The 72089-nt window shown below is 37.8% G+C and overlaps 1 long non-coding RNA gene across 1 annotated transcript; it reads right to left on the bottom strand.

The window, feature by feature from the left end:
• Window positions 1–26443: 26443 nt before the first annotated feature.
• On the bottom strand, window positions 26444–50483 carry LOC118498878. The gene is made up of 4 exons (XR_004901368.1): window positions 50396–50483; window positions 30803–31053; window positions 29106–29220; window positions 26444–26512 (listed from the first exon to the last, which is right to left on the bottom strand). It is a non-coding gene; the product is annotated as an uncharacterized LOC118498878 (long non-coding RNA).
• Window positions 50484–72089: the final 21606 nt, after the last annotated feature.

The following is a 72089-nucleotide window of genomic DNA, read 5'->3' as shown; positions in this document are numbered from 1 at the left end:
AAAGGAAGGAAAAGAGAGAGAGAGAGGAACACGGGTATGTAAATGGCAACGAATAAGTACCTATCAATAATAACCTTAACCATAAATGGATTAAATGCTCCAATCAAAAGACATAGAATAGCTGAATGGATAAGAAAGCATGACCCACACATATGCTGCCTAAAAGAGACCCACCTAAGGATAAAAGAGCTGCACGGGCTGAAAGTGAAGGGCTGGAAACAAATTATCTAAGCAAATGAACAGGAAAAAAAAGCCGGGGTAGCAATACTCATATCAGACAAAACAGACTTCAGAAAAAGGGCCATAAATAGAGAACCAGAAGGTCACTTCATAATACTCAAGGGAAAAATCCACTAAGACATAAACATTGTAAATATATACGCACCCAACATAGGAGCATCCAAATACATAAAGAAAATCTTAGAAGGCTTCAGGAAAAATATTGACAGCAATACAATTATAGTGGGGGATTTTAACACCCCACTGTCAAAAGTGGACAGATCTTCCAAACGAAATATCAACAAAGATATTGAGGCATTGAGCAATGCCCGAGAGAAAATGGACTTAACTGATATATACAGAGCCCTCCATCCCAAAGAAGCTAACTACACATTCTTTTCAAATGTACATGGAACATTTTCAAAGAGAGACCACATGATAGGACACAGAACAAGCCTCAAGAATTTCAAGAAAATTGAAATCATACCAAGCATTTTCTCAGATCACAAGGGACTGAAACTAGAAACCAACCTCAAGGAAAAAACCCAAAACACTCAAAATCATGGAGATTAAATAGCATGCTATTAAACAATGATTGGGTCAAGAATGAGATTAGGGAAGAAATCAAAAGGTTTCTGGAAACAAATGAAAATGAACTCATAACAACTCAAAACTTATGGGATACAGCTAAGGCAGTCCTGAGAGGGAAGTTCATAGCAATACAGGCATACCTAAAAAAGATAGAAACATTTCAAACAAACAACCTAACCCTACATCTACAAGAAATCAAGGAACAACAACAAAGATAGCCCAGAGCAAATAGAAGGAAGGAAATAACCAAGATCAGAGCAGAACTGAATAACATAGAGACTAAAAGCACAATTCTAAGGATCAATGAATCCAAGAGCTGGTTCTTTGAAAGGATAAACAAAATCGACAAGCCCTTAGGCAGACTCATCAAGAAAAAAAGAGAGAAGACCCAAATAAACACCATCAGAAATGAAAGAGGAGAGATTGCAACAGATACCACAGAAATACGAAGGATTGCAAGAAATTACTACAAAGAACTGTATGCCAAGAAATTTGAAAACCTAGATGAAATGGAAAAATTTCTAGAAAAATATAATCTTCCAAAACTCAGTGAAGAAGAAGCAGAAAGCCTGAACAGACCAATAACAACAAAAGAAATTGAAACAGTAATCAAAAAACTCCTGACACACAAAAGTTCGGGACCAGGTGGTTTCACAGGAGAATTCTACAAAGCATTTAAGGAAGAGCTTACCCCTATACTTCACAGACTATTCCAAAAAAAATTAAAAAAGATGGAAGACTTCCAAACTTTTTTTATGAGGCCAGCATCACCCTAATCCCAAAACCAGATAAAGACACAACAAAGAAAGAAAACTTCAGGCCAATATCGCTGATGAACAATAGATGCCAAAGTCCTCAACAAAATATTTGCAAACCACATCCAACAATACATTATAAATATAATACACCATGACCAAGTGGGATTCATTCCAGGGATGCAAGGATGGTACAATATTTGCAAATCAATAAATGTAATACATCGCATAAACAAAAGCAATGACAAAAATCACATGATCATATCAATAGATGCAGAAAAGGCATTTGATAGGGTATAGCACCCATTTATGATAAAAAACACTCAGCAAAGTGGGAATAGAGGGAGCATTCCTCAACATAATAAAAGCCATATATGAGAGACCTATAGCCAACATCATACTCAATGGGCAAAAACTAAAATCTTTTCCACTAAGATCAGGAACAAGACAAGGCTGTCCACTTTCACCACTTCTATTCAATATAGTATTGGGAGTTTTAGCCACAGCAATCAGACAAGAAAAAAATCAAAAGCATCCAAATCGGAAAGGAGGAAACAAAACTGTCACTGTTTGCAGATGACATGATAGTGTGCATAGAAAATCCTATAGACTCGGGCAAAAAACTGCTTGACCTAATAAATGAGTTTGGCAAAATAGTGGGATACAATGTCAATATCCAGAAGTCAAAGGCATTTCTGTACACCAACCATGAAACAGCAGAAGCACCAATTGAGAAAAAAATCCTATTTGTTATAGCAAAAAGAAAAATAAAATACCTAGGAACAAACCTAACCAAAGAGGTAAAAGACCTGTATTCAGAAAACTATATAACACTGAAGAAAGAAATCAAGGAAGATGCAAACAAATGGAAACATATGCAGTGTTCATGGATTGGAAGAATTAGTATCATCAAAATGTCCATACTACCCAAAGCAATTTACACATTTCGTGCAATTCCTATTAAATACCAATGGCATATTTCACAGATATAGAACAAATCCTTCAAAAATTTATATGGAACCATAAATAAACCCAAATAGCTGTTGCAATTTTGAGAAAGAAGAGTAAAGTAGGAGGGATCACAATACCCGACACTAAACTATATGACAAGGCCACTGTAATCAAAACAGCCTGGTACTGGCATGAAAACAGGCACATGGACCAATGGAACAGAACAGAGAGCCCAGAAATAAACCCAAGTCTCCATGGTCAATTAATATTTGACAACGGGGGCAGCAACATAAAATGAAGTAAAAATAGCCTCTTCAGCAAGTGGTGTTGGGAGAATTGGACAGCTACATGCAAAAAAAAAATGAAACTCGAACACAAACTTACACCTTACACAAAAATAAATTCAAGGTGGGTAAAAGACTTAAACTGTGACACCATTAAAGTCCTAGAGGAGAACATTGGCAGGAAAATCTTAGATATTTCACACAGAAACATTTTTACTGACATGTCCCCTAGAACAAGGGGCATAAAGGAAAGAATAAACAAATGGGATGTCATCAAAATAAAAAGCTTCTGCACGGCTAAAGAAAACAGTATTAAAATAAAAAGAGAACCAACTGTATGGGAAAACATATTTGCCAATTATACCTCAGACAAGGGTTTAATCTCCAAAATATATAAAGAACTCACACAACTAAGAAGACAAGCAACCCAATTAAAAAATGGGCAAAGGACTTGAACAGACACTTCTCCAAGGAGGATGTACAGAGAATCCAGAGACACATGAAAAGATGTTCAATATCGCTAGCTATCAGAGAGATGCAAATTAAAACCACAATGAGATACCACTTCACAGCAGTCAGAATGGACATCATAAACAAAGCAACAAACAACGAGTGTTGGAGAGGTTGTGGAGAAAAGGGGACCCTAGTGCACTACTGGTGGGACTGCAGACTGGTACAACCACTATGGAAAACAGTATGGAATTCTCTCAGAAAACTCAAAATGGATCTGCCTTTTGACCCTGCAATTCTACTGCTGGGACTATATCCTAAGAACACTAAAACACCAATCCAAAAGAACCTATGCACCCCAATGTTCATGGCAGCACAATTTACAATAGCCAAGTGCTGGAAGCAACCTAGGTGCCCATCAGTAAATGAATAGATCAAAACACTATGGTACATTTACACAATGGAATTCTATGCAGCAGAAAGAAAGAAGGAGCTCCTACCCTTTGCAACAGCATGGATAGAGTTGGAAAGCATTATGCTAAGCGAAACAAGACAGTCAATGAAAGACAAATACCATATGATCTCACCTTTAACAGGAACCTAAACAACAAAACAAACAAATAAGCAAAATATAGTCAAAGACACTGAAATGGAGGACGGGCATGGAGGACAGGCTGACAGTGACCAGAGGGGAGAGGGGAGGGAATTTCAGGGGAGAATGGGAAGGGTTTACAGGAGCAAATATAAAGGACACATGGACAAAAACTAGGAGGGGGGTGAAAATGGGAGGAAGGTTGGGAGGGATGGGTGGGTGGGCTGGAATGGGAATAAAGGTCAGAACACTGTACTTGAACAATGATTAAAATAAAAAAAATATTTCAATTGAGAAACTTGGTAGGAAGATTATTATACTGGTAAATTCTGCCAATTATTTAGGAAGAAATAAAACCAATCCCACAAAATTCTTTAAAAAAAGAGAGGAGAAAGGAATGCTTACCAACTTATGTATACAGAGACATTGTAAGAAAATAAAAAATACAGAGTAATATGTCCTATGAATATATACTCAAAATTTCTTTAAACAGATTATCATATCTAGTAACATATAAAAAGGATAATATAGCATGACCAAGTGGGGCATATCCCAGGAAAGCAATATTGATTTCACATTAGGAAATTAATATAATGCCATATTAACAAAATAAGGAGAAAATTATATAATAATTTGAATAGAACCAGGAAAAACATCTGATAAAATTCAATACCTATTCACAGAAAAAAATTAGAAAACTAGAAATAAAAGAAAAAGAATATTAAGTTGGCTAAAAAGTCCACATTATATTTTTTTCCATAAAATAAAAGACACATTTTTCATTTCATCAGTAACTTTACTGATTTGGACTTTTTGAGTATATCAGATATCTCCTGCATGGTATAACATTGATTGTACTCAACTAATGTATCAATTGGACTGCTATCAACTTAAACTGGTCTATTGGACTGTGGTGCATCATCCAGAAAGAAATATCCAGCATGCAACTTTGCAAACCACTTTTGATACATTTGATTGGTCACAGTACCTTCTCCATACACTGCACAAATCTTTTTTGCATTTCAGTTGCATTTTTACCTTTCTTGAAATAATAAAACATAATATGCCAAAAATGTTGCATATCTTCTTCCATCTTCAATATTAAAATGGCTACCAAAGAATCACCTATTTTGATAAGTTTTTTAATGCACACTGACATGACAGTTGTGACAATACAATCTAACAAAATTGTTTCAAGTGAAGTTAAGGACAACTAAGTACTACTAGAGACATTTTACAGAAAAAAAACAAATGAAATTTTTGGCCAACCCAATAGCTGCACCAAGACTAGATTTCTTGTATATCTATGGAATGCTACTTTCCATGTCTAAATTTTCCTTTCATCTGAAATCCCACTGACACCTGAAATTAAAAATACCACAAATAGAACATAATCTCCAGATTAATCTATTATGTGCAGGTGGTAACAATAAAAAATAACAGATACTAGATAATAATGATTACTTATATTCAGCAAATTCCATTTGAAATTCCTTATTAACTTCCAGCTTTTAGATTCTTTGATCCCTCTATCCAGAATTCAAGAACCATTTGAGCTTTATTTTCCTTCTCAGAAGTCTATTTTAGACACCATTTATTACTCAAATTAATAGTCCTAGGAATTAACCTCAAAGCAATCTACAAATTGGTCTCTGATTATCTGAATGATCTCTTGTTTGACATATACAGGGTTATGCTCATGACTGGAATGGTCTCTCTTCCTTTTTCTGTCCACAGAGTTTACAAACTTTTTCTGTAAATGTCCAGACAATAAATATTTTAGGTCCAGTGTATATTTGGCTGTGAAATATATCTTGTTTCATCCACCAAAGTGATTATATTATCATCATTTCCTATATCCTACATTTAACATAGATAAAGGTTACACAAGTGCCCTACTGGAGAACACTGGCTCACATATGGTTCACTAGATGTGCCTAAGAGAGTTCTGGCTCAGTTTGGCTTATTTTGAAGCCATAAGGATTGAACCATTGAACCCCACAGCACTCTTCTCATACAAAGGCCTCCATGCAGTGTGGGTCACTACTATCCCCTGGGACAATGGTTGTTGATGTAGTAGGTAAGTTCTCAGAACAGCAGCATGGTGTTTCTACCTTCCATAAGACATTGTCCAGTCTAGCATATCCTTAGCTGAATGAAATGGTTATAAGGAATATAATGAAATTCATCAACAAAGTCAGGTAGAAAACTACTTCTAGTGCCTCTAGTCCATAACCTAAGTTACCTTGGTTAACATTTCTTTGGTGCTTTGATATATATGCATAAACCAAGTAGAGTGATTGCTCTGTTCTCAGTGCCTAGTGTGACTATGTCCATTTAATAAGTGACAGTGATCTTAAAACTTAAAATTTTAAAAATTTTTACAAGAATTTACATTTAATCTCTCATTCTATTCTATTTTAGCATTTATTATAACAAGATTACTTCAAAAATTTAAGCTAGACTCTCCATACCTCCTTGGTTTTTTTAATCAAACAAAGCTATATGATTAGGGTAGAATTATTAAAACAAGAAATTAAAAAAGTATTTTAACACCATTATTAAGGAAAAAGGGACTCAGAAGAAAGGGAGTATACACTGCATGTATAACATACACACAGACAACAGTGTGGGGGTAGACAGAGGGAAAGGGGTGGGTGGAGGTGGGCAAAGGGGGTAAAATGGAGATGGAAATAGACTTTGCTTTGGGCCATGGGTGCACAGTGCAGTGTGCAGATGATCTTTTGTTGTGTTATACACTGGAAATCTGCAGTTTTGTGAGCCAATGTCATTCAATTAAAAAAGAAAGAAAAATGATAAATAAATTTGAAAAATTTTAAAAAGCCCAGAAAAAAGAAAAAGAAAAGAAAAAAAGAAGGGATTTTTCTTGAATAAAATAAATTTTGAATGGTTGAAGAGTCAAATGGAATATACAAGGTCTGCCCAGAAGGTATCCAGCCATGTACTATGAAAAATAGAGACATTTACTGAAGAAGATACAAGATACAAGAAACATTATACACAGGACAATGATGCCTCAGTCCACTTCAAATAGGCACCTTGGGACCTCACACAGTTCTTGCAGTCACCATTAGCTGCCCTGTCATATTTTCCTGAATCTCACTGATGGTCTGAAATCTCTTCTTTTTCAAAGGTGATTTTAGTTTTGGAAAAAGCTGGAAGTTGCAAGGTGCTAAATCTGGGCTATAAAGGGGCTGAGTCACCTGGATGATTTGATGTTTCTCACCAAAAAAACTCTGCACAAGATGTGATGCATGAGCAGTCACATTGTTGTGATGAAGCTGTCAATCACCAGATGCCCATAGCTGTGGATTCTAAATCACCTGAATAGTTTCTGCTGAGGAATCTTCAAGCTTAATGAAAATTTTGATGCAGATTCATTGCTCTACTTGCTCAGTCATTTTGAATGCAATGGCCACACGGTATACATGCTCACTCACAGCATCTACCACCCCCACTGATTAGTACAGTGAAGTCATCATTGTTCACATTTGTGCATTCCAGTCCGCTCTCCTTGACTGGCAGGTTACATCAAGATTGTGCAAACTGTTCTCGTTATGTTAACAACTGTACTTTTTCCAGACAGACCTCGTATAAGTGAGACCATGGTATTTGTCTTTCTCTGACTGGCTTATTTCACTTTGCATAGTGATCCCCAAGCTCCTTCATGCCATGTGGTAACAAAAAGTAAGATTTTCTTCTTCTTCTTCTTCTTTTTTTTTTTTTTACAGCCAAATAGTATTCCATTGTGTAAATGTACCGCAACTTCTAAATCCACTCATCTACTGATGGGCACTTGGGCTGTTTCCAAATCTCACCTGTTGTAAATAACATTGCAATGAACATAGGGGTGCATATATTCTTTCCAATTAGTGTTTCATGTTCCTTTGAATATACTATTTCCAGAAGCGCAATAGCTGCATCATAGGGAGTTTCATTTTTAATTATTTGAGGAAACTCCATACTGTTTTCCACAGTGGTTGCATATATTGGCAAAAATATTGCTGAAAATATGAGAAAAGTCTGAAGTTTTACTGCTTCTGTTGTCTTCTAGGATATTTATTGTTTTGCATTGTACATTTAAGTTTTTAATGAATTTTGAGTCTATTCTTCTGTGTGGCATACGAAGGTGGTCTAGTTCAATTGTTTTGCATTCAATCCAATTTTCCCAATACCATTTATTAAAGGGACTGTTTTTACCCCATTGTATGTTCTTGCCTCCTTTTTCAAATATTAATTGACCATAAGGTGTGAGTTTATTTCTGTGCCCTCTATTCTGTTCCATAGATCTATGTGCCCCATTCTTGTGCCAGTACCACACTGTTATAATTATTATGGCCTTGTAATATAGTTTCACAAGTATATCAGGTGGTGTGATATCTCTAACTTTGTTCCTCTTTCTCAGTAGTGCTGAGGCTATTTGGGATCTTTTGTGGCTCCATATAACTTTTTGGAATATTTGCTCTAGATCTGTGACATATGCCACTGGTATTTTAATCAGAATTGCATTGAAACTGTAGATTGCTGTAGGTAGTATGGACTTTTTAATGATGTTCATTTTTCCTATCCATTAATTCAGTATATGCTTCCATTTATTTGTATCTTTCTCAATTCTTTCTTCAGTATCTTATAATTTTCCAACTACAGGTCTTTTAACTCCTTAAATTTATTCTTAGGCACCCTATTTTTTTTGTTGTTGCCAGTAAATGGAATTTTCTTCTTGTATTACTTTTTTATTTTAGAGAAAGAATTAGAGGTAGAGAGAGACATTGATTTATTGGTGTACTTATTTATGCATTCTTTGGTTGATTCTTGAATGTGCCGTGATTGGGATTGAACCTGCATCCTTGGCATATTGGGATGATTCTGTAATCAAATGAACTACCTGGCCAGGGTGGGATTGTTTTCTTAATTTATCTTTCTGGTATTTCATTACTGGTGTACAAAAATGCCCCTGATTTCTGAAAATTACTTTAGTATCCTGGTACTTTGCCAAATTCACTTATTAGATATAGTAGATCTTTGGTTTAGTCTTTAGGTTTTTCTATACACTGTATCATGTCATCTGCAAATAATAACAATTTTACTTCCTCCTTTCCAATTTGGGTGCCTTTTATTTCTTCTTCTTCTCTGACTATTGTAGCAAGGACTTCCAGCACTATGTTGAATAAGAGTGGTGGTAGCCAACATCCCTGTCTTTTTCCAGATCTTAAGAAAAACACTTTTAGTTTTTGCCCATTTGAGTATGGTATTGGCTCTGTGTTTGTCATATACGGCTTGTATTATGTTGAGGTATGATCCCTTTATTACCACTTTGCTGGGAGTAATTTTCATAAATGGGTGCTGGATTTTATCAAGTGCTTTTTCTCCATCTCTTGATATGATCATGTGATTTTATCCTTTTATTTATATAACATATCATATTTATTGATTTGTGAATATTGTACCAATTTTCCATCCCCAGAGTAAATCACACTTGATTATGTTGTGTGATCTTTTTAATGCATTGCTGGATCTGGTTTGTTAATGTTGAGGATTTTAGCATCTATGTTCATCAGGGATATTGGCCTATAATTTTCTTTCTTTGTAGTGTCTTTATCTGATTTTGGAATTAGGACAATGCTGGCATTGTATAATGAGCTCAAGAAGAGAGAAGTGTCTCCTCTTGAATTTTTTTGGAATAGTTTGAGAAGGATAAGTGTTAGTTCTTCTTTGAATGTTTGGTAAAATTCACCTGTGAGGACATCCAGTCTAGGGTTTGTGTTTGCTTGGAGTATTCTGGTTACTGCTTTGATTTTGTGAGTTGTAATTGGTCTATTTAGATTTTCTTATTCTTTCTGAATCAGTTTTGGAAGTTGGTATGTTTCTGTGAATTTATCCATTTCACCCAGGTTGTTCAATTTGTTGGCGTATTGTTGTCACTGTATTTTTTACTATCCTTTATATTTCTGTGGTGTCAGTTGTTACTTCTTTTCTTTCATTTCTGATTTTATATATTTGAGTATTCTCTTGATGCGGACACCAGCCTGCATTGTTTACAGCATTATTGATGAGATGAGATAAATTCACAGGGACTACCAAGTCCTGTGGAGGAAAAGGGATGGCATGGCTACTCTCTCAAGAGGAGAGTGCCCTGATCCTTGCCTTTACAAACTTTTATTGGGTTCAATTTGCACAGGAATAAAGTTCATCAGTCATTGTCAGGCAGAAATGATTAAACAATAGATAACATTAAAAAAACTCTGAGGGCTTATTCTGAGTCATGGTCAGACAGTTAAAGGGCCATGAAATTTTGGGGAAACAAACTCATTTCAGGCTTGGGCCCTTATCATTTAAATTGAAGGAATTGGTAAAGTAAATTTCATAGCATTTCATGCATTCTTTCTTAGGTCTGATCACCCTAGGGAACCCGACCTTTCCAGCACAGAGCAGCACCCACCTCCAGCATTGTTTCAGGCTTAAGTCAGGCAGGGGAAGTAAGGCAGCTAAGAGATTAAGAGACTTCTTGCAGACAGAATGAGGACTCAGGCTATGTCAAAGCCTAGGTGGGGAGGGTCCGTCACCCCCTTTTCTGTAGCCCCCAAGTCTTTTCCTGGGCCCCCCTGTGATCATGCCTGTCTTAGGTTGTCCCTCTCTTGAGGAATCTTACCTGTCATTGGCTAGCTGATCAAGCATTGGGGGCCAGGCAGGGTGAAGTAAAAGGAGCAGAGGCAGTGCCCTCTGGCAGTGCCAGAGAGATAAGCTTTGTCTCCTTAGTGGCTTATGGCCCAAAGATTGCTCATTCAGCCTTAGCCATGGAGGGTTACAGCTTCTGAAACCAGGCAGGGAAGTTCCCAACACACTCTCTCTATTTTTCTTGATGAATCTGGTTAAAGGTTTGTCAATCTTGTTTATTTTTCAAAGAACTATCTCTTGATTTTATTATCTTTTATACAAATTTTTAGTCTCTGTGAAACTACTTCTACTCTGATCTTTATTATTTCCTTCCTCTACTTACTTTGGGCTTTGTTGTTCTTTTTCTAGCTCTTTTAGGTGGAGAGATAGACTGTTTATTTGAAGTTATGCTTGCTTCTTGAGATAGTCCTGCAATGCTATGAATTTTGCTTTCAGGACTGCTTTTGCTGTGTCCCATGAATTTGGGTTGTTGTTGTTTATTTTCATTTGTGTCCAGGTAACTTTAGACTTCTTTCTTGATCTCATTGTCAGCTTGTTCATTGTCTCACAACATGTTATTTAGCCTCCAATTTGTTTTAATGTCTTTCAGTTTTTTAATTATAATTGATTTCTAGTTTCATACCATTGTGGTCAGCATAGATGTTTGACATGATTTCAATCCTCTTCAATTTATCAAGACTTATTTTATGTCTTAACATGAAGTCTATCATTGAGAATTTTCCATGTGCACTTGAGAAGAATGTATATTCTGGTGCTTTTGGATGAAATGTTCTATAAATATCAATTAAATCCATCTGATCCACTGTGTCATTTAAGGTCACTGTTGCCTTGTTGCTTTTTGTCTGGAAGACGCCCATTGATGTCAGTGGGGTGTTAAAATCTCTACCTATGACTGTAATGCTGTCAATCTCTTCCTTAATATCTACAAAGATTTTCTTTATGTATGTTTAGGTGCTCCTATGTTGAGTGTATATATGTTTACAAGGGTTATATCCTCTTGTTAAATCTATCCCTTTAGTATTATGTAATGTTCTTCTTTGTCTCTTGTCATGACCTTTGTTTTACAGTCTATTTTGTCTGTTATAAGTATTGCTACACCAGGCTTTGTTCTGTTTTCATTTGCATGGAGTATTTTTTTCATCTCTTCACTTAGAAAAGATGAATCAATGGAACTGATTAGAGTACCCAGAATTAAACCCACACTTTTAGAGTCAATTAATATTTGACAGAGGAAACAAACACATACAATGGCCTAATGATAGTTTATTCAATAAATGGTATTGAGACAATTGGATGGATATTTGTAGAAAATGAAACTAGATCACCTTCTTACGCCACATACAAGAAAAAATTCAAAGTGGATTGAAGACTTCAATGTTGGACTTGAAACCATAAAAATGGAAGAAGAAAACATAGGCAGTAAAATCTCTGACATTGCCCATAGCAATATTTTATCTGATACATCTTCTCAGGCAAGGGAAACCAAAGTAAAAAACAAACAGAACCATATCAAACTAAAAAGTTTTTTCACAGCAAAGGATAACATCAACAAAATAAAAAGAAAATATTTAATGAGAGAACATATTTGCCAATACATCTCATAAGGGGTTAATATATCCAAAATTTATAAAGAACTTGTAAAATTCAACACACACACACACATACAAAATTCCAATAAAAAAATTGGTGAAAGACTTGAATAGACACTTCTCCAAAAAGGACACACAGATAGCCAATAGACATATGAAAAAGATGCTCAATGTTACTAATCATCAGATAAATGCAAATTACAATCATGGTGAGGTATCACCTCACACTGGTTGGAATGGCTAGCATCAATAAATTAACAAACAGCAAGTGCTGGTGAGGATGTGGAGAAAGAGGAACCCTTTTGCACTGTTGGTGGGAATGCAGATTGGTGCAGCCTCTGTGGAAAGCAGTATGGAGATATCTCCTTTAATTTTAAATGATAGCCTTTGTTGTAGGTCCTTGCTTTTCATCACTTTGAACATTTCATGGCAATCTTTTTGGCACTGTTTTGTGCCAAAACAGCCTTTGTGTCCCCTCAGCCTTGGGAAGAAAGGTTGTAGAGTGGGCTCAGGATGGCTATAAACCACATATGCTTCCACAGTTTGCAAGCTTGGTAGAGTGGGGCAATCAGAGTCTAGAGGATGGGGCTAGTGGGTCCTCTACTTGGGGATCATGCTGTTGACAAGGCACTCAATGAGGGGAAAATAGCCCTTACTCCAGAGCCATACCACTTAGTCTCTTCCAGAGTCTCCAACTCTAGAGACTCCACACCAAAAGTTCAGGTTGGGTGCAGCTAGCTGTCCCCTCCCCTTTGCAGTAGCTAGCTCAGCAGGGCAGTGCCACCAGAGCTCCAGAAGACAAATCAAGAGAGTCTCCCACTGGGGGGGTGTTCCAGATAAGCTGGCAGAGGGGGGCCAAGCACTTCTCTTGGTCCCAGATAATAGCTTCCAAGAGAGAAACACTCTGAATATTCCAGCTCCAAGCAGCACTTTCTTCTACCGATGGAACTGACCTAATAGCTCCATAGGTAGCCCCACCAAGCAGGGTGGGGCCACCAGGACTTCGGAAGGCAGATCCAAATAGTATCCCTTAGGAGGGAAGACCCAAACAGTATCCCATTAGGGTTGGCGCTGGCAAGACTGTAGGAGGGAGGCAGGCACTTCTTCCCCTTCCTGGGCAAAAACCTCCAAGGGAGATGTGCACTGAAGTTCCCAGCTCCAAGCAGTTCTCAAATCCCAGCAACACTGAGCTCAGCAGAGCAGCATCCCCAGCTGTTGGAAAGGCAGGTCAAATGGGTCTGCTATTGAGAAAGCAGCATTGGCTGAGCTCTCAGGGGATATAGAAGTGGCGCCTCCATGATGTAGCCACACAACCAAGCACTTACCCACCCCGTTCCTGGTCAAAAGGCTTCCTGGGAGACACAGTTCAAAAGTCCCAGCTCTGCACGACACTCTGATCTCCCTGAGGGACAGAACTCAACACAGGGCAGTACTACAAGAAGTGGAAGGGCAGGCTAAGTGATTCGACTGTATGGAGGGGGCCCTGGCTGTGCACTCAAGGTGGGGAAGAATGGTCCCCTTTCCAAAGCTACACAGTTCAACTACTCTTTGAATCTTTGCTAAGAGCTTCTCTAGAAAAAGAGCACCCCAAAGGTCCCTGCTGGGTGTAGCCAGCAGACCCCTCTGCAGAACCTGGGCATGGCAGAGGAGTGTTGCCAATAGTTGGAGGACCAGGCAGTATACTCCTCAGGCTGGTGCTGTAACAATAGGGGTCTTTGTACCTGGGAAGGTGGCACTTGGGTCTCCAGTAGACTCCCTCCTTTCACAGTAGGACTGAATCCATACTGGTTTTCAGCACCAGATGCTAGGCAGGCTTCTCTTTCCATTTCTGTTGCTCTGGGTTGGGAGTTCCTACTTTAGGTTAAGACCCCCACACTCCTGGGAGGAGGGAGTTTTGCAGCTAAGATATCCCTCCAGCTTCCCAGCTACCTTTCATGTTTGTGAAACACATGTTTGTGAGGACCAGCCCTTTCTGCATATTGTCCCATTTTACCAGTCTCTGTGTGTTTTTTTTCTTTAAATCCTTGGTTATAATATCTCAGTTCAGCTATCCTTCAGTTGGTTATTCAGGTTGTTCTATAATTTAGCTGTAAATCCAATTTGTCACTGACAGGAAGTGAGTATAGCTTCCACCTATTCAGCAGCCATCTTGGAATCTCCCTTCTTTTTTCTTTATAAAATCTAGGAAATTAAGAATTTCTCCTAGCTTATTAAACAGAGTACCTTCAGACTTTTCTGTGTTATGTGAGAGTATATTTTTCTTTGCAAGTCTGCCTAAATTTGAGCATAGACATGGTGTGCCTGAAGGAAAAACATAGTAGTTTAAGGAGTTATTTTAATGCAAGATCCCATGTGAATTTACTGTTTTCCATATATAGAGTTAACATCTGGAGTGGTTAGGCTTCCACAAGCCATGCCAACTGCACTAATGATTCAGGTAAAGAGAGACCCCACAAAACTCAGGCACTAGTCCTAACAACCATCAACAACAGTCTCATGGAGTGGTAGTGAGGAGCGGGTGTTATTTATTTTTCAGTATTTGAGACCCTTGTATATAAGAAGCATATGCCATCATGGCTTGTCCAGACTACTCTACCTCCACCATCACAAAGTTGCCTTTTAGTTCCTTTCCTTCTGGGTAGTACTGCTCCTAAGCAGCTGGTGAGTTCTTGCTGTAGTTGGATGAGAATGCTGCTCAGAAAGATAAATACAGGGTGCAGCAGAGATGAGTCTTTACATCTTTACCTCCTATAAATACTCTCAGGATAGGGAGACAAAGAATAAATATATCAAAAATAGAACAGGAAAACATGTGACTGAACTAAGCAGTGCTGTTTATGGGTGCCCATCGTGTGTCCTGCACAGTGCACCCAGGAAGTATGAATGGACAAATGAAACAAAGGTGTGTATATGTGTGTGCATGTGTATATATGTATGTGTATGTATGTAAGAATGACATGTATATATGTATACATAAATATAATTAAAGTTTAAAACCTAGTCACTACTTTCCACTTGATTATAATCTAGTGGAGATGCAAAATTTATTCCCTTGAAATAGCAAAAGTATAACTAACCCTTCTTCTTATACTAAGTATAACCAACATTTGAAAAAAAGAACTAGATTGTGTTATACCGAGTCACCTTTGATTTTCCTATCAATGATATTCAAGACCAATCTTTGTATGCAACTTAGGCAATTACTAAGAAATCACCTTACTTATTCAAACTGCCAGAGCTGAACCCTTGTCAGTAAAGCTAAAACTAAAGCTATACTCAAACTCTGGAGCTGGGCTTCTGTGTTCATATTTTGATTCTTTCAGATATGTGAACTTGGACAAGTTACTTGACCTCTCTGGGTCTTGGTTTCTATATTTGAAAAGTGAGGTATTTCTAGAATGCTCCTCATAGGATTACAGTGAGGATTAAAAATTCATATTATTTCTAACACAGTGCCTGGTGGTAAGCATGAAGTAAGTATTTGCTATTTCTGTTTTTTTCCACCAACACAGCTGACCTTCCCCAAGACACCAGTATAATTTAGGAATGGCAGACAAGCACAGTACCTTGCAATGGAAATCCGTGATTGCTGAAGGACAAAATCCAAGCCAAGCACAGTACAGATAGAGTGAGTAGGCCCAGAAGGCAGTGATGTGAAAAAACTGGCCCTATCCTCCCATTTCTTTGAGTGAGGAAATGGTTATCTTAGAGATTTAAGAAGTCTCCACATCCTCAAGCTGACACTTCAGTCAAAATATTGCAACTATGTCTCACTGTGCTATTTTTATGGCCAGCTGCTTTTCTATCCAAAGCTCCCACCAGCCCTGGAGGCCCCCTGAAGGTGTCAAGAGGATCAGTTTGCTCAGTATCCTGAGATTTTCAGAGATAACCATCAGTGCAGCCCTGTAGGAAAGCAGTAGGAAATTAGACACGATTAACATGTTTCCCTAAATCACTCAGCTATTAGTTTCGATTTTCTTCACCATAAAATTTTGTGTTCCCTTCCCTCCTGATGAAAAGTCAGCAAGTTTACACTTATGCATCTGCAGCTGACAGAGAAGTGCCCAGTGAGACCTGGGAGAAGAAATAATAGTCTCACACCATACCATATTTTACCATTTTGTAATGTTTCATAATTTTTTAAAGTTATTTTTATATATATATTGTTTTCAAGTGTCTTCACAATATATTTATAAGGTAGAAAAAAACAACAGTTGTGTTTAGTCTTCACCTTTTCACACCAAAAATGGTATCAATTCCAGCTGAGCTGACCCTCAATCCCAATCTCTTTCTAATCTTCATGACTAAAACCTTGAGTTTCCACAACTGCTGATAAAACTAGGGATTTAAATTACTTAGAGAAAAGGTCTTAAGCTCACTTTCATTGATTCATATTTTACCCAGTTATATTTGCATTCAAATGGAATGAAAAAGAATTATTTACTCTGTGTTTCTCCCAAGTCCTTGTCCCATAAGGGAGAGTCCCAAAGTTACATCAATGATCACACAGCTTAAAATTACATTATCTGTCTCTGTGGACTTCCTTTTCATTACTTCTTAGATCCTAGTTAGTCCTGCATAGCTGAGAGACAACTTGTGTCTAGTCTCTTTCCTCTGCCTCCATCTTCCAGACAAGGTTGAAAATCCCCATAATCAAGGTACAAAGAGGAGCAAGCATGAAGAGTTTTTCTAAACTGGTAGAAAATGCAAATATACCATTTTATTATTGAGTAGTGAATTCATTATTCAACAAAATATTTACTAAGAACTTATGATAAGCTAAGCTCTGGAATAGGTGTTAGAAAACCAGATTTAAAAGATAATAATGTAATAAAATAAAATAAATCCAATCTCAAAGAATTTATGTCCAGTGGTAGATTATAAATTCTCTGAGATAGCTAAGGAGGGCTTCCTGGGGAGTAACATAGCATACAAAGACCCAGATCTTGTAGCAACACTAAATACTGGAGAAAGAGAAAACATCTGTTCCCACTGAGATGACACCAGGATCATTGCAAATTATCCAAGGGCAAGACAGAAAATAGAGGTTGGGAGGAATTGGCGCTTCTCCTCCCCTATCCAAAGGTATTTTCATATAAATGAAATCAGCATTAAGACACTACTGAAGGCAAAGAAGCATACAACGGGCAACCTGGAGGTAAATGGATGGGGAGACAGGAGGTTCCATCCATCTTCTACCTTAGTGTTTTGGGAAGAAGTGTCTGAGGTGAGTCTGCCTAAACACCTCAGTGTTTCCTTCAGCCACGCAAATGTTTCCATATTCATTGGAGAGATCAGTTAGAAATCAATAACTTTGGGTGATAAGAAAAAGTATACAAATAAAATACAAGAGATGAGGCCCTGGTCAAGGGTAGCAGAGAAGATAGACACAAACAGAAAGGAATAGGTGAAGAATATTATTTTTGTTTATTTTTCCCTGAGCAGAGATTTTAAGCCACTTAGGAAGCAAGAATGAATTTTAGAAACTTGGTACTAATAAACAAGATTTACTTATTTTACTATTGATAAGATTAAGACTTTCTTTTGTTCTTTCTTACTTTTTATCTTTTTTTATATTTTTGAGGAATTCTGACATATTTCTAGAAGACTTTCAACAGAGATACAAAAATCATACAAACAAAGCCTGCCAAATAAATATCTCTTAATTTAGCCCTGGCTGGCATAGCTCAGTGGATTGAGTGAGGGCTGCGAACCAAAGTATCGCAGGTTCGATTCCCAGTCAGGGCACATGCCTGGGTTGCAGGCCATGACCCCCAGCAACCACACATTGATGTTTCTTTCTCTCTCTCTTTCTCCCTCCCTTCCCTCTCTAAAAATAAATAAATAAAATCTTTAAAAAATATCTCTTAATTTAACTGTCTAATTCAGTTCTGATATATCCAATGGTAATAAATAACAACAAATAAGTAAATAAGTGAAGGACTAAATGAATGAATGAATGAATGAATAAATAAATGGCTTCAGTAGTTTTAAAATTATAATTATAAACAGGACACTGTGATAAGACTGTGGTGTGGAGAAGACAGTTGATAAGGCTAAAGAGAGGAGGGATAACCAATGATGGTAAAGGAGTACTGTAAGTCTGTTAGTGCTAAAGTGCACATAAAAGGGAAATTACAAGCATGACTCAGTCTCATAGCAGGGAGCAGGAGGTTGCTCAGAAGCCCAGGGAGCAGCCGATTGAGATCATGTCTAGGCTAAGGCCATACCTACATACTGAAAAAATGGAGGTTAGTATGAGGATGCTCAAGTGGTATGTCTTTGCAAGAAACCATTAATCTTAATTAGAATATCTGGGGAACAAGGTGAAAATAGAGGTGAAATGCTCAATTATCTGTATTAGTTGAATTTTTAAGGTTGAATAAATTTCAGGACACAGGGAATCAAGTATTTTTTTACCATGACATGTCTGCAACTACTGATCAGAGGCCTCTAGTTGTGTTAAGATGGGGTTTTGAAGCTTAGGAAGCCTGAGCTACTGGTGGGGAATAAACATGTCCATGATCCTATCTTGGTATGATTCGCTGGGTTTTTCTTGAGGACTAGGGGTTGTGCACTCTGATTGCTCAGACCTTCATTTTGATTGATGTGTTTCTGCCATTTTGATTATTAAATATTTTGATTAACATCCCTAGAGTCACCTCCATTTGAGAAATGTGACCTCATAACAAGAAAAACAGCCCTGGTCAAATTGTAGTGTTAGCTCCTAGTTGACTACTGCAAAGAGCAATCTTGTTGTTGCAATATTGTATCCCTAAGGAGCGGGACCTATCACCAAGTTAGACCTGCTGGGAAACTGTGTATATTGAAATGAAGAACGCTATGAAGCCAATAAATTATTCTGTAACTGTTAAAGAGATTGGCTCGAGGAAACCAGAACTGCCTATTGGTAGGTAAGAATCTCTTGGAAAACCTAAGCTTCCTGACCCACCCACATCAGGCTTCCTTTCCTAGGCCTGGGGAGAAGATATAGGGGAGCCCTGGTCCCCTGGCATATTTATAAGTTCAATAATGTCAAAGAGATCTATAATCCAATACCTTAAAAGATCTCCATGTACTTTTGGACTCTTTCCAGACTCTTCTGTTCTTCCCAGTACTCATGTAGGAGTGCAGTCAGCTTTCACCCTCAGCCACTGCAGTGCACAGACCGCTTGCCTCATGACTGTAAACCCTGGGACTCTACCTTTCACAACCTGTTGTGTGATGTGTAAGGAAGGGCAGCAAGATACATTCATTGAGTATGGTATTAAACATGTAAAGTAACGGTCACTCTGCTTGGGAGCTGAGCAGCAAGCACAAGTTCAAAACAGTAGCTGCACTCTGGAGGGATCTTCACCCAGAGCAGAGAGTGATGGCTCCATGCAGCTGCTTGCCAAGATCAGTTTGACTTTCAGAAATCCAGCCCTCACCAGGCAGAGAAAATGGAACTGCAGAAAGAAGTTGAGGACAGGGACATAGAAAGGCCTACTGTTCTGTGTTCAGTGAAGGTTTCTTTTTCCTCTTTATAATAAAATAATTTTCTTATTTAGTTGTTTTGAAACATGCTTTAGGATTCCTTTATATTGAGACATGTCACAGAACCTCATGGGGAATAATAAGCATCTATTCTGATCCAGAAAAAAACTATTATGGAAAAATAAGTCTGACATCCAGGCATTCCTTGAGGACACATTTCACCTCATGGAGTTATGATTTTTCTGTTCTTTTATTTTAGGAATAATTTTCATAGTATCAACCTTCTCAGACACCTGGTCCCAAATGGCAAAAAAATAACAAGTTCAGACAGTAGCAAGTTGTCAAGGCAGAACAGGTATTTGCTTTGCTTCACTTCCAGAGCAGCCTGCATGTGACAGCATGGCTTTGTTCTGTCTACACACACCTGTCAAAAACTTGAAAAGAAAATACTTGTGCCCTGACCAAAGAACTGTGCCTGCTTTTCCCTCTAGGCATTTGCTTTGATGAAAAGGGTAATCATATCATATGCTACATTTGTGGGGCGTGGATTTTGATTGCTCATCAGCAGGTCATGGGACTTCTATATTCACATAAAGAGAATAATAACTACATCCTTTGCAGGTGGAGATGAACTGGTGAAATTTTACCATGGACAGAATCTGATCATGATAGTAAAACCTAGAGGTATAGGATCAATTTCTCAAAATCTAGTTCAAAGCAAAATTTTAAATGACATTCTAACTTCACAGAAATCTGGTTCCTTGTTTTGCTCAAAATGTATTTAAATTAAATTGTACAATGGTATTTTGCTTTAGTCCATTTGATATTTCCATAAAAATATTTCCTTTGAGCCCAAGAATAAAACCAGAGTAGGGTAAGAAGTTAACAATTAATTGTTTATTGGATATTCATTCATCCCATAAATATTTACTGATGACCTGCTACATGCCAAAGAAAGTACTGTGCACTGAGGATACAGAAATGAAACCTCTGCCCTCAGGAGGCTCAAATTCTAAAAAGAGAAGCAGAAAATTAAGCAGTAAACACATAAGTATACTATATAATGGCAAGCAAGGTGAGTGATGAAAAGAATAATAAAACAGAGGAAGAAGATACAATGCAGGTGCTTTTAATGTACTGTTAGAGGAGGCCTTCCTGGTCTGGGCATGTGGGAGAAGTAATTTGAACAATCAAATAAGGGTTAAGAACATAGACTATGACTTTATTTTATTATAGAAGATAGAAATTTTAAAACATAAAAATTTAAAAAGTATAAGTAGGTGAAGGTGGTCAAAAGTACAAACTTTTGGTTACAAACTTAGAAGTTCTGGGGCTATAAGGTACGGCATGGTGATGATAATTAACGATACTGTATTGCACACTTAAATGTTGCTGAGAATAGATCTTAAAAGTTATCACAAGAAAAAATTTGTAACTATGTGAAGTGATAAATGTTAACAAAACTTATTGTGGTAATCGTTTTGCAATATATACTTATATCAAATCATCATGCTGTACACCTAAAACTAACACAGTGTTATATGCCAATTATATCTCAACAAAACTGGCAAAATATGCCATTGTCTAAATTCAAACACATAAGTGTGTTTGGCATATTAATATTATCCTCATCCCTTTTGACAGATGGTAAAACTGTTAAATAATAAGAAATTTACATAATTTGTAAGAGGTAAAGCCAGGATCATGAACAAAGACTTCCTGACTTCAAATACAGCATGTGTTCAAAGTACAATATTTATTATCTATGACCAAAGCTAGGTATTGAGCTTTGTGGAAGAGCTCTTTTACTATATATTGCAAGTGAAAGCAGGCCTGCTTATTATGGCCTGCGCTGCTTATGGCCTCTGAATGAAGTCCATATTTCTGTCTTTTTCCCATGTCCTCTTCATGCTATAGCTAATTCCAACCAGAATGGACCCAGAACCCAGATCTAGGCATATCCAAAGACTTGATTAAGCTATTCAGATTTCATTTGGTGAGAATTCAAACAAAGAGGTCAGTAATCTGTAGACAGTGGATCCTATGGATGAGCTCAACTCAAGCAGAAAGAGCTCTGGTTTGCACAAGGAAGGAGAGAAACAGAGGAAGTTCAGTAGGAGAAAGGAACTAAAAGAAGAAAGGAAGAAAAGAATGGAGTTAAACTAATACCAAGAAACAGTAATGATTGTATTTTCCCTGTAGAATGTATGGATTTGCCCAAGATACTACTTCAAATTCTCAACCAAAGAACACACCATTCATGGAACCTACAGCATAGTAGCTGGATTGGAAAAAACAGTGGTTGTTACCCCAATTAATACCTCCAGGGATAAAATTCCTACATTTGAATGACTATTATTGACATGGATGAGATAGGAGCTGAAGAACTGTCATCACTTGTTTAGTAGCAAAAATTAAAACCACAGATCACATAAAATCTCTTCTTGTCTCTCTTTTTCAATTTTGTCACCCACTGTAAAGAGCTATAGCATTTAAGAACTAGAAGTTAGAACTCATCAAATCCAGGTAGGTCAATATTATTTGATTTTGTTTAGCTACATAATATTTCTGAGAGGCTGGGAGGGACAGGGAACAGTGATGTAGAAGCTAAGGCACCAAGAAGATTCATACAGGTCATGGAGCTTAAGTATGACAAAGAACTCCAGGTTTTGAGTCCTGCATCTCTTTTTCAATGACAACTGCATGACAGGACATATTTGATTCTCTTAACCTGCTCTCCAGAGACACTATGCAAGCTCAAAAAAGAAAAACAAGGAAAGAAAGAGGAAAGAAGGAAGGAAGGAAGGAAGGAAGGAAGGAAGGAAGGAAGGAAGGAAGGAAGGAAGGAAGGAAGGGAGGGAGGAAAGAAGGAAGGAAGGAAGGAGGAAAGAAAAAAGAAAAGAGGGAGGGAGGGAGGGAAAGAGAAAGAAAGAAAAGAAAGTCTGAGGCTTAAGACCTTCCACTTCAGAACAACCACAGGCCAGTGGTGCTATACAACAATGACAACAAAACCTTAAACAACTGTAAGTACAATAAAAAGTAGGGAGTGGGAGGAGGAGGCTTTCTTGAGTCTAGTAGCCTACACAACAGGATGTGTTCCAAAAACTTCTTAGCTTGCTTTCTGGTCTTATCCTAGCTTATTGGGATGAATTGCCCAAGTCATGTAATTTCCCCAAGGCCAACTTTCATCTGCCAGACAGAAATAACAGTGCTGATCACCTGCATGCTATGAGGAATACAAATCTAAAACAAAATAAAAGGAGCACTGAAGGCATGAAGAACTATAAAATCATGGATTAAGAGAGAGGCCTTGGCAGGTAATCTAGCTTTGAAATATAGAATTTGGGGAATTATATTCCTCTGCTTTGACATCTAATAGAAACTTGCATACACATATATTTATATCTCTAGAATACTTTGTACTTGTATACAAATACTTGATCCACTTCTACTGTTCCCCTCCACTCTGGGGCTCTTTGTTCAGTCCAAGATGATAGGTTGATTGGAACAATAGGAAGTCATTATGAATTTTATTTCTGAAAACTTTCCTTCCATTCCCATTGTTCCCTTAACCCCCACCTTGCTGCCTAGTTGTCCTCCCCACTACTTTTTGCCACATTCACTGGCTCTATGCTATCCATGATTACCAAGGCTACATACTATTGACTTAAATGACAAGGAATGTCCTGCCCCAAGGAACTAGTTCCATTTCCCTCTAGATCTACCAAAGTAATAGCTAACATAAACTCCATATATTCCTCCACAAACTCTTATGGTGCCCTATTATTTATTAGGTGCTAGCCTCAGCTTGTAGACTGTCTTCTCACACCACAAAAATTCTTAACCAGATGAAATATAAGTAGGTTCCAAAAGATGATAGTGGTGGAAATACCAGGTACACAGCAGGCCAATGTAATCTGGTACCTACAACTCCCAAAGATTGAGAGGGCAATGATCCACTTGGGACAAGGCTGGTGCTTATGAGGCTGAACAGAAGCAGGATCTGACAATGGCCTTGACCTTCCTATTCTCTAGACAGCTGCCAAGCCTCAGCTTTCATTAATGGACATGTGAGAATATGGGAAGCTCAACTCTGGGCAGCCACCATGAAGTCAGAGGATAAGAATATCCAGCAGATATTGATCTGGCTCTGAAAAGGAGAGAATCGGTGGAGTGGAAGAAATCTTGTTCCCTCCATGCCCCAAAGACAAACAGTTCTTTTCACAAAAATTAGAATGAAATCTGGGGCACACATGTGACCTCAGATTGAAGAACAGATAAGTATTTACAGATTTCTCCACTGGTGTTCAGAAAGATTCTCCATTCAGTTGAAGTGGCATGTCTTCAACTCTCACAGCACTTGTTATGAATAAACCAGACTGCCTTGTTACCATCTGAAATTCTATAACAAGTATTTTTCAGCCTTGGCCGGCACTCTAAGTACAGCAGAATTCTCACCACTGCAAAGTCCAAGGAAATCAGAATATGAACCCACAGCTGATATATTTTCTTTTGACATACACAATTTTACTGAAATTGCTGACTTGAAATACAAAATGCAAAGATGTTTTATCTGAAAATTCTACAAGGACTTATGATTTCAAGAAAGTCCATTAAACCCCTATTACTATAATGCTATACTACCTACTGGTTCTGAATTCACTATGTTCTTACATCTAGAAGCCCTTTTGAAAAGGTTCAAACTATCACCCCCAATACAAACCCCCTTTTCCTTTATTACTTACTTTGTAATTGTGCACTAATACCCAATGTGAAAGATACTTCACTTAGCACTACAGCTAGCAGTATATCTATTCCCCAGTTTCTAAAACATCTGCCAATATCTACATCTCAATCCATGAGCAAAAATATCATGGACTGTTTGTAGATCTTTGTTTTCTAGGAAGATACGTGAGATGGAAATTGGCAAATTGCAACTGCACTTTAGAGTGTCTGGTGAAATTATTTTGGATCCTTGATGTATGGGAAAGTGGTTTGGATGGCTGGCCAGACCAGACATTGTGCATGCTTATGCCAGGGGAGCCAAAGCAATATGTTGACCGATTCCAAACCATTGGGGGGGTGGTGCACTGGGCAAGCTCCGTAATTAGGGAAGTCTCTCATTTTGAAGGCTGGGTGATTTAAATGCTCAAGGGGGAAGGTTATTGGTCAGTTGATAGGTCAGCCATGGTCTGAAGACTTTTTCTTGTAACACAACAATTTGTCTTCAGACTTTTTAAAACCTCCAGTAGACTCCATTCTAGCCAAATATTTAGTGGTTTTGTGAAGTTTTTGGTATTCATATCAACTGCAGTTCTTCAGAAACCCATTTAAAATGTTGTTTCTTTTCCATATGGCATTCTGAAAGGGAACTGGGGATTACAAATTTAAGATTGTGACAAAAAAGAATGCTCTTTGTAACTATTTCCATACTTTCTAAGCTTTTTAAATGAGTTTGATTTATATTGTGCCAAGACTGAATACCATGTTTATCATTAGCATTGTGATTTTTTTAAAAACATATATTCCCTTGGCAACTAGAATAACTGTCTGTTCGTTATGTTGTAGGCTTTTGGTTTAAATCTTTTGCTATGTTTTGAAGGTTGATTGACTGAATCCATAAATGAATCTCGAAGATGGGATACGTCATCCAAATTTCATCTCAACACTTTTAAAGCATGGTTAGCATGATTTCAGAGCACTGTTTGCAACGTTGTTCTTCATCTACTTCATTGTCTCATTATGTATGCTGAGAACACCACTTTGTCCTCAATTTCCAAACTCTTGGGGCTATAACTTCACCTGTTCTTATAAATGTGACTCTGTAAGGCAAGGCAAATAGTGCACCTTTCTGAGAAGCCTTTGAGTTCCTTCCAAGCCCATGGCTCTCTTCATGGTGGTTCTCCATTCAGAGATTACTGAACTTCATATTCTGTAGTTCCCCTACCCTTTCCCCCCAACATTTGCTGCAGCTTTTGTAGCCAAAGAGTAATTATAATTGCCCAACCCAAAGACAGCCATCCATAGACTGGTCAAGGGCCAGGAATGGGTCTAGCTGAAGAACTCTAGTCCACAGAATGATGGAATGACTAATCCTATCTGACCTCTCACTTGGAATCTGACTAGGAGATATACAAAGTCACTGTCAGTAGACAGAAAAGAATTTGAGAGAAAACAAAAGAAGGTAGAAGGTACAACCACAAGGTGGAAGCTTGAAGGCAGTAATAAATAGAGAATAAGGTAGAGGGGAAACAGAACCACAAACATCACAGAATACCACCAGGGTTGCCTTGCATCACCAAAGGTACAGATTATTAAAGGCATTGTTGCATTCTTGCTGGCTCCCCAGTTCTCTACCAGTTTGGCAATAGAATTGCTCACATGTGTTCTTGTCCTTCTTACAACACACCTTCATTACACATGGATACTTTCCATGTGTAATACTTTCTCCAGCTTCTGACAAATGATATTGGAACCTTCTGACAAATGATATTTCATTTAGTTTTACAGTAAATGAAATGATAATTCATTTACTATGAAACTAAACATCTATTTTGTATAGCTGTTATGACAGGTTTTGTGAGAATTATAAAGAGGAACAGCTACAATTATTGCTATCAAGGGACTCATTTGTTTAAAGAAAGATCATACAGTGTTGATGGAGGCAGTGAAAGGTTAAAAGTAGATACTCTGGAATGCCTGCTTGCAAATCTTGCCCCAATATTACTAGTAATATGACTCGGGGCCAGTTACCTAACCTATTTGTACCTAGGTTTCCTCATCTATAAAATGGGGCAACACTCTAAAACCTACCTTGTCAGGATCACATAAAGTTAAATCAGTAAAGGGCTGAGAACGGAGTTCAGAATGCAGGAGGTTGTCCACTCTCTTCCCAGGTGTCTGAGGTCACTGTGGAAAAGGGTTAGAAGCAATGCTGTATAAACCTATTCCTTATGAAAAGACAGTCTGTATGCCAATCCAGGCAATGTGGTTGGGGATTTACAAGGTCTGTCCAGAAGGTATCCAGCTATGTAATATGAAAAAATAGAGATATTTACTGAAGAAGATGCAAGATATAGGAAACATTGTACAGTGCCCTTTGAAGTAGGTACCTTGGGATCTCATACATTTCTCCCAATCACTGTCAACTGCCCCATTGTATGTTCCTGAATCTCATCGATGGTCTGAAATCTCTTGTCTTTCAAAGGTGATTTTAGTTTGGGGAAAAGCCATTAGTTGCAGGGCACCTAATCTGAGCTGTAGTAGGGCAGAGTCACCTGGGTGATTTGATGTTTAACAAAACAACTCTGTACAAGATGTGATGCATGAGTGGGTACATTGTCACAATGAAGCTGCCAGTCACCAGTTGCCCATGGCTGCAGCCTTTTGAACCATTGAAATAGCTTCATGGAGGATGTTCAAGCTTAATGAAAAATTTAATGCAGATTCCTTGATCTATTCAGTCATTTTGAATGTGATGGCCACACAGTATACATGCTCACTCAAAAGTGTGTACCATCCACACTGACTAGTATGGTGAAGTTGTCATTGTTCATGCATGCTCATTCCAGTCCCCTCTCCTTGGCTTCCAGGTTATATTGATGTCACTCAAACCATTTTTGTTGTATTAACAATGGCTGGACTTCTTCCAGACAGACCTCATACATGTAAATTCCAAGGCAACTGTGCATAGAACAGATACCACTGAGTTCCCTTGATCCTTGGCATAGAAGATCCCTTCTCTCATTGGTCACTCACATACCAGGGAAGGAATCTAACTTCTTCACTTCTCTATTCTCTCTTTGCTCTTCCCTTTGCCAGACATCTGCTACATATGCTGCTCTGGTGCCTGCTTCACCTTTCCCTGCATGATCTTGTTCTCCCCCTTTGCATTCCTCCTCATACTTTCTTACAGGAAAGAACCAGGGGCAATTTTCTTTACAACATATGTAACCACACAAAACATACATTTCCCACTTGGCTCTGGTGTGTTCATGAGTCGATCAAGACCATCTGCGCTTGCATATCCAATATCCCCCAGTGTACCCCACCCCCTAAATCTAATCCTTTCTGTGTAATTTAACAGGGTCTTTGTGCTACAAAGCCCTTAATAATTTTTAAACAAAATTGCCTTAATACATAGCAATTGCTAAATGCAATACGGAAATATTTATTTCTCTTGCCAGCTATAGATTCCACAGTCTGTAGCTGCCTTGCGCAACTTGCAGAACTCAATGTGATACAAACCATAAAAGACATGTTTCTTAAAGCTACTCCTTTGGGAATCCTAGCAACACATCACATTCAATTCTACAATAAATGAACGTTGCAAATTATCAACAAGTTAATTGCCCAGGGTAAGAACCCAAGCCAGTCCTAGAATGTTTAATTTCCCCTTGACCCTTCTACAGCTGACATCTGATAGGCAATATTGGGTTTTTCCTGTGGCACCTGATTTCCAATTGTTGATTTGTGCTTATCATCACTGCAAAACACTCAGGCATAAGTTCTACTGACAGACAGGAATTCAGCTGGAAAGTAACACCATCAGAGCATCCTGGAATATGTACTATGGTCACATAACTGCAGTCATATATAAGCACTGAAGATAAAAATAATTTTTGTAACCCTATACTTATAAAACTACTTAAGTGTTCATGAATTTTCCAGTGGATTTGGAAATATATAAATAATCATTCTTTCAGGAATTCTTGAAAACCCATGAGTTTGCCATTTACTCCAACAAATCTTTGAAATGTTTTGAGTTCTACCAGGTCACCCAACAAATGCGGGTTGAACCCTTTGTTGTATGCAGTACACATGGATAACTCCTGTGGAGAATGCAACAGCAGATCAGATACACAGCTGGGGCCCCAAGAAGCTTACAGTCTAGAGGAAGAAATAAAGCATGCATACATGGTAAGCAGATTAATAGCCTCTCAAAGATGCTTACTCTCTAATCCCTGGAACCTATGAATACGTTTCCCTATATAGCAAAAGGGACTTCACAGATATAATTATGGTTAAAGACCTTGTGATGGGCAGATTATCTTGGATCATTTAGGTGGGTTCAACCTAATCACATGATTTCATAAAATAAGAGAAACTTACCCACCTGTAGTCAGAAGAAGATGTAAATAGTTAGACAGATACAAGACTGATGACTTTGAAAATGGAAGGGCCATGAGCCAAAGAGTGCAGGGGGCCTCTAGAACCCAGGAGAGGCAAATTAATTCTCCTCTAGAGCCTCCAGGAAGCAATACACCTACAGTCCTTACCACACACTGATCTTCTCCAAGTGAGAACCATGTCAGATTTCTACCCTCCAGAACTGTAAGCCAGCAAATTTGTGATAACTTGTTGTAGTAACAATATAAAACTAATACAATACATGGTTTTTATATAAGTTAGAAGGTGTCAATTCCTACAGAGATATAAAGTGAATGGGATCTTAGATGAAGGTCAGCATGGAAAAATTGACTATCTTTATCTATTCTCTTACCTTGTCATTCAACTCCAGATTTTTATCCCTTTGTGATTTTTAAAAATTAACATTCATATCAAAATATCATCACACAAGGTCCTACCCATCTTCCTGGGAGCTGTCTAGCACAAAGCTGTGGAGATCATACACACAGGATGAATGATTTACACAAGATAGGAAGCTGGCAAGACTGACTAATGTTGGATTGAACACAATCCAGGAACAAGTTTCCAAAGCTGTGATTAACATAGTCAAAAGTAAAATTGGGGAATCACAATAATGAATTCATGATAGAATCCTAGTGATACCATGTGCCATGCTATCTAAAACCTTGTTTTCACTTCAAAAATTACTTTATAGCACTCCTGGAGTCATATGCCCACTTTTGCAAGATGAAGAAGCTAGGCCCAAATATTAACTCTTGCTGTAGTCTGCACGGTGAGTAAAGGATGGAGTTGGAATTGCTAAAGTGTCTCTGACTAAACAGAAAAGATAAGCAAAATCAAAAGGAAGAAAAAAGAATCTGAGTGGGATTCAGTAGAAATAATACCTTGTGTTTGTTCATGTATACTTATACATAATTACACTACACACTTATCACAATGCTGTGAAGGTTTTATTATCCTTGCTTTACTGATGAAGAATCCCAGAGCTTCAGTAACTAGTTACCAAGTAGCTATGACCAGACTGAAATCAAGGAGTAACTAGAAACCCATACTCTATTTTGCTAATAGCATCTAAGAGAAAGATACTAGGGTATAGGTCCCTGGAAGGCAAAGACTATAGATGCTAACACTAGCACTACATGCCCAACACTTAATATAATGCCTACATATAGGAGGACCTCAAAAATGATTGTGAAATGAAGGAATGCAGTCTGGTGAATAGCATTCCTCTCTGTAGGCCTTGTTACCAGACAGAACACAAGAGAGCACACATTTTGACGAAGTCCTCAAGTGATCCTAGGCACAGTTTTTAAACTTTTTAAAGCTGAATCACCTGTAGAGCTTTTAAAAATGTAGACACCTGGCCACATTCTAACATCTTGACTTGCCGCTGTTGGCAGCCTGCTGTAGGATGCCTACATTGTTCTCAGGCACTATTGAGGGCACTGTTGTAGCTCCTCTTTGCACTAGGTCTCACTATGAATCTCTTAATCCCATTTGAAACACAGATTTCAGGACATCACAGGACAAAAACAAATGGTTTTGCTATTATACAAGATACTAAGTAACAAACAAATGATACTCCAAGATGGCATGAGTGAACACAGTCCTGGACTGTGAGCAGACTTGGTTTCTCTAGTAATGGGGAGCATCCAGAGCAGTTTTGCTCACAGGTGACAATCAAAATCTGTTGGAGGGAGAACAATGGGCAACTGAAAAACTGTTCCCATTGTGTAGGAAAGGCCTTTATGATTTGCATATAGCCGGAAATTGAAGGTTCATGAGAATATCGTACCATAACCTACTTACCTCATTCTTTACTCTGTGGGCCATGTTTTTCTCTCTTATATAATAGAAACGTAAAACAATGAGCACTCAGAATTCTAAATAGGGCTAGAGTTTTAATGGGAACTCTGTGAACATTATACTCTCTCCTTTGCTGTAGCGTGTAGTTTATTCAGCTAAAGGGTCTCAGCGATCTGGTGAACTAAGAACAATGGTCACAGTTTATTGAACCCATCTGTTTTCTTAAAAAGATGAAATTGTTACCTGATGGTGTGCAGGGTTCTCTTAAGTCCACTTCAGAGGGATGTGGCAGACACACAGATTTTTTAAAAAGGTCCATAGGTCCTTTGGATGCACACCAGAATTGATGACCACTGTTGTGTAATCAAAACACCAAATCACCACATGGGTGAACTATGGCCAACCCTTCATTGATTCATCTTAGAATGGACATCAGTCTTGAATCCATGCATACAGCCTCTATTGTCTTAATGAAGCTACTCTTCTCAGTTCTTCTGAATAAAAATGAGGGGACTGGTGAAATCTAGGAAGGCAAATATTATACAAAAACATCCACTTTTAAAATTACAGCTAAAAAGAACTGAAGTAATGACAAATTATTTTAAATGGTCTAATGGTAGAATTTTCTCAAAAAGAGAAAAACAAATGTTCAAGTAGCCTTTTGCAAGACAGCCCCAACAATGAGGTCAGTCAAGTAAAGTGGCGTTTTTCCTTGGAATTCATTGAGGTATTCAGGTCATAATTGGCTGTGGCATTTGGGAAAAATATGGGGGAAGAAAGTTGGCTCTTGGAAAGGAGGGAAAAATGATCTCAATGCCCCAGAAGTTCTCTTTCAAACTCCAGATTTGCAGTGGGAAATTTAGAGTTAGAAATTCCAATAAAGAATATATTGAGGCCACAGATTTCAAACAAGAGAAAAGGTTAGGAGATGGTTTTAAAAGAAAGAACAACTTAACAAAAATAGTTTTAGCTAGTTGAATGGTCAAATAATCTAACTGAGTGAAAGGAAAAAATGATGTCGTGTCTAAATGTTATATGGGGGTGGGTGTCATCTGCTTATATCTGATTACATGATGGTTGAACAGAGGTGCACTGTAAGGATGTCACTCCCATGAAAAAGTTTCATTTATCAAGTTTAAAATGATAATTTTGGTCATATTCCTTCATTAGAATCTGTCTTGCTTTTTATATTCTTTCTTTGAAAAGATTAAGTATTATTATTATTCCTCAGCTGAGGATATGCTTATTGATTAGAGAGAGAGAGAGAGAGAGAGAGAGAGAGAGAGCACAACCTTGATGTGAGAGAGAAACATCCATTGGTTGTCTCCTATACATGCCCCCATGGGACATTGAACACGCAACCTAGGAATGTGCCATGATGGGGGATCCAACCCACAATCTTTTGGTGTACCAGCCAATGCTCAAACCAACTGAGCCACTTGGCCAGGGCAAGACTGAAAATTATTAATATCTGCAATCCATTACTTGATCATATATTTCAGGCATACCCACTATGTGCCTGGCACTGTACCAAGGACTATAAGAACTACAAAATAAGTAAAACATAATGTCTTCTCTCAAAATCTTAAAATCTAATAATAGAAATGAAAGTTACACACATACAAACTTTAAATAATAAGTGTCTATGTGATGCCAGTTGGAAGTATAATGTGATTTCTGGAATGGGAGAGGGCCATGTTGGCTAGGGCACTTTGGTGAAGACCTCAGAGGGAGGTTGGGCTTGATCTACACCTTAATGAATAGGATGGTGGTGGGAGGCACTAAGTAAGACAGTAAGAAATGAGCTTGGTGGCAATAAGTAAAAAGCTCAGAGGGTACAAGGAAATGAGTATTTCTGCTTGACCACTGGGCTTGAAACATATTTGAGATTTGGGCCTGAGTCATGGAAAAAGACTGTGGCAATGTAGAATGAACCTTGATTTCAACATTAAATTCTGATTCTGTCACTGTAACCTCAGCTTGTATATAATACATTTTGAAAAAGCATACATTTTTGTTTACTTATTGGAAAATGGCCCCCTACTTATCTCTACTTGAATATTACTCCTTTGCTTCTGTGCTTCTCAAAACTGCTCTACCTCTGACCCAGGACAACTGTCCCTCTCCCTGACACAGTCACTACCCAGAACTGTTAGGCATCCTCCACTTAACAGACTGTTGCTTCTTGTCACCTGGAGAGAGTCAAATTGAGCAAGATGCAACACAGTACTGACCCTGTCTTTTTTTCCATAGTGCCATCAGACAGATCTGTACAAGCCCAACAGACATGAGGCAGTAGGCCTCAAACTGGGCAGCACATCAGATGTACCCAGAGAGCTTCTAAAATCCTGATGTTTACACCATTGACTTAGAATCTCTAGAGGCTGAAATCCAAACATTAGAGGTTTTTTATGCTCCCATGTGATTTCAGTGTGCAGCCAGGGCTGAGAACTAAAGCTCCAAAGCACATTTAGGAGATTCCATTAGATGGTAATGACTGTCACACTCCAGATTCCAAAGAATGATCTGGAGGGAGAGATGCTTGCTGGTGGAGATTCCAAACCCAGCTCAGGAGAGTGTGAGGTCTCTTTAAGATCTGTCGATCAGCATGGGGTTCAGATTCTTCCATTCATTGGCCAAGGAGTAATTGTTGAACCAAACATATGCATGGCTCCAAGGATAAACATTTATTCTGGGAGACTGTGCAGTCTAAACCCATGAAGGGAGTAGGAATATATTCATAACTGCCTCATAATTTCTCACAACTGAGCCGATGCTTTACACAATTATGAAAAAGTATTTCATTCCTTTTCTTCTTTTTCTCTCTTTCATCCCATGTCTTTTTCAGTTTGTGGTACTGTTGGCTTAGTCAAAGGTAAGGAAAAAGCACTGTATTTATCGAATGGCACTGTGCCAAACCCTGAGTTAAGTAAGCTCTTTGTAAATGTCATTTAATCACTATTAAATCAATTAATAATATTACTATATTTGAGTAATATTAATTAAATGGCATTTATTATTAATTAAATCAATTAATAATATCAATGTTAAGTAATATTAACTAAATGGCATTTACAATTAATTAAAGTAATAATATTAATGTATTTAAGTAATATTAATTAAATGGCATTTACAAGGAGCTTAACTCAGGGTTTGGCAAGTGGACATTTGAATGATATGAATTTTAATTCTTTGTTCATTCCTCCTTCCCTTTTTTCTGTTTTTTTCCTACTTAAAATGAATGGCTAACCTAGTTTTTCAAATTGGAATAATAATGATTAACTTTTGAACACTCGCATATTACATATACATTATTTCATAAATAAGGGGGAGGGTTTATAGGAACAAATATAAAGTACACATGGACAAAGACTGGGTGGGGAATGGGAGGGAGGTGGGAAGCACTGGGGGTGGGCTGGGATGGGAGTAAAAGAAAACTACTTGAACAACAATTAAAATAAAAAATGTAAAAAAAATTAATATCCACCCATGCGATAGGTATTAATGCATTCATTTCTATAGATGAGAAGGTTGAAACCTAAGGATTTTAATGGAGAAAATAATTATGCCAGTGTTAGAAAATAGATTTTAGGCAAATTTTATTGGTGAAGTTTTCTTGAGCTACCTCTCTTACTCTCCCCCACTAGATACCTATGGTTTCCACAAAGGTTTCTGACTCTTGGAACTACCTTTTTGTCTTTAGAGGGATGAGACCCTGGAGAGGTTGTCAGAGTTCTTGTCCATATGTACATCTGTATGTATGTATGTATTGTGTGTATACATGTGTGCATGTGTATATAAAAATACACATATATTATATATAATACATGTACACAATATATATATACACAATGGATGTATATTGTGTGTTGTATATATTGTATACATGGTATGCATATATTATTATATATTATATATAATACACATGTATATAAGTCTATGTATATGTATAATCTAATAGCCCATGCAATATATACATGTATATATACATTATACATTTATATACATGTATATAATATATATACACATCTATCTATCTATATATATGCATGTAATTTTTAGGTGGAGAGAGGAATTCAGGTTGAATTAATATTGCTCCTTCACAGTATATTGTCTTCATTGTTTCATGTAAGACTCATCCTATTTCTCATCTTATTTACTTTTAAAATTCTCATTTATCACAATTTCCCACTTCTATTACTTTTGCCCTTCCATGGGCTCCCATCCTAATGTGTTTTCAGTTCATTCTTTATTTATTTGTATTCTTATAGCTACATTGACTGGTGTATGTAGATGTGAATTCACTGTATTGTGATTATCATATATTTCTAACTTTTTTCACTCAATATTAATTTTAGGCATGCCTTTTGTGACAGCATGGATGGAACTGGAGAATATTATATTAAGTGAAACAAGCCAGTTGGTGAAAGATGAATACCATAATGATCTCACCTATAAGAGAAATCTAATGAACAATATAAACTAACAAACAAAATAGAACCATAGGCATAGAAATGTGGAACAGCTTGACAGTGACCAGAGGGCAAGATGGAGGGGGATAACGGTGGAAAGAAGGGGAAGGGACTAGTCAAAGAACATGTATGAATGACCCATGGACATATATACAGTGCGGGAATTGACTGTGGGAGCAGAGGAATGAGATGGGTGGAGGAGGGAAAAAGGGGGAAAATTGAGACAATTTTTTTATTGTAATATAATAACAATAGAAATATGCATTTATTAAATAAAATATTATTTTGTGAGTTTGATAATACAAGTAGTTTATCATTTAAAATTTTAAAATAGTGATTTTGAAACTAAAAAACATATCATCATGTTACTGTGTACTTCTCTTCAAGAATATAAATACAAATACTCTTCAAGTTTTTTTTTTATATATGTTTCATAGTGTGGACTAAATCTCGTCCCCCAATGGCAGACCTTAAGTTTGACAGCATACCTCATTATCACAAATGACAGCATTTTTTTTGTAGTCTTTGTGAGACATTGGGTTATATACTTAGATGGGCCATATGGTGAACCTATACTTGTTTTAAATGAGTTCTGTTCATTAGACTGGTCTACATGCAATCTACTCGTACAGGACAGTTCCTATTATATTCCCACAGAGCCTCCAGCTCCTGGCATTGTCTGAAGAATGTGTTATTTTAAAATAAAGGTAACCTCTATTAACATTAAGATCTAAAAAGATAGAGAGAATCCAAAGAATGAAATTTCATTTATCAAATCCAGTTCTTAAAACAGTCTGGTTGTGATCCCTTTAGTACAAGAGTTTGAAAACAATGTATTTATGTGGTCTGTGCCTCCAGTAAAAGGGAGAACACTGCATGCCTTCCATTTGGAAGGATAGCTAATGTTTTAATTTAATGAGAAGACCTGCAGCTTTGTTTTTGTACCCTCTGTGGGTCACAAATATCACTTTTAAATGAGAGTGTGAGATGGGTACTAAGGCCTTGGATCCCTAGTCAACCTGCCAAGGACAAAATGTGAATGCCAGGGTTTCACATCAGGTAACAGACCTGAAAAGGCTGCAAGGTTACACTAGAAAGCAAGACCTGGACAGTCCATGACCTTGGATCTTACAGGACGATAGGGAAGATGGAAAGCGAATGACAGTTACAAAAGATACTTGAGTCTGAAAGCTAAGGTAGGCTCACCAAAATGACTCTTTCAATCATCTGGATGTCAGAACCTGGTTAGATGGGGTCTGTAGTTCATGGGTGCTTATCACCAAGTTTAGAAGCCTTTCCTAATTCCCCTGTTGGCCAAAAAAAAAAAAAAAAAAAAAAAGTCTTTGTTTTGCCTAAGCTACTTTCCAACTCACAATATATCCAAGCCCTTGCTCTTTTTATTTAAGCAACATTCTCTTAATTTGAATTTCTCTGGCATGTCCAGATACATCTTTTTGGCCAGAATACTATTCAAAGATTAATGGTCTTAAGAGAATAATGTTTTTCACACTAGATTTCTGGAGAGCTGTTTAAGCTGTTTACTAATTCAACAGCTGAGTGATGAACTAGAACAAAAGTAACCTGGACAGGAATTGTCCTCATCTGTTATTTTTCCTATACCTCAAGAATGTCTGATGGGCTCTTGAATTTGCCCCTTGAGCTAAATAGTTGGAAAGTACTTTGACTCTTGGCAACTTACCCAGTAGTCTGATAAATGTGACTTAGCTACCTTAGTTCTGGTTTGTGGGAAAGAGCAGAATTTTCTATGGTTATTTTGTGCACTATTTTGTGCACTACTGAAAACTTTTATATGTGTGGGCTCTGTAGATAGGAAGGATTGTGAAGAAAAAATTATATGGTAACAACAAATCTGATTGACCCCTGGGATTTTGAGTATGACAAGCAGTGTTTTGCTCTCCACATTATCAATTTCATGGTATTTAGAAGTAACTGCTAGGTTTTCTTTCAAGTCTATTAGAAAATATTGGTGTGTGACTTATTGTTGATACGACACATGGAATAAATTTTAGCTAAAGGACTGCTTACTACCTACATGATATATGGGTTATTATATGTGCTAAATGAAAAAAATACTTTGCTTTTTATTTAGCTTTGTAGAATTGGATGTCTATAATACGCTAGCATTCTCTTTTTTATACCCATCTTCATGGTTAATGTAGTCATGTAGGGCTACATTAGGACTTAAGAGGGTCCTATAACGGTGCTATCCATTGGACATGTACTTTATTTCAGGCACCACATCATTTGCTCATTCATTTATATTCCTAACAAATAGTCAGTGAATATGTGATATCTGATGGTCACACTGCCAAATAGTGTAAGACTTAGACAGTCTCTAACTAGTGGGGAAGACAGTACCTAAACAGAAAATAGCACATAATAATATTAAAATGTTCAAAACATTATAATAAAGAAATATGGTACCACGGGAGAATAGACAGACTAAGGGACATGAAGACTGAAAAAAAAAAAGTTTAAATTAGACCAGGAGGATGTACAGGAGTTATGCAGGAGAAGAGAGTGAAGAGGAATGATTTATAGGAACAGCCTTTGGAACAGCTTTTTTGAAGATTAAAAGCCAAAAGAGAGATTACAGTATATTTAAGAAACTAAAAAGAGACTTGGTTTCCTTGATTGGATGTGTGCAAGGAGAGTAAGTTGTAAGAACTGGCTGTATTTCAAAGTCTTTGTAAAGTATGTTTATCCTAAGCCCACAGTAGATAGGCAGTGTTATCTTTATGTGACAGATAAGAAAATTGGATTAGAGAGGCAATTGGTTAAGCGAGGTTTTTAAATAAGTTACAAAATCCACGGTTTTTATCCTTTACTTTATGTCTTCTCTCCTAATCCACATAAAATTTAGTAACTGGGTAGCCTTATCTTGACCAAGTGTTAAATTCAGAGAAATTTTGACCCCTAATTTAAACATGATTTTTTAAAAAGATTAATTATATACTACTGTTCCTTAAGAAAATTCTAGGGTGGGAAGAGCTTCTAATCATATGTTGAAGTAAAGTTTTAGATCCTCTTTTCCACCTCTTAGGATCTCAGTAACCCCCATGCTTGTAAGTTGTTTCCTAACTCTCTCCTCTTCCCACAATCTAAACACAAACACTCTAAGCCTTGCCTATCTAGGCATTCATACTCCTTCTTTTCCTCACCCTCACTGGGATCTTCATTTTTTAATGCTCACTCTCTGTCCACTCCAATGTGAGTTCAGCCATCGCCTAAAGATGTTCCAATTCTTTCCTTTCCTTCCTCTAATTAGCAAAAGCAGATTATTTGAGATCAACATTCCCTGACAATTACCTGTTCGAGGACATAGCCACCAAAATGATCAGGGATGAGGAGAACTCACATACTTAAACCTTATATCCTCATGAAAGAGTTTTATGTATAGAGTAAAACTGAGAACTCAGTGACTTGGAAAGAAGGCAGCTTCTCTGAAAAAAAAAAAAACAGAACACCTATTCCACATGGCAATGAATGAATGAACAAATAAGTGAATAGAAGAAAATTTACCCAAGTTGAAGACTTAAAAAGAACACTATTAGGTGAGGTGAACCCACATTTCCCAGCTTCTTTCTGGCATGTATAACTACAAACCCTGGAAATGATGTAAAGCACAAAGAAAAGAGAACTCTGAAAGTTAAGAAAAAAAAGATGAGCCAGTTTGAGAGTACAGGAATGGAGGAACTACACAGTGGCATGATGGCTTGCATCTCCTCAACGAACACAGGAAGGTCACCCAGGTCTAATGTGAAAATCTCACACCATACCAAGAACCAGAATGCAATGTAAATGAGAAAAGGCAATCAACTGACATGCAAACAAAAATGAATCTGATGTTAGAATTATTTGACAATGATTATAAAGAAACAATCATAAAACTATCATAAAATGCTCTAAACATTAATTATAACTTCTCCTGAAGCAAATGAAAAAAATGATAAGCCTTATCAAAGAAGTAGAAGTTATATAAAAAGAAACAAATTGAAATTATGTACATCAGGAGGTGCTACGTACACACAGGAGTGGGGGCAGTGACTCGGGCAGTCCATTGCGGAGGCACCTTTTCTGCAAGGGCAGTGCACCAAGCAGAGGGAACGGGTTTTCACGGACAAGCTGAATTGACATTCAAGAGCAAGGCCCCTGGCTTCAAGTTCAAGATGGCAGAGTATGAAGATCCTGAGCTCACCTCCTCTCATTGACACCAAAACTGCAACTACATATAGAACGACTATCTCTGAGACCACCTGAAGAGTCGCAGAAAGGTTTTCTATAACTACAGACAAAGTAAAAGCCACATTGAAAAGGGTAGGAAGGGTAGAGACTAAGCCTAGTCAGCACCTACCCTACTCCCTGCTCCTCATGCAGTGACTCACAAGAGGGAGGGTTATGACAACCTCGGAGGCTGTCCCTGGAGAGTGAAGGGTCTGAACCCTAAAATGGTTGACCTGAAGCCGGAAGTGGAGCCCTCATAACAGCTGTCTTTGAAAACCAATGAGGCTCACATCAGGGAGAGCCAAAAGGCTATAAGAAACCCAAGTTGCGCTCCTTCCCATTCTGGCACAGAGGGAGCAGTTTGAAAAGCAGCTAGGTCATATGTGAAGGTGATACATCGACTAATTTTAGGGTGTGTGCTGGAGGGACAGTGATCTGCTGGAACTTGCTCATGCCACAGGTGCTGGTGGGTACCATTTTTCCCCATCCTCTAACCTGGCTGGTCTGACACTGTCCATTAACCTTGCTGACACTGTTTGCCCCACCCTGGCATTTCCCTGAGGGCCTACCCAGGGTAGCACCCCCCCAGAGCACTTCCTGGCCTGCCACACACTGTGGGCAGCATCACTCAGCACCAGCACCCAGCAGTGTGTCTACAACAGTGGGGGTGGGCTTTGCAGCCAGCCACATCAAAACCTTGCCCTGCATTCCAGTGAGTCTGCAACAGTTGTGGCCAGGCCTCACAGCCAGTAGGCCAGATAGCAGCCTTGCCTGCTAGTGTGTCCACAGAAGTGGCCCAGCCACAACAGGAGGCTATATTAGTGCCCCCTGTAGACCATCTAGCTCTTGTAACAAAGGGAGCATTGAAATTAGGGTCCCGTGGGAAAATAAGGCCACTTTTTCAAGACCAAGAGATTTAGCTTAACTACCTAATACAATACATAAAAACAAACAGGCAAAATGAAGATAGGAAAGAATATGTTCCAAACAACAAAAAAAACAGGATAAAACCCCAGAAGAAAAACTATGTGCAACTGAGGTCAGCTGTCTACTAGATGAAGAGTTCAAAAGTAACAGTCATGAAGATGCTCTTTCAACTGTGCAGACAGATGAATAAATTCAGTGAGAACTTTAGCAACTTGAACAAAGACCTAAAAATTCTAAGAAAGGACCTAACAGAAGTGAAAAATGGAACAATTGAAATGAGAAAATCATTGCAGGGAATCAACATCAAATCTGATGACACAGATGAATGGATCAGCAACCAGGAAAACAGGATAGTGGAAGTCACCCAGCTGGAAGATCAAAAAGAAAAAAGAATTAAAAAGAATGAAGATAGCATAAGAGACCTATGGGACAACATTAAGCATACTAACATTTGAGTCATAGGGGTCCCAGAAGGAGAAGAGAGAGAGAAAGGGACAGAAAACCTATTTGAGGAAATAATGGCTGAAAACTTTCCTAACTTGGCAAAGGAAACAGACATCCAAGTCCAGGAAGCACAGAGAGTCCCGAACAAGATGAACCCAAAGAGACCCACACCAAGACACATTATAATTAAGTTGTTGAAAGTTAAAGATAAAGAACAAATCTTAAAAGCAGCAAGAGAAAAACAACTGGTTACATACAAGGGTGTTGAGGGAAAGAATAACTCACATGCAGTAGAGATGGCAGAGCATGACCCTTTATTATGTGTGTGGGCTCAGAGGAGACAATGGGACTCCAAATTCTGAGCCCCGAACTCTGATCTTCTGGGGTTTAAATAGCCCCAGGCTTCCTGCCTACGTGGCGAAGCAAGGTTACAGAAGCTCAAATGCAGAAGTTAGATCTAGTTACCTTATTTGGCTAAAACAAAGAACAAAGCACAGGGGCTCAACACAGAAGCACAGGAGCTCCACGTGGCAGTTGCCCATCACATTCCCCCCTTTGATGCTATAAGGTGTTTTTATCCCTTTAGCATCACTATATACCTGGCTATATGGCTGAGGTCCTTAGGAGGGTTGCAACTGCTGTTACTGGTGTTGGTACCACTGAAAGGCTAACACTTTGGTGGCTGCCCTACAAGTCACTGTGGCCCCAGGTGCTGGACCAAGGTCCGGAGGATGCAGGGTCCCATATGCCTGACACCTCTAGGTCTGGTATCTTATGGTCCTGGATATCACCCCGGTCTGGTATACCTTCACTCCCCAAGAGCAGAGGGATTGCTGTGGCTGAATGCAACCCGATGGCATGTCAGTGGAGGAGCTGAAAGCTGACCCTGGGAGACAGTAAGAGACCACTTTACCGCTGAGCATAATCCTATGCCCGGGGGTATTACATTTGCAGGCTGGGGCTGAGACAGGGGCCACATTTGTTAAGCGAAGTATACAATAAACCCAAATGCAGAGACCAAACAGAGATAAACTATTCCTAGGGTGATCTGCTTTGCGGGATTCCATTCTGCAGGGGTCACAGTCACTAGTTCAATTCCCAATGCTCCTGCGAAGGTGCCAATTAAAGTCAGGTACCCTGCAGAACAATGGTCTATCCCTTGGTGTCTTCTTTACTGGCTGGCGTCTTCTGGTGCCTCAGCGTGGGTACTCTAGGTGCAGGCCTAGTCCTTGGGTCCTCGGGATCTGCTGCTGTTTTGGCCCAGCTGTAGTGGATCCAAGGGGTGACTCCTGCAACCTAGGCAATGCTAGCGGCAGCAAGTCTGCCCAGGGCAGTCCAGTTTCCTGGTAGAATTTAGCTAAAGTTCCATTTTCTGTCCTCGCCCCTGATCATACCGTACTTCTGACAAGCCTGGTTGCTGAGCGCTGCACTGGGTGATGCACTGGAACCTCAAGGGAGCTCATAGGCTGCTGGGGCAGGTGACAGCACTGTGAAGGGCCATGACAGAGGACTGTGTGGATGGCTGTGGGGGCACTTCAGATACACAGTGCGTGCCCTCTGCAACTCAATGTGAAGAGTAGGAGTGTGTTCAGGATGTGCTTCTGGTGTTCTTTCCTTAATTCAACCAAGTGCTTCAGCAGCGTGTACATTCCCTCCCAGCACCGTTCCTGGGATGGGCCACCAGGAGGAGGTCGTCCATGTACTGCAGAATTGTCAGGTACAGCCCCCCTTAGCGAGGGGCTTCAGGTCTCCTGCTAGGGCTTCCCCAAATAAGGTTGAGGAGTTCTTAAACCCCTGGGGCAGTTTAATCCAGGTCAACTGAGTCTTGACCTCTGTGTGTGTATCTTTCCATTCAAAAACAAAAATGTGTTGGCTGGAAGGTGCCACAGGAATGCAGGAGAAGGCATCCTTCAGATCAAGTAAACCATGTTGCTGTTGGGGGAAGCTGGCTCAGGAGGGTGTATGGGTTTGGGACAACCCATGGAGGGTGACGGCTGCTTCGTTGATGGCCCACAGATCCTGGATGGGCTGGTACCTGCTCCCGTCCAGCTGCCATCATGGGTCTGGGCAGGTGTGGCCCCATGTTATGAAACCAATCTTCTCTGAGCTCCCACACAGGCGCTATAACTTGGAGGACTTGCCTCCCAGTCACATCTTGGGTGGAGGGAGTCCTCTTTATCTCCCTGCCCCAGAGCATGGCCACAGCTATTCAGCATACCTAAGTGACCAGTCAAAGGCTATCGGTATGTTAAATGACTATGCCATGGATTAGCTGTAAAGCTGTTGCTGTACAAAACAGCCCTGCATGTTCCTGCTCTGTGTGTCCCTCCCTCAACTCACACCTGTGGAGGAAGGGGTGAAGACATCTTAAAATCTCCTAGACACCTTGAGTTCTGGACCCCATTTTAAATGCTCATTTGGGGTCCCCTCTCTTGGCTGCACCTTGTAACAATCTCTCATTTCAGATATACACCCACTTTAAATTATTTTAAAGGACAGTGGACGAAGGTCTTATCTTCTTGTAATTAATTCCAGATGGAAATGGACATTGTTCTACCTACCCGTGGGTCTAGGGTCCTTGAAAGGGGGTGCAGCATGGAGGGAGTCCTTGCTGTAAGGGGAAAGACCTTACAGAATCCTGGTCAGTTGGCTGTCACCAGAAAGTCTCAGGCTTAGTGTCCAAAGACTGGCATTACTGGATTGTTGGCATCCTGGTTATATTCTAGAGATGACAGATTTGGAAAGAGTTGGAAGGCACAATTAAATCATAACCACTAAATGACAAAGGCAGGAATTTAAGTAAAGAATGGCTTATCTGGAGGAAGGTGTACAAGGCATGCTACACCTATCCAAAACTCTTGTGGCCCATTATACTTCACTTGGGCTGAGGGGAATATATTAGGATTCCCCTCCTTCTAGATATCTGAACCCTCAAGACAGAAAAGGGAAAATCAGTTCTAAAGTGTAGCCCACAGATCGTCCGAACTGCTAATCAACCCAACCACTCAGTTCAGCCAAACCATTGAGTTTCAGGGGCGATGATGAAGAATGGGCTCCTTAAGTGAGGCCTATATTGCAACCAATTACTCAGGTAATGAAGTCATAGGCATACGTCCTATGAAAACAGAAGAACACACAGGTTAATTCACACAACAATCCCCAAACCAGTCTCTGTGCCTGTGAGACTGTCTTTTGGGAAGACATTCAGTTGCAAGGTCCTTCCTGCAATGACATTTAGCAATGGCAATTTGAAAGGTCCTCCCATACCTGTAAATTGTACATCTTTGATGATATTACAAACCCAGTTTCAACTTTCAAATGAAAACAAACTTTCAAGACAGTTAGCTGCACCATTCTGGTGTCCAATACTGAGCATTGTGATTTTCCTTGAACCACAATTTTTCTCTTTAAGATCACCTTCACTGTTATTAAGGGACTACTTTGAGTCCTGATTTTAATTTTGACTGTTTGTTTGCATAAACACACCAAGAGCAGCCTGGATCACTTATGATCTTTAAGTCTGCTTTGCTCGAACTCACACAGGGAAACTTTAGATTGACTTCTCAGGCCGCCCCCCTCAGTGCACAGAAGCAGAGCCACACATCCGCCATCTGGCTTCACCTGTACCAGTTGTTCCACTCAAATCCTTGAGGCTTCCATTGTGCCCACAGGTTCCCTTTCGGACATCTTTCATGAAAGCAACCTTCGTGCCTTCCCTGGAAAGACTGACATGAACTGTACAACCAACCAAAGTACCAGACTTTTCTCGTGGGCTTACACTAGCTTCGCAAGTCAATCCCAGTCCTCAGGGCTTTCTGGTGATGACCAGAACCCATACATGTCTCCTTCAGACATGAAATTCCAGTCAAAGTCTTGGTAAACAAAACCACTATTAGCGACTGATCTTACTGGTTTTATGCAAAGAAACCTTATGTCTTCACTCACTCCTTCAGAATGCCAAATTCTGGAGGGATCAGGTAGGGAGAAAAATACAAAGCATGAAGGAAAATCCTTTCCCTTCTGATATCCACTGGGCTTCTCAAAACCTTCACTCCCAGACATTCTGCAACACTCACAAACCCTCTATTCTTTCTTTCATAGACCTTCTGATATCCACCATGAGTGCATCTCCATGTCTTATACCTTCTATTATTAACTAACACTATGTAATTCCTTTCTAAAACTTTTACTTTCCCATTTATTTTTGCAGTTTCCCATAGACCTTCTTCATTTATATATATATTATATTTTTATTTACTTTCCTACAGAATGTGAAGTTTCAACCTTTCCTGGAATCCTCAATTTCCTTTTTAGAGCAGATACAGAGCAAAATCCAAAACACAGAGTTCCAGAACAATACACAGGTAGGGGCATTCTCTTGCAACAATGCATCCATCGGTGCCTTGCAGAGACATGCTCCTTCAGGCCCCATCTTTTGGCAGAGACATGCTGCTTTGCCTCTGGCTGAAGCACTTATCAGCCCCAAATGACCCTTCCTGGGTCCCGAGTGGCAAAGAAATTCTTCCCGACCAGTTACAGGCAACCTTTCTTAGGTCTTACAAATGACTTTAAACAGGCCTTCAAGTACAGAGGGCTTCTGATCAGAAACAACACCAATGTTAGAAATTTGCTCTTTTCCCACAAAACCAGAAAACAAATAGTTGAGGTTTCCTTTACTCCAGGTTTAAAACTTTACATTCTTTATACATAATTTTACTCATTCAGATTTAACCATCATTCTCTTTTAATCCTGGTTCCTTTCCCACACTGGAAAGGACTATACTTAAACTCAGCATGTGGCAGCCAAAAGTCCCTGGCATTGCAGGTACCTTCCACTAAAATTCCCTAGATTTGCAGGGGCATCCTGCAGCTTTCTGAAGCTCAGACCCTGCAAACACCCTATAGATCAGATGCTCACCTTTGGACCTCAGTTCATGTCCTTCAGAACCAGAGCCATTCTTATCAGAACCAGTTACACAGAGAACCAGACTGATGCAGTGCCCACACAGCAGCAGCATACAGCCCATACTCTGAAGAGAGCCCTTAGCCTGGCACCTTGCCCAGTTCCAAGATGGAGGGGCTCTCATGTGACCCATCATCCAAGATGACGACAACCATGCACGCTCCACTCTCCACGGTGGGGCACTCATGTGGCTCGTCCTCCATTTTACCCAAAATGGCCACACACCCACATGGTTTGCTGTCCAATCTCCAACATACATGCAATATAGTACTGTGGCAGGACCCCCTGCCCCATGATGAATTCTCCTGATTGGCCCTGACAGACAAGGGAAGGGATTGTCAGTTTGCCCACCTGGCCTCACCCCTCTCAGGGCACTTGGGTTTCGTCTTAGCTAAGGCTGCCTGTGTAGAATTCGGGTTAAACTTCCCAGCTGTTAATGCTTATGACTGACCCAGGAACCACAGGTGAGGGCCCAATCAGACTCCGTAAGCCTAATTCAGCTCATGGAGTTACAGACACATTCACACTCACACTCTCAGTCACACAGCATTTATAACTTTTCCTCCCCCGAGCTGGAGTCCGGTGGTCTGAGCCCTATCTTAACATGGCCCAGACTCCTGAGTTTCTGGTTAAGAGGTGATCAGCCTCTCCCTGGTCTCGGGTCCGGTCCCTGGGGCACTTACCAATCTGGCACCTCCGACAGTTCAGGGTCCGTCTCTCCCCTTCCGCCCAGGTCTTAGAGTGGCCGGGTACGTGGCACAGGAGCCTCCATCCCGGGAAGCTTGAAACAACCAGGGCACGTGCTCCTTCCCACATGACAGGGCTCCCCCGCCGAGCCCCTGGTCATCTTCACCAGAGGCAAAATGCCTGCTTTGTGTGAGTTGTTTCCTGGTCAGGGAACCAAAATGTTTCAGGAAAGAATAACTCACGCTCGGTAGAGATGGCGGAGCACGACCCTTTATTATTACACACATGGGCTCAAAGGAGACAATGGGACTCCAAATTCTGAGCTCTGAACTCTGACCTTCTGGGGTTTAAATAGCCCCAGGCTTCTTACCTATGTGGCCAAGCAAGGTTACAGAAGCCCAAATGCGGAAGTTAGATCTAGTTACCTTATTTGGCTAAAACAAAGAACAAAGCACAGGGGCTCAACATGGTGGTTGCCCGTCACAAGGGTATTCCCATAAGACTGTCAGCTGACTTTTCAACAGAAACTTTGCAGGCCAGAAGGGAGTGGCATGATATATTCAACATGATGAGAGAAAAAAACTTACAACCCAAAATACTCTACCCAGCAAGGTTATCATTCAGAATAGAAGGAGAGATCAAGATTTTCTCAGACAAGCATCAGTTAAAGGAGTACATCACCACTAAACCAGCATTACAAGAAATGTTAAAGGGGATTCTTTAAGTGGAAAAGGCCACAACTAGAAATAAGATGAAAAAATATGCACTGGTAAAGTCAAACAAATAGTAAAGATAGTAGACCAACCACTTATAATGTAATATGAAAACAATTAAAATGGCAATAAGGACATAGCTATCAATAATTACTTCAATTGAAGTTGACTAAATGCTCCATTGCATAAACAGCATGACTGAATAATTTTTTAAAAAAAAAGGGGGGGGGGGCCTGTACATATCCTGCCTACATTGCCTCCATGAGCCTCCTGATTGAAAGTCATACAGAGACTGGAAATACATAAATGGAAAAGATATTTCATGTAAATGGAAATTTAAAAAAACAGAAAATGGGATAGCAATACTTACATCAGACAAAAAGACTTTAAATCAGAGGCTGTATAACAAGAGACAAAGAAGGACCCAGCAATTTTGTTTTCTTCAGGTAAGCCCCCAGAAGTGGAACAATTCAAAAAGCTGCATGCACCTCTGTTTACTGCAGCATTATTTACAGTAGCCAAGTTATTGAAGCAACCCCAGCGTTCACCACCAGATGAATGGGTAAAGGAGTGGATGTGTGTGCACATGCACACAACACACCAGGATATAGAACAGCCAGAAAAGAAGCAGATCTTGCCATTTGCAACAACACGGATTGACCTAGAGGATGTTATGCTAAGGAAATTAAGTCAGAGAAAGACAAATACTGTATCATTTCACTTAGGGGTAGAATCTAAAAAACTAAACAAACAGGGCGAACTGACCCATAGATATATAAAAACTGATAATTGCCAGAGGGTTGGGTGGTGGGGTATGGGCAGAAAGGCTAAGGGGATTAGGAGGTGGAAACTTGTAAATAAGTCATGGGGGTGCAAAGTACAACATAAGGATTATTAATATCTATATCACAATAACTTCGTATGGTGACACATGGATAGTGGACTTTCTGTGGTGATCACTTTGTGAGGTATATAAATGTTAAATCTCAGTATGTTCTGCAGCTGAAACTACTACAGTATTTTACGTCAACTATAATTCAGAAGAGCTTTACATTTCAGAATAAAAATTAGACATGAAACCAAAAAGAAAAAGAAATTATGTGCATCAGTAAATGAGTAGATCAAAAAACTATGGTACACTTACACCACAGTATGGATGGAACTGGAGAGCATTATGCCAAGTGAAATAAGCCAGGTGCTGAAATACAAATACCATACAATATCTCCTGTAAGTGGAACCTAATCAAAAAAACAAACAAGCAAGCAAATATAACCAGAGACATTGAAATAAAGAGGAAACTGACAGTAACCAGAGGTGGGAAATAATGGGGGAAATAAGGGGAAGGGTCATCAAGGAACATGTATAAAGGACTCACAGACAAAGCCAAAGGTGAGTAGGATTGAGGGTGGGAGGTGGGTGTGGGTGGGGAGGAAGAAAGTGGTGGTGGGAAAATGGAGACAACTTTACTTGAACAACAATAAAAAACAAATCATATAATTGAAAAATGCAATAACAAAAATAACTCACTCGGTAATCTCACTTACAAAAAACAAATAATATAATTGAAAAATGCAATAACAAAAATAAAAACTCACTGGTTAATCTCAATAATAGGGGTGACAGGGGATAGAATCAGTGAATCTGAGGACAGAACAAGAAATTGGTTATTCATCCAATCTAAACAACAGAGGGAAAATAGACTGAAAAAAGTTAGCAGAATATTAGGGATGTGAGGGACAATAACAAAAATCAACATTCATATTATTGGTATTCCAGAGGAGAAGAAAAGAAAGTGGGAATGAAAAAAAATATTTGAGGAAATAATGTCTGGAAATTTTGTAAGTTTTGTGAAACACATAGACCTACAGGCTTAATAAGTTGAGCAAATTCTTAAAAGGTCAAACTGTAAATATTCCACAGGAAAATATATCATAAACTTGTGAAAACTAATGGTAAAGAATAAAATCTTAGAAACAATCAGATAGAAACTACATTGTTTACAGGAGAACCTCAATTCAAATAATAGTGAGTTTCTGATTGGAAATCATAGAGGTCATAAGAACGCAATGCAATATTTTTTCAAGTGCTAAAAGAACTGTCATTTGTGAATCCAATATGTGTAGGAATTATTATTTGGGAATTAAGGGGAAACAAACAAATTCTCAAGTGAAGGAAAACTTGTAACTAGCAAACCACGCAAAGATTAGCTAAAGAAGTTCTTCAAACAAAAAACAAAGAGAAAAAAAAAAAAGAGAAGGAAAGAAGGAAGGAGGAATGGAAAGGAAGGAAACGGAAGGAAGGAAGGAAGGAAGGGGAAGGAAGAAACTGAGGAAGGAAGGAAGGAAGAAGGAAAGCAAGGAGGTGAAGGATAGAGAGGAAGGAAGAAAGAGAAAGAAAGAAAGAAAGAAAGGAAAAGAAATAAAGAAAAAGAAAGAAAAAGAAGAGAAAGAAGAAAAGAAGAAGAAAGAAAGGAAAGAAAAAAGAAAGAAAAAAGAGATAGAGAAAGAAAGAAGAGAAAGAAGAGAAGAGAAGATAGAAGAGAGAGAGAGAGAGAGAAGAGAAAGAAAGAAAGAAAGAAAAAGAAAGAAAGAAAGAGAGAAAAGAAGAGAAGAAAGAAAGAAAGAAAGAAAGAAAGAAAGAAAAAAAAGAAAGAAAGAAAGAAAGAAAGAAAGAAAGAAAGAAAGAAAAAGAAAGAAAGAAAGAAAGGGAGAGAGAGAGAGAGGGAGGGAGGGAGGGAGGGAGGGAGGGAGGGAGGGAGGAAGGGAGGAAGAAAGGAAGAAAGAAAGCAAGATAGCAAGCTTGCTTGGTTTTTTCAATCAGCCTAAGTCCTTAAAGAGACATCCTAATTGTTACTTATATCAATTGTTTATTGCTTTTTCATTGCTGACTAGTATTTTATGGTATGTATATACTATAGTTTATTTAACAATTTGCTTGTAGCAATAGGGATAGATTACTGATTACCAGGAATTAAGAGTCAAGGAGGGGAGCTGGTACAAGAGCAAGGGTATGGTTATAAAAAGGCTATAGGAGAAGTTCTTGTGTTGTTGGAACTGTTCAATATTTTGACTGAGGTTTTGGATACATGAACCAACACATGTGATTTAATTGTATAGAACTTTATATACACAAACATACATACACACACATATACACACAAATGAGTGGGAGTAAAACTGGGAATGCTGAATAAAATTGATGGATTATATCAATGTAAATATCCTGGTTGTAATATTATACTATAGTTTTGAAAAATGTTATCCTTGGGGAAAATTTGGATAAATGTGCACTGAATCTCTCAGTACAGTCGTTTACAACTCTATATAAATCTATAATTATCTCAGTAAAAACCTCAATTAAACAAAATGGTAAATTATTGTTTACCTCCAAGTTGGCTCCTATTGAGCCCAAGCCCTGGAATTCAGCCCTTATGTAAAAGACATGGTGGCTTCCACCTTACTTCCTCTGCATCACACACTTCTGGGAAGCAATCACCTGGCATCACATTTCCCATCTACAGCAACGGAAAATAAAAGAGAGAGCAATAAGATTTATTAACAGGAAAAAGTACCATTATAAAGATTCTTAGCCTTCCCCAAGATATTCTTCAATCCAGGTCTCACAAGGATTCGAAAATTATACTCCATCTCTCTCCACACATTTTGCCTGAAGCAATTTCCTGAGAAAGTACTCTAACCAAGAAAGTTATGCATGAACTCTCTAGATAGAACAGGTGTTTTGACAACTGTGAGCAATGAATCTAGTAATAGTCATAGAAAATCTGGATGAATATTTTAATAATTGAGAATTATAATATAGGTAATAAATGAGCATCTGTGCCATAAAACAGAGATTCTGTGAGCGGCTAAAATACATTAACAAGGAAGTAAAATATGACTTCAGCAAACTCAGCAGTTGGAGGACAAGTGAAAGATTTATTTGGAAAATATAGCCATCCTACAGCTCTGGTTCCTGTAAGAATGATGGGTGGGGATGACCAAATAAATACAGTGGGTAAGGATCATAACATTTTTTAAATTTTGATATATTCTGTAGAGATAACTACTACAGACAAGCTATTAAAGATAAGAATGTAATAACTAGTAAAAAGGTTGTCTAGGCATTTTTCCAAGAGAGAAAAGGAATATTTCTAAAAGAATATGAGGTCTTGCTTTAGATTTCACAGCAAGGTAGGGTAAGTGTCTACACTGAATCCATTTAGCTCCAAAGCCCACATATTTTGGTATTACTTGGTCTTTCCCTATGATTCCAATAGGTCTACACTGAAGACATATCAGGTTCACAAGTATCTATGTTACATTTTCATCATTTCCAAGAACAGAGAATACAACTTGCCATAGTAGCTTTATCTGGCACTAAAAAAATATTAGTAAGTAGCAACAATAATAAAGGAAAAAGAAAAAACAGGAATTTGTATTTATGGTAATAGTCCTTGATAAAAGGAAAAATGCATTAGAAATGAGAAAGATCATCCAACTCATTTAATGGCTACTCAGGAGATCAAGAAAGAAAAAAAATAGGGTATTTATGGGGTCTAGGAACATTCCAGACCTTTGGCCCTTTGATATTTGATATATATTTTCATATCATCTTTAATTTGTATTGCTAATAAAAGAATAGTTATATGGCAGTTCTAAGAAATGAGCTATTCTTTAGAGTAACATATTCAAATATATCTATCCTTGGCTAGTAAGGAACCCTGCTAAAAATGAACCTAGAGATTGGAGGGCAGGTAGGGAGAGTAAAATAGGTTTGCAAAGAATTTTGAGGGAAAATTATCTTTTAAAATTAAAATATTATTATTATTTTTTAAATTGTATCCTTTTGGAAGAATGGTGCCTCTCTCAGAATGTTTTTAAATGCTTTATGACAAAAGTCTTCTTGTCCCTCAGACAGTGCAGTATTGGTCCTTCCTCTAATGGTGCTAGGAGCTGTGAATGACATTTTATGGAATAAATGAGACTTGAACCAGGAGTATTTAACCCAGCAAGAAGCACCATTGCTTGATTTTATAATCAAAGCTACAGGTACATGAGGCTTTGTATTAGCTATGTCTTGCAATGTGTGCAGACATCACCTTGAGGTTTCTTAGAGAAAAGTCTCATGATGAGATTTGGACCTTTCCCTTCCAAAGTAGTCAGAACATTTTCTAAAATGACAAGTTCAGAGCACAAATACCAAAAGATTGAATAATCTGGAGGCATTGGATAACAGGAAAAGATGAAAGACCTAATTCAAATGGCTGGGCCAAATAATGACTAAGGAGAAATAATAGCCATCTGCAAATATTTGAGGGAAATATGGAGCAAAAGGGGGAGAGGAATTTCTTTGAGTTACCAAAAGGGGTAGAACTAAGAGAAATAGAATTAAGCTGAACAAAGAAAAATGTAGGCAGAGCAAGAGGAGGGAAATGACCACATAATGGGATCTGTCAGTCTGTGTAATAGTCATTCACAGGAAGTTGTGGAAACCCCATCACTTCAATCATTTTGAGCTAAGTGGAAAAATTGCTCTATTAAACAGGACTATCCAGCTTTGGAAAAAGAGGCATTTGATGAGCAATGTGTCTTTTTCATCTTTAAGTTCTATTGTTTTGGAAAAGAAAAAAGAACAGAAAAAATAAATGAAGGAACAACCTGGTGGAATATCTTGGAGGAATTTTTTTTTAAACTAGCAACCACAGAGTAGCAATGAAGAGCAAAAAGAACAATTGAGAGAGAAAACCCACTAAAACACACCAATTTCAATAACAACATAAAAATTTAAAGCAAGGCCAAAGAAGGAAGGACTTCAAAAAGAAACTGGGTATTTATTTAAGAACTTTTGTTTTTCTACTACAAGAGAATATCAGATGTATCTCAATGTTCCTCTTAAGTAATTCAAGGACTTCCATGATTATTTCGAAGTTAGACTAACACAGTTGTGTTCCTCTAGGACCCCCAAAAACCTGGACCCTTCAGAGTGATCTGGATGACCAATCAATCATCTATGATGGCTGGACCGCTGAAATATTGGTCAGGAAAAGAACTAGGCTGCTCATAATTAAACAATTAAATTCTTAAATACCATATAAATTCTAGATATACATAATGATCATTGAATATAGGTATCAGATAATGTCAGAAATACAAAGGTAAATAAAACTTGGCCATTTTTCTCCTTGAGCTTTGAGTCTATTGGGAAAGACAGACAAATTTGAAAATTGCATAGGTCTTTTGGTAACTAAGCACCGAGGCTCTTTCTTGGAAAGAGATATTCTTCTTAGTGCTGTTACAGTCTCAGGGACTCAACCAGTTTTTTCTCTTCACTTAGTAGCTATTATTTCCTCCCACTCTGTACTCTCTCCACAAACTTCATCTTCCCAATTTCTTACTGCCATGAAGAAAAGGAGTCAATCCCTTTTCATTTTTAGATTTAATCAGTACTGGGGTATCAACAAGAACCCAATATAACAGCCAGTATTCATTGTGCTCTTATTCCATGCCAGGTACTGCACTAAGTTCTTAAAATACACTATAGCTTTCAATCCATGTCAAAATCCTGCAAATTGAGTGACACAATTATCTATATTACATAGATTATCAATTTAAAGTTAAGGAATGTTTATAATCTGACTATGATCAAACAAGAAGGAAATAATGGAGCTATATGATATGAGCACATGTTGCTAGGGACTGAATTATGCCCCCCAAATCCATATGTTGTGGCCCTAATCCCCTTGGTGACTATATTTGGAGGTAGGGTCTTTAGGAGGGTAATTAAGATTAAATAAGGTCATAAGGATGGGCCCTAATTTGGCAAGATTCATGTTCTTTAAAGGAGACAATAGTGATGTCTCTTGGCACAAAGAAAGGCAAGGCCATGTAAGGACACAATGAGAAGGGCCTGTTTACAAGCTAGGGAAGAGAGGCCCCGCTAAAAACCAACCCTGGTGGTATCTTGATCTTGGACTTCCAGCCTGTAGAACTATGAGAAAATAAATCTCTGGGTTTAAACTACCCAGCCTGGTAGTATTAGGCAGACTGAGCAAACTAATACACATGTTATGTCACTCCACAGCCTCTTCTTAAACCACTCTTCTTTTCTGTGAATTTTTATTCACTAAGTCCCTGCAGACATGGTGCTCTTTAAGAAATAAAAGTCAAAGCACAAAAATTAATTTAAAGATTAGTTCCCACTCACATTTTTAAATTTAGTAATTCCATTAATCCTTTGTCCAATATATGAAACTATCTTTATCAGTTTATGAATGGTTATACAAACTTGTAAGTATAAGAAAAAGGTGCTGGACAATCACAGGCAAAGCTATTGACAAACAACCTGCAAGAGTTAGTCTAGTTTAAAACTGAAAATGAAAATAATGACAATAATGACACCAAATAATCACTCTAAAAGAGAATGAATAACAAATTGTAAAAGTCTACTGGGAAAAGTTTATGAAGCTTTTATATCTTTTTGCCAAAATGACTCTTCATATTCCATAAAATGTCAACTGTAAAACAAAGGATGTCATAACATTATATCAAATAAATTTGTGTGGTTTCTCCCCCCAAAACCTTGATTTGCCCGCTATTTCTTTCTAATATTAGCACATAAGTAATATATATTTCATTTAATAACCTAATTATATTACTTGATTTAATAAATATAGTTTTATAATTTTAAATTTAATTTTTCAATATAAAGTTCAACAGACTATTTTTTTCACTGTTAAATAGGAAATTTTAATCCCTATTAAGGTAAATTCACTTTAAGTAGACTTTTCACAGAACTAAGTTATAAAGTTTTATGAAACTCAATGAACAAAGGTTTTTTTCATTTATGGTTCTTCATTTACTTCTTGGAGAGTAAATGTAAGCCTCTTTGTTTTGTTGCTTCTACTTTTATTTCTAAGCAGCAGAGTTAATCAACTGTCATCTCTGCTCTTCTGGTTTCTGTCACACAACAGTGATAACAGTCAACAAAGCATGTTGTTATGTGTTTAAGTTCTGGATTCAATCAACAATTCTATAACACTTTAATTTGGTTGACTCCTTTGATTTAAATCCAGGCTATAAAGACCTACTCTATGTTCTCTAATGGGATAGTCTTTAGACTTAAGATGAGTTCAACTGATAGAGAAGAAAGAGTTCTAAGAATAAAATAGAATGTTATTTGGGAGAAGATAGTCATCATTTTTAGAAAACATCCACTACATATATACTTACAGAACAGATAAATATTCATGATGGCAAATAAAAGAATAAAAATTAATGTCTTTGGAAAATGCTGCTTTGGCAAGTTTTCTGATTCAATTTGATATCTCTTGAAATACTATCTAATACTCCTCAAGCCCAACTTTGCTATAAAGGTGTCACCTTCCAACCAACAGTCTGAAATATCCTTTTGATTTTTAAAAGCTTCAAACCTCTCCACACTAAGAGATTTATGAATATTTCTGATATACTCAACCTCCTAGCCTGTATTTTTTTCCTGGTATGATGTTGAAAGGGTGATTTAAACTTTAAGATTTCTGTGTCATTTAAAATAAAAATAGTCAGTTTTTTCAGAGTTGTGATTTGGCTGCTATCTGGATGAAATAATGAGTTTTTTCATGTTTAGCGACAAAGCAAAAAGAAAAAAAAGTGAAGAGAATCAGAGAACAGTATTATTGAATCAACTGTGGGCAAAACTTTTGGGGATTCACTGTGCATCTATGTGATAAAAGAGAAGAAAGCATTAGTTTGGTGTCAGACAGTCCTAAGTTCTGGCTCTGAACCTTCTTAACACTGTATAAACTTTGACCAACTATGAATATTTTGACCTTCAACTTCCTAATCTGTAAAATGGAAACAATAATAGAGATGTTATAATATTAAATGTAACAATGTATCTACATATAGTGGTAAATACAAAGATGATACATAGCAGGCAAGTCAACAAAATTATGAGTTATCATTATTATCAAATTATCACCAATAGTCAAGATGGTGGTGTAGCTAGACACACTTCACCTTCTTACACATCCATAGAAAGAACTACAACTAAACCTCAAAACAACTAACATGAAGAACTGTCAGAAAATTAAACTACATGGAAGTCTGACAACCAAGGATTTAAAGAAGCCACATTCATCCAGATGAGTGGAAGGGATAGAGATCAGAAATAGGCAGAGAGGCAAGAAGATGTGGTGTGGTGCAGAGAGGCAGTGGTGGTGTCAGAATGAGCCATCCCACATTCATGTATGGTGGATAAAAACTATGAGGATACCTTAGAAATGAGTGTTTCCAGTCCCAGACAAGACCACACAGCCCAGGGTTCCAGTGCCAGAAAATAAATCCCCATAACTTCTGTCTGTCAAAAATAGTGGGTGTGGGGATGGTGAAAGAAACTGCTGGAGTATTAGGAGATTTCGCTTAATGGGCCCATGAAGTCTTAGAATGTATGAAAACCCATTCACTCTGGGATTAAGTACCAGAGAAACAGCTGGAAGGCTGCCAGCCACATATAGGAAGTGGGTAAAGTGATTGGAATAGGGCAAGTGTTGGCAAAACATCCAGAAACCAAGCAGCAACATTGTCCCCTCTCTGAACCTTCCCCCACCCCAAAGCAGTAAAGTGGGTTGCCCCATCCTGGTGATTACCTAAAGCTCTGCCCCACACTATTTATAGGCACTTTTTCTACAGTAGGCCAGCTACTAAGACAGGAAGTCAAAGCAGCTCTACTTAGTAGACAAAAAACAAACACTAGGAGGCTGCCAAATTGAGGGGACAAAAAATATGAGCCAAATGAAAGAACAGAATAAAATCCCAGAAAAAGAACTAAATGAAATAGAGATAACCAATTTATCAGATGCAGAGTTCAAAACACTGGTGATAAGGATGCTCAGAGAACTCACAGAGTACAGCAACAATATAAAGGAAGAAATGTAGGTTACACTAAATAAAGAAAACTTTACAAGGAACCATCAGTAAATGGGAGGAAGCCAGAAATCAAATCAATGATTTGGAACATAAGGAAGAAATAAGCATCAATCAGAACAGGAAGAATTAAAAAAATGTTAAATGAGGATAGTATAAGAAGTCTCTGGGACATCTCCAAACATACTATCTGAATCATGGGGGAAGAAGAAAGAAGAAAAAGAAGAAAGAGGAGGGGGATGGGGAGAAGGAGAAAAGACAAAGAAGAAGAGGAAGATGAAGAAGAAGAAGAAGAAGGAGGAGGAGGAGGAGGAGGAGAAGTAGTAGTAGTAGTAGTAGTAGTAGATGACAACCTGTTTGAAAAAATCATGAAAGAAAACTTCCTTAACTTGGTGAAGGAAATAGACATACAAGTCCAGGAAGCACAGAGAGTCCTGAACAAGTTGGTTGCAAGAAGTACCACACCAAGACACTCATAACTAAAACACCAAAGGTTAAAGATAAAGAGAGAATCTTAAAACCAGCAAGAGAAAACCAAATAGATACCTATAAAGGAGTTCCCATAAAACTATCAGCTGATTTTTCAAACGAAACTTTGCAGGAAAAAAGGGACTAGCAAGAAGTATTCAAAGTGATGAAAAGCAAGGACCTACAGCCTAGATTACTCTATCCAGCAAAGTTATCATTTAGAGTCGAAGGCCAGATAAAGTACTTCCCAGACAAGATAAAGCTAAAGGAGTTCATCATCACCATTTTTTTAAAAAAACTGTTTTTCAAGTACTGTTGTCTTTATCTTCCTCCCACCATTCTGACCCTGCTACACCCACCTCCACCTCCCTCCCTCAATTCTACTCAAGTTTGGCTTTGTCCATGGGTCCTTTATGCATGTTCCTTGATGACCCTTCCCCTTCTTTCCCCCATTATCCCCTGCCTCCACCTCTGGTTATTCTCAGTTTGTTCTTTATTTCAGTGTCTGGTTACATTTTGCTTGCTTGTTTTGTTGATGAGGCTCCACTTGTAGAAGAGATCATATGGTATTTGTCTTTTACTTCCTGGCTTATCTCACTTAGCATAATGCTCACCAAGACATTATTATATGAAATCTTAAAGGGACTTATTTAAGAAAAATAAGAAGATCAGACTATCAACATTAAAATGGCAACAAATTCATAACTATCAACAATTGAATCTGAAAGAACAAACTAAGCAAACAACCAGAGAAGGAACAGAATCATAGATATAGAGATCATTTAAAGGTTTATCAGCAGGGATGGGAAAAGGGGAAAATGGGGGAAGCTGCAGGGATTAAGGAGCATAAATTGTAGGTACAAAAAGGAGGGTGTTAAAAATAGTATAGGAAGTGGATAAGCCAAAGACTTATTACATGACCCATGGACATCAACTAAGGGGAGGATTGCTGGAGGGAAGGGGGTACTAGGCAGAGGGGGAAGAATGGGGGGAGATTGAGACAACTGTAATAGCACAAAAATATATTTTTGAAAAAAATGTAAAAATAAATAAGTAACAATTAGTTTTGAACTGCCTAACCACTAAATTACTCTTTCTCAAAATATGGTTTAAGGAAAAGTTGCATCAACATCACAGTGTGGAGTGCCTAGTAATAATGCTCATTTCTGGTTCCCACCCAGGTCTACTTAATTTTTTTTTCAATTGTTGTTTAGTTACAATTGATCCCATTTTTTTTGCGCCATTGCTTTCTCCCGCCAAGTACAACACCCCACTCCAAGGCAATTCCCTCCCCATTGTCCTAGTCCATGGAGCCTTTATACATGTTCCCCTTCTTTTCCCTGTTATCTTTCTCTTCCCTCCCCTCTAGACTCTATGAGTTTGTTCTTTATTTCCATATCTTTTGTCTTTTTTGCTCCTTTGTTTGTATTGTTGACTAGATTCCACTTATGTGTAAGATCATATGGTACTTGTCTTTCACTGCCTGGCTTATTTCATTTAGTGTAATGCTCTCCAGTACAATCCACGCTGTCACAAAGGCAAGGAATTCTTTCTTTCTTTCTACTGTGGAGTATTCAATTTTATAAATGTACCACAGTTTTCTGATCCATTCATTTACTGATAGGCACTTAGGCTGTTTCCAGCACTGGGCTATTATAAATAATGCTGCTATGAACATAGGGTTGCATAGGTTCTTTTGAATTGGTGTTTCAGGATTCTTAAGATATAATCCCAGCAGTAGAATTGACAGATCAAAAAGCAGTTCCATTTTTAGTTTTCTGAGGACATTCCATACTATTTTCCACAGTGGCTGCACCAGCCTGCATCCCCACCAACAGTGTACTAGGGTCTCCTTTTCTCCACAATTTCACCAACACTTGTTGATTGATTTGTTAATGATGGCCATTCTGACCAGGGTAAAGTCACACCTCATTGTGGTTTTAATTTGCATCTCTCTGATGGTTAGTGCTGCTGAGCAGCCTTTCATATACCTCTGGGTCCTCTGTATGTCCTCCTTGGAGAAGTGTCTGTTCAAGTCCTTTGCCCATTTTTTAATTGGATTTTTTGTCTTCCTGGAATGGAGTCATGTGAGTTCTTTATATATTTAGGAATCAAACTCTTGTTCAAGGCACTATCTGCAAATATTTTCCCATATGATTGGTTGCCTTTTCATTTTGCTGATGTTTTCTTTAGCCACACAGAAGTTTTTTTATTTTGACGAAGTCCCATTTGTTTATTCTTTCCTTTATGTCCTTGCTCTAGGGGACAAATCAGTGACAATATTGCTGCATGGGATATATGAAATTTCCCTGCCTATGTTCTCCTCAATACTTTTATGGTTAAGTCTTCTATCCATCTTGAGTTTATTTTGGTGTATGGTGTAAATTGGGGGTTGAGTTTCATTTTTTTAAGATTTTATTTATTTATTTTTAGAGAGGGAAGGGAGGAGGGAAGGGAGGAAGAAAGAGAGAGAGAGAAAAACATCAATGTGCGGTTGCTGGGGGTCATGGCCTGCAACCCTGGCATGTGCTCCGACTAGGAATCAAACCTGCGGCACTTTGGTTCACAGCCCGCATTCAATCCACTGAGCTACACCAGCCAGGGCCTCATTTTTTTTTACATGTAGCTTTCCAGATCTCCCAACACCATTTGTTGAAGAGACTATTTTTACTCCATTTTATGCTCCTGCACCCTTTGTCAAATACTGATTGTCCATAGAGACTTGGGATTATTTCTGGGCTTGCTATTCTGTTCCACTGGTCCATGTGTCCGTTCTTATGCCAGTACCAGGCTGTTTTGATTACAGTGGCTTTGTAATATAGTTTGATATCAGGTATTGTGATCCCTCTTACTTGGTTCTTATTTCTCAAAATTGCTGCTGCATTTATGGTTCCATATAAAGTTTTGAAAGGTTTGATTCATATCTGTGAAATATGTCATTGCTATTTTAATAGGGATTGTGTTAAATCTATAAATTGCTTTAGGTAGTATGGACATTTTGATGATATTAATTCTTCCAATTCATGAGTACAGTATATGCTTCTATTTATTTGTGTCTTCCTTAATTTCTTTCTTTAGTGTTTTGTAGTTTCCTGCATATAGGTCTTTTACCTCCTTGGTTAGGTTTATTCCTAGGTACTTTATTTTTCTTGTTGCTATGGCAAATGGGACTTTTTTCCCTGATTTTGTTTTTCATATTTCATTGTTGGTGTACAAAAATGCCTTCAATTTCTGAATATTGACTTTGTACCCCACTGTTTTGTCAAATTCAGTTATTAGGTTGAGTAGTTTTTTGGTTGAATCTATAGGGTTTTCTAGGCACACTTTCATGTCATTTGCAAACAATGACAGTTTTACTTCCTCCTTTCCAATTTGGATACCTTTTATTTATTTTTGACACCTGATCACTGCAGCTAGGACTTCCAATACTATGTGGAATAGAAGTAGTGAAAGCAGACACCCTTTATTGTTCCTGACCTTACGGGGAAAGATTTTGGGTTTTGTCCATTAAGTATGATATTGGCTGTAGGTCTCTCGTGTATGGCCTTCATTATATTGAGGTATGCTCCCTTACTCCCACTTTGCTCAGTGTTTTTATCATAAATAGGTGCTGTACTTCATCAAATCCTCTTTCAGCATCTATTGATATGATCATGTGATTGCCGTTTTTCATTTTATGTGAGGTATTGCATTAGTTGATTTGCAAATATTGTACCATTCTTGAATCCTTGGGATGAATCCACTTGACTATGATGTATGATCTTTTTAATGCATTGCTGGCTCAAGAGTGCCAATATTTGGTTGAGGATTTCAGCATCTTTATTCATTAGCAATATTGGCCTGTAGCTCTCTTTCTTTGTTGTGTCTTTACCTGGTTTTAAAATTAGGACAATGCTGCCTTCGTAAAAAGAGTTTGGGAGTGTTCCCTCTTCTTGGATTTTTTGGGAATAGTTTGAGCAGGAAGTGTTTTATTACTGCTTCAATTTCACTAGCTGTTATCAATCTATTCAGGCTTTCTGTTTCTTCCTGATTCAGTTTTGGAAGATTATATGTTTCTAGAAATTTGTCCATTTCACTCAGGTTTTCAAATTTCTTGGCATATAGTTGGTCATAGTAATTTCTTACAATCCTTTATATTTCTGGGATACTGGTTGTAATTTCTCCTCTTTCATTTCTGATTTTATTTATTTCTCAGTCTTCTCTCTTTTTTCTTCATGAGTCTGTTTAAAGGCTTGTCAATTTTATCTTTTCAAAGAACCTAGCTCCTGGATTTATTGATTATTTCCTTATTTCCTTCTTTCTATTCTCTCTGGGGTTTTTTGTTGCTGTTCTTCCAGTTTTTGTAGTTATAGGGTTAGTTTGTTTATTCAGATCTATTTAATTTTATTAATTCATTTATCTACTGAATGAATCAGTAAGTATTTCTGCACACTGAATATATGCCTCTCACTGCTTGCATTGGGGAAAAATATGAGGAACAAGAGAAAACAACTTCCCTGCCCTTATCCAACTTACATTCTAGTGGGGAAGACAGAAATAAGGAAAACATAATCAACAGCCTGGATCAAGACCCTATGTATTCTATTATTTTCTGTCCCATGTGAATTTTGACAGAGGTAGAAAATATCACAGTTGCCAGATCAATGGCTGCATAGCATATACCTGAGTCTGTGTTAATCTAATCTAGCAATGATACCACACACCTGCACAACAGTTGCAATACGCTATTTTGTTGAGTTTGCAGTGTGTACTATCACTGATGTATACTATCATCCAATAGAATCCAAAAATTTTCATAAGGGTAAGACTGGTAAATTAAGTGATAGAAACAATTACTGGTGTCCCTGTCTCCTTTAGATCTTAACTTCTTCCACTCCACCTGAAATGCAGCATTACTTGTATTTATCATATTATCTGGGTTTGGGGTGGTGGCAGCTTCAATGACTTCCACCTAATTTTTTCTACTGTGATAATATTTATTTTGCAGGCCAGGGAACCAATGTGGGATTGTACCAATTACTAATCGCATGTTTAGAGATTGGGTAGGGATCCACTGTGAGCCACCTATGGGCCAGAGCTTCATTTATTGCCTCATAATTCCTTCTTTAACAGGAAGGTCATGATGTTACTTCAGATTCTGGGGTGTGTCAACTCAGACTCAATATTCATGAGTCCTTGAAATGTCTGGATATTCCTTTTTCTTCAGTGTGTGGTTACCTAAAAAAAAATGACTACAGGTTTCTCTGGGAGGAGAACTGGAGGAATTATTACCATATACATTTACCATGGAGTTGCACAGTCCTTTCTTTTGTGGACCTGGCACCTCCTTTAGTTTCAACATTCTGGGCCTGAAACTTGTCTCAAGAGCCAGAAAATAGGCAAGGGATTGTCCCACTTTATTTCAGGCAGTGCCCTCAGCATCCTAATCATTAATCTCTCATTTTATTTTTTGGTATAAATTAAACAGTATCTTTTTTGGTTTCCCATTTATCTTTTCCCCTGAGAATATTGTGTCCTATTAGTCATTTCATAGCCCTTCATAAATTAGATCCCAAGTTGCTATTCCAGTCACTCCTCATCACAATAATTGTGTACAGCTTGCTTCTGATAATTAAACACTTGGTCTCTATTCCATTTTCAGTTCTGTAACAGCATCTTCTGTCATTCTTTGCCTACAGGGAAAAGCTATCATTGAGCTTCCCAGTGACATGGGTATCCTTTCAATAGTTCAGTCCTTGATGCTTTGGTGACAGCATCTTCCTAGTCCTCTCATAAATTATTGTCAACAAGTGGGTTCTCTAGGTGTAAATAGCATATCCCCTCTAGTAATTTACTTCCCTCTACTTATTGGTCCCTATCTCAGATGTTTATCACAGTGATTCTAGAATTTAGAATTTCTACCTTATTTAGAGCAGGCCTTCGTTTCTTCCAAGCTTCCAAGGATCATCCTAAAAATATGTTAATATATTTTTTTCTAAAATCTTGCCAGGGATTTAAATCCTATGTCTTAGGAGAGCAGCAAATAAACTCTCCCTTATCCAACTTTTCTACTGCCCCCTGATCCAGAACCTCTGGAACAAATCCCATAAAAATTCTCTGGGCCCTGCTAACACCTGTTGACCAGGTCTTTTAGCATGCACCCCTTTTCATTCTTTAGTAGACCTAGCACCTCCCAGCTGGGGTACATTGTAAACTGATGCTAGATATTCGTCTAGTAGTTAGGAGAGGATGTGGAGACAGATCCTAAGAAGAATGCATATTGTCTTACAAGGCAGAAGAGGGAAGCACTAGCCTTTAAAAGGAATGCATAAGCCACTTACACAGGCTTATAGGGATCAGAAGGATCTAGGAATTTAAGATTTTTTAATAAATTGACCTAGATGGCTCCATCCCTAGACTTAGGATTCCATGACTTCCCAACAAGTTCCTGATTTTGGCCTATCAGATTTGCCACAGTTGAGAAGTCAGCTTTCTGTGGAGTATTGCTAATCTTTATAAAGTTCTTTTCTTTCCTTCCAGATGAAAGAATTGAGTCTATTTTTTGTGCCACCAGGAAGGCCTCCTGGCTTTCAGAGCTCATATTTAATTATTAATTATCATCAGCATTTTAATGTTCTTAAATGTACCAATAGCACTAAGCAAAGTCTGATTCCATAGTAATTATAAATTATTAGGTCCCCAGAACCTTTCAAATAACTAAGATACTCTTATACTTGTGCATTTCCTTTCACCAGCATCCCATTCCAGTTCAACATTAGTGAATGTTTTAACAATTAACACACTGAGGTCTATGAGCACTCTACCTACCAACAGTGACCGGATACTTACTATCACCTGGCTAGAGGGAGATCCCACTCCATGTTCTCAATTTATAATCTTTATACTTCCTGGAACCACATCTGACATAAATTGTCAGCAAAGGGGAGCCTTGTGCGAGAGACTCTGAGATGAAGATTTGTACACAGGAGATTTTGGGGGAAGACATCTATTAAGAACAGAAAAGCAGTATTACACAGAGGGACAAGCTGAGCTGTGATGCAATCCTCCAACAGAGGCCTCCTCTGGGAAGTTTAGGAGCTGGGAATTGCCCTTCAAAGCCATTTCAAAGGAAGGCAATGGGATTGAACCTTTGTACTCTCCTCAACAATGAGTCACTGGATGGAGGCTGCCCCAGGGAAGGGAGTATGCAAACTTCAATGAGGTGTGTTCTTGTTTGTTTGGTTTTTATTTGTTTTAGTCAATTTCCAGACAAAGACCCAGCTAGAAGATACTATCTGGATTGCACACCAGAGCATCTAGTACATTGTCACCATTGAATCTACTTTTGGGTGAGCCTATAACTCCAGACATATTTCAAAGTCACTCTAGTGGCAAAAAACCTTGGAGCCAAGAGAGTTCCTGGATGTGTGATCAAGCACACACTTTGAGAAAATAGGATCTTCAAAAGATACAGCTCACTTCACATGTCTAAGAGTTCTACATTACTACAACAGCCAATTGTTTCCAAAGATCCAAGACAATTACTCAGTTATTTCTTCCCAAGAATATCTCTTTCAATTTTATAAGTGAGGAAGGAATGTCATAATATTTAGAATAATAGAATGAGCTGGTATGCTTTCAATAAAGCCAACCCTACAATTGAACTCATTATTAAATTGATCCTCCTGTAGATGAATGAAATGACCAGCTGTGGCAAAGCCCTCTGACCATCTTCTGAGTTTGATCTATGAGCCTGTACAATATAGCTTTTCAGGACAGGAATTTCTTTTAACTTTTTGTAATCAAGACACCATCCAGTCAACAAAAATGCTCAGTTAACTCCCTGTGCCTTTGACAAGAACTATCAGCTGTTGGGCTATTCCACATCAATGACTACCAAAAGTAAAGTATGCAATTTCTTTTATTTAATGTATTGAATATGACTTTTCTGATTTTTATTACATATGTTTTAGTCAATAAGAAGTCTTACACTAATCATTGACACATTAACTTCCTAAGACCTAAAAACTAAGATTCAGAAGAAAATTCTTTGGTCTAACTTCAACATCTGAATTCATTTCAACTTAGATCCAAATCCCTGAGATCTTCAAAGAGGACAAGTTAGACCCTGATACCTAGAAACACCACTTCCTGTCCTTCATTTCTGATGATACTTGAAGGAGAAGAGAACAATCATGCATTACTGTTAATCAGTAAACCATGAGAACTGGTCAAAGGACCTATTAGAGAACTGTAAACTTTCTAGTTGTCAGCAATGTTTAAATGCCTTTTAGAATGCTAAATTTGAAGACTTATGCCAAGTGCTATTTAAATAAAGCAATTAATATAAAACATACATAAGGAAATAAGAATAAATATGTGAATTCATGTTAACTTATTTATAAATAATGAGCAGCTCTGGAAGACTGCTTTTATATATATAATTCATTCTTCCTTTGGTGCTTACTATGTGTTTAGGAAAATGAAAATGTGTCACAGCTGGAAAGTCAGTGAGCTGCTTTATGCCAATGGTCCAGACTTTTCTTTTGGATTTCATATTCAAGGAAACACTTGAACTGGGCAGAAGCTTCAACCTTTTCTGAACACAAAAGAACATGGGAACTTCCTGGCTACCTTTTGTACAGAAGAGGCATTGAAAATTTTCTAGGTTCTAGAACCATATTTCTCATCACTATGCAAGCCATATCACTACTTGTTAAAATCTATGAGACTGATGCTTTTGTCCCATTTTACAGATAAAGATTCTGAGACACAGAGATATTGGATGTCTTGTCCCAAACCACAAAGCTGGTAAGAATGGAGACATTATTCAATCCTGGGCAGTTTGCCTGGAGAATATGTGCTTTAGTTACTTGACAATGCTGACTTCTGTTCTTATTATTTGCTAACAATATTTGTAAAACCAGGGGTATCTAAGAATGAGAAGCAGGAATAAAAAATATGAATCATACAAATGAAGATGATTACCCCATTTGATCCTGTTTTTTTATACAGGCAGTCAGACGTCTGCATTTGATTTGCAAATTTTCACCAGAATCGATTTTCACTGGACTACAAATGCTTCAGACACTGAGAAAAAAACTGGATGGGTTGCTGTTGAAAATGCTATTACACAAACCACTCCTTTCAAAGCCCTGAATTATCCAGGTAGCATATTTGCTTTGCTGGCTGATTAATCTGAATGAATAACAGATGCAATTCTATCATAATGTGATTCTTGGGCTTTTAATTCATTTTTTGTTGGCTTTATTTTTCTAAATGAAAATGTGAACTAAATAATATTATTATATCTCATGTTTATTCTAATTTTAAAAGCAACATGAATTTAATTTATAAAATATAATACACATTGAAATCTGGATAAAATAAAATTCATTTATATTTTTTACCTGATAAAGGCATTAGTAATATTTTCATAGATATTTCTCCCACTCTTCTTTTCACTTCTCCTTCTTCTCCTCCTTCATTAATTTTTTTTTTATGTACTACATAATTAGGGTGCATCATATATGTATGGCTTTTTATTCTGCTTTATATCATTGCATGTTTGTGTAAGTTATTAAATATTTTTCAAAAGCAAATTTCAGTGGCTGATTGAATGATACCACGGTATATAGTTGCAGCTTAAAGGACATTTGGACTTTTTTAGTTTAAAAAAATAATACTGTGCCCTGGATGGTGTGTCTCTGTTGGTTGTAGAGTCCTCCCATAGCTGAAAGTTCATGGGTTCAATTCCTGGTCTGGACACCGATTCTTGTTCTCGCTCACATCAATATTTCTCTCTCTCCCTTCTCTTTCTTCTTCTCTCTCTAAAAGTAATGAAGGAAATGTTCTCAGGTGAGAATAAAAAGTTTAAAAATAATAAAAAACTGTAACAGATATTTCTGTTCCTTTCTCTAGTCAAATTACTATCACTGATTTCCATAAATCTGCATTAGTCTTTTCAATGAACTCCTATGACTTAATCCTCTTCTATCTAGTCTCCACACCGCAATCAACACATTTGGAAAATGAAATGACTGCTGTTGGAATAAAGACCAGAGATTTTACTATGATCCACAAATCCCTGGATGGTCTGGCTGCTGCTTCTCTCTATCACCAGTCTCTTCCTAAACCACCCTCCGCTTTACTCCCTGAACTGTTATCACAGGACCTTAGCTAAGGTTCTTTCCTCTTTCTAGAGTTCACCTTTACCTAATTAATCTGTAATAATTCCTTAAGTTTCAGGTCATTTGTAACTTTTCAAGGGAAACCTTCCATGATTGTCCAGAATTCAGATTCCTTGTTATATACTTTCATGGCAGGTGTAGATTTCATTAATAGAATTGACTACACTTCATAATTAAACACTTTGTATAATTACTTGATTAATACTTATCTTCTTCCATATGTAGTAAGGTCATTTAGTATTTATGTCACTATGCTCTTTATTACCTTTTACAAGAAATCTTAAACTATTTAATAGAAATGAAATACTATACTACTGTCATTTTTTCCATTAAAATTTTTTCAAATTAATATTGATTATTTGTAGTTCTCTAAATTTTTTATATGATCATTGTTCACAGTTCTCTTAACACATTTCTTATTAATTCAGGAGCACTCTTAATATATTAAGGAAATTAATCACTTGTCTCATTTCATTTGCAATGAGGAATGTTTATCTCCAGGTCAAAATTTGTTCTTAAACTATGTTTACAGTATTTTTGATATTTGTAAATGTTAAACTTTGTGTAACAAAATTTACCAGTAATTTCCTAATGATTTCATGACACTTTTAAGCTTGAAAAAAAAGGACTTTTATTCCAAGATCAATTAAATAGTAACATTTTTCTTGTTTTATAGATTTTATTGCTTATTATGTTATCTTATTGTTACTTTTGGAATTTAGGTAAACAGAACTGAATCAGTCATAATCTTTGGTCCATGAGAAGTTGACTGTATTCATCAATTCATTGTCAAATAATATAATGACCTTGGTTGGCGTAGCTCAGTGGATTGAGAGCGGGCTGCGAACCAAAGCATCACAGGTTCGATTCCCAGCCAGGGCACATGCCTGGGTTGCAGGTCACAGCCCCCAGCAACCGCACATTGATGTTTCTCTCTCTCTTCCTCTCTTCCTTCCCTCTCTAAAAATAAAAAATAAAAATAAAATCTTAAAAAAATTAAAAAAAAATTTTTCAATATTGTAATTATAGTTGTATTACAGTTAAATAACTGCCCATTTACAAATCACTTGTAGTATTTACTTGACTTCTTTAAGTAAATTATATTTTTTACTTTTTGTTAAAGGCATTCAAATACCAAAAGAAACAGCATAATGAATCCAGTGTGCACCTAGTTTGAACAATTATCAAATTATGGAATATGGTGTATAAAATATATAGTCATTCTTCTCCAACAGCAGATTATAGTGAAATTAAAGTAAAAAGTCATTTTCTCAAAAAATTTCAATCTATCAGAAGGTATCTCTGATACTATTGTTCTTACAGTATGGTATCCTTGACTCTGGTGTTCTTCACATAATAATACTAAAATGTTGGTTGCCTTTTTCTCTATCATTCCCTAATGAGTAGACAGTGAAGTTTTCCAAAGGTTACATGAATGTGACATCATGAAGGATTAAATACAAAAGCAGATATTACAATGCATCTATTTTCTATTAAGAAAGCTACTTTTCTCCAAGCAGGACAGGAAGAGGGCTCATAGACACATGAAAAAATGCTCAAAATCACTAGGTATCAGAGAGATGAAAGTTAAAACCACAATGAGATACCACTTCACACCAATCAGAATGGCCATCATAAACAAACTAACAAACAAGTATTGGTGAAGTTGTAGAGAAAAGGGATCCCTAGTGCACTATTGGTAGGAATGCAGACTGGTGTAGCCACTGTGGAAAACAGTATGGAATTTACTCAGAAAACTAAAAATGGAGCGCCTTTGACTCAGCAATTCCATTGCTGGGACTGTACCCTAAGAATCCTGAAACACCAATTCAAAAGAACCTGTGCACCCCAATGTTCATAGCAGCACAATTTACAATAGCCAAGTACTGGAAACAACCTTAGTGCCCCTGAATGGATCAAAAAATTGTTATATTTATACAATGGAACACTATGCAGCAGAAAGAAAGAAGGAACTCCTACGCTTACACTTTTCCATGGATGGAACTGGAGATCATTATGCTAAGTGAGATAAGCCAGGCAGTGAAAGACATATATCATGTGGTCTCACACATAAGTGGAACCTAATCAACAAAACAAACAAATGAGAACAAGAGACTTGGAAATAAACAACTGATAGTGACTAGAGGGGATGGGGGAAGATGATAACGGAGAAAGAAGGGAAGGGGGCAAGCCAAGAAACGTGAATAGAGGCCTCAAGGGCACAGTCAATAAGAGAGTTGACTGTGAGAGTGGGGAGGGACAGGGCAGGGAAGAGGGGAAGGCAATGGGGGAATTTGCAGGACAATTGTAACTGAACAACAATAAAAATAAAAAATTAAAAAAATAAAATTATTTTAAAGATTGTACTATATATAAAATAATGCCACACTTTTTTTGGTTCCAAAAACCAAACTTATTTTTTACTAAGTTATGTTATATTAATATGTAACTGGATTATTATTTTAAATAATTAAAATTATTTGAAGGTTTTTTAAATTGCTGTTCAAGTACAGTTGTCTCCATTTTCCCCTTACCATGCCCCTCCACCCCACACATCCGTACCTCCCACCCTCAAACCTTTAGCTTTGTCCATGTGTCCTTTATACATGTTCCTTGATGGACCTTCCCCAATTTTCCCCCATTATTCCTCTCCCCCCCTTCTCTTTGGTTACTATCAGTTTGTTCTTAAGTTTTTAGTTTTAATTATAAAACATACATATCAATAAATATAACCCACTAAAACAAAATAACTAGGATTCTCAATGATTTTTAAAAGTGTAAGATATTCTGAGAAAAGTTTGAAAGCATGTATTCTCATATTGTATACCACTCTCTCAAATAAAAGCCAACAATAACCCTATAACATCATGAAATACTTCAGTTGGTATTCATATTCCCCCTCCTGTAATTATATTTTTATAATTTGTTTGCATACTTGAGGATCCAAATATCACGTACATATCACAATATGCCTTTTTAAATCTATAAGTTCCACCACCATTGTTTTTCTTTTAATTTATTTGTTGAAAAGAGAAGGGTGTTGTTTTCTAGATAGTCTTTGCAGTTTGAATTTTGCTGATTGTGTCCCCACGGTGTCATTTAACATGTTTCTCCTGCTCCATACAGTATCCATATATTATTATTTGGATATAGAGACATGAGCAGATTTGAACTGAATATTTTGGCAAAACATTTCATTGGTATTGCAATGTAAACTTTTTAAAAATCTTTTTATGAATGAATTTACTAGTCATTGGTGATCATTATTTAGATTGATTATTTTGTTAGAGGTTGCAAAATGATGATATAATGCCTCTGTTACTCTTTTTTCAATTAGTAAATGGCATATGTTATACAAATAAAATTTTCCACTTCAACTATTTAGTCTGTTTGGGAATATTTCCTTTTGAAATCCAGAATAATAGCAGAAAATCTTGCTAATTCAATCTTGTGTCTCTGTGGGTTCTTTTGTACCCATGGTTAAAATAGCATTTGTGATAGTAATTAGAGGATAATCTTTACACTCAGAACCAGTTAAACCAACACTGAAGAACATAACTGTCCTCTTCAGTTCGATGATAGAATCATTGATTGACTCCTGCCTCTAGAGTGGGAGGTGGGGGAGGTCATGTGAAGAAATATCTTCCCACCAAAATTTATGTGAAGCATTTTACTGAACACACTCTCAGAATATCTATAAACCAAAAATCACGGTTTATTTTTACTTGTGATTCCATTTCATTGAAAGCTCTCTTTGTCCATTAGGCACAGGACCGAAAACCTGAAATAGGCTTTGTTGGTGTGCATTATAATGACTTTTTGAAAAAACTGCCCTTTACAATACCAGCAATTTTTCTGCCAGCTCTAGAGAAGGCCATTAACTTTTAAGAGATTTGTTTAGTCCAAAAGCAGCAGAGTTAAATGAAATACATTCAGAGCCGTGGATGTTGTTAGTACTTCTTACAGGGTACAGGCTAGTCTGGCCTACACTGTCAAGCTTTGTCTGGCTGCACATTTGCTGAGTACCAATGTACTTTCTTCACACAGATGCTGCATATTTTGCTTTCACCCACATAAATTGTCAGCATAAACCAAAGGCAACATATATATATATATATGTCATCAAAAATCTTAAGTGTTTCATTCCTTGTAGATAAACACAAAAGATGAAATGTGATTTTTTTTTTTTTTTGCTTTCTCTGGTGTGTGCTGAAAACGTCAAAGAGGCCTAGCTGATGTGTGAATTGCAAAGATTCAATGGGTGCAGCATGTCAGTATTTTCAACCAGGCTTCTTCAAAAGCTGGTTGAAAGTGTTTGGTACCTTGATTCAGAAAAGAGTCTGAGAATGCAGACTTCAGAGCAGCCTAAAGGTGCCTGCCATAAATTCACATTTGTGAATTTTTGCCAATTTATCTTTTTTTATCCAATCAGAAAGAGTGAATCAAACAATCCAAAAGGGTAGTATAAAATATTAATTCAAGAATGATAATCTTCAGCCCTTCAAATCTAAACATTTCTTG

Source organism: Phyllostomus discolor, chromosome 2 (genome assembly GCF_004126475.2).
Source record: "Phyllostomus discolor isolate MPI-MPIP mPhyDis1 chromosome 2, mPhyDis1.pri.v3, whole genome shotgun sequence".
In the NCBI taxonomy this organism is placed as follows: Eukaryota; Metazoa; Chordata; class Mammalia; order Chiroptera; family Phyllostomidae; genus Phyllostomus; species Phyllostomus discolor.
This window is presented reverse-complemented; position numbering and strand designations above follow the sequence as displayed.